The sequence below is a fragment of the Nipponia nippon genome, unplaced genomic scaffold (genome assembly GCF_047370975.1).
Source record: "Nipponia nippon isolate SJK-2023a ecotype South Korea unplaced genomic scaffold, ASM4737097v1 scaffold_8, whole genome shotgun sequence".
Classification (NCBI taxonomy): Eukaryota; Metazoa; Chordata; class Aves; order Pelecaniformes; family Threskiornithidae; genus Nipponia; species Nipponia nippon.
Window position 1 is genome coordinate 11,156,316 of NW_028262402.1, and position 56,940 is coordinate 11,213,255.

The following is a 56,940-nucleotide window of genomic DNA, read 5'->3' on the forward strand; positions in this document are numbered from 1 at the left end:
ACTAATTTTTATGGGTATTTGGGTTCACAGAAACATATTGGTAAGAACACTTGTTTTGAAATAATTTTGTCAACTTCCCTAGTGAAATCTAGGTGCACTGGAAACAATAGCAGGAGTCTACCAGAATGCCAAGAGGGCCTAGCTGTTACTCCTCTTCCCACGCCCTTTTCTAAGGCGCATAGAGCCAGGACTGAACCCATAAACATGGGTTTCATTTCCAGCAGTCTTTTTATGCTGGGTGAATTAAAATAAGCTTGTTATCTCATGCATCTGCTTAAAATGGCATTTCTTTTGCCATGAAGAGAGATTAAGATAAAAATTTTAAGAGATTTTTGATCAAAAAAATGGTATTTGGTCTTTCCACTGAATGGCTATAACCTTTAAAAAGGTTGAGGCAATAAAAAGGTAAATGAAACCCAACACAAAAATATTTTTTAAAAAAGTAATATTGAGCTTATCTCTGCTATAGATACCTACTACAAATACAGATTTTTTTTCTAGAGTACTTCAGACTGAAGCATATAGACAAAGTGTGCTGGAAAAAAATGAAATTGAAACATTAAGCTTAAAGTATCATTCATTTTCTCATCCTAATACAATGAACACAAAGGGTAATGACTATATAACAAAAAGGATAAGTTTTTTAGTAGTCACAAAATTCATGCTTCTCACCTTTTAAGTAGTGGTCTTTCAAATGACAAAATTGACCTGAATAGCTTCAATTATCAGGCTTATGTCTTAAAAAGTGCTGAACCTTTTATTTTACTCAAAACTTTGATTTACTATAAAGAAAACTTACCCAAATAGTTTCTTTTTAAACCCCACAGCAACATGACTGCCGTTTTCTTTATGAGCCATGGCAGAGACTCAATTAAAAATTAAAAAGTGAAATTAACTTTGAAAGTGAACTTGTCAATTTTATGGATCCAAGCACTAAAATCTGTCATATTTGTCATACCAGAAATAATAAACAAAAAAAATTTTTGTTCAAATACATAGTCGAAAAGGAAACACAAAATCCTTAATACTTAAAATCTGAATTTTATTTAATAAAGTAACACACCTGAAGAGTTATAAAATACCAGTTCAAAAAAATCACCAGTTACGAACACTTAGTCAACACAATCTTTGTGATCTTTGAGTCTAAGGCACCCTCCAGCGTTTGAAGAAAAAACTACACTTCCAGCAAGTGAGCAAGCATTTGAAGAAAAAACAGCATGAGCAAGTCTTCCTGTCAAGATAGAAGCTCCCTGATTCATTTACAATAATTGCATATGATCACACATCAGTGATATGACAAAGCCATGATGTAAAAAAAGATTGTAAAATCACTTTTCATGGATTTGTATTGGATTTATTAAAGTTATAAAGGGATCTCTTTAAGCACACTGATTTGAAAAATACAGTAGAGTCTGCAAAGTATTACAAAAGCATTTCTTACGAAGTCTGGTATTGATAAGTGATAGTTCCTCACAGAATGTGATCTCTATGTTTCTTTTCTAAAGGAGCCTAAACCAATAGTTCATTTACCAGGAGATAGGCCCATGGTAGGGAAGAAGAAAAACAATGCACCTAGAGGCAAAGCCAGATAAAATATTAAAAATAAACATTTTATAATTAATACCACACAAAACAGGAAGGCCCCATGTATACAGCCATGTCCATGGAAGTTCACTGACTTTGTGTAGAAAAAAAAAAAATAAAAGGAATTTTTGCATTGGTGTCTTTGCTCATTCCAAAAGTAACAAATCTTAAGACATTTTCAGTACGTGTCATTCAAGTAGAGAAACATTTGTGTCTACAGGACAGACAAAAATGCCTTTTGAAAGGACAGTGTTGTAAGTTAATGTTACTAGCTAGATCCACAAATATGATTTTAAGATTACTGAAATAGAATGAAGGCTGGAAACCAAAACTTTTTCAACTGTGATTATGCGCAAACTAATATTTCTTGTGGATTTCTCTTCTGGCACTTACCACCTTGAGCCTGCGCCCTGTTCATACTTACACAATCAAACAAAAATCTTACATACAATTTAAGTGGTAATAAGATAACATGCTTTGAATATATGCTAAGTAACTGCAAAGTGGTTAGGTCTTGATCAAGGAAAACATCTGTACTTAGAAAAGCTCTTGCTTTATGTATGTGTTCAGAATTTAAAGTATATAAATTCACTGAATTAGTGCTTCAAGTATCTTTCCTTATTAAGGATGGATGTAAGAATGCATGTCTATTTCTGAACTAGGTCTTTACCCTCCTGGGTTCACCCTTACAGGCCTATGTGCAAAACCGCTAGGGCAATGGGATTTTCATCCTGTACAATCAGGCTAATTACTTGATAAGTGGATTCAGTTTCACAAGGTTTGACAGTCATCCCCCTGCAACTTTGTCTCTTACTTGCTACAGAACTTGGTTATCTTAACTACAGTTGGAGAAGCAAAAATTGATTACCTTGTGATTTAGTAAAAAAGTGACATTTCGTCAGTGCTGCACTTCTGTTCAGAATTAAGAGTTCTGTCAGGGAAAACAGCTGATGCCACTTTTCCCTAGTACAGCTGAAGACATCTTTTTAAAAATTGAAAGAAACTATGACAATATTGACCAAAAATCTTAGAATGAATACTAAAAATATTACAAATAAACATTTGTGATGCAAAAAGAGGTAGAAAACATTTCAGAAGAAAGTACACAAGATAAATATATTTACATATATATACACATATGAGTATAGAAACATTTAAAAGCAGCCATCGCCCCCATAAAACTTGCAACTGTGCTTAACTTCACATGTTCCAAATATTTACATTGACTTCAAAAAGAGCTAACAATAGGGTGCAAAATTAAGCGTGACCTTCTGTATTTTGCAAAGTAGTATAGATTTATAAAAATCACTCACTGTTCAAATTTTGGCTCTTTTTAACAACTTTTTGTACGTTTTTATTTAGTGATGTTCCTTTTTGCAATAGCTTCTCTGATTTGACGATCAAGTTCACTTACAATATGGTCTTCATGATTATATACTCCTGTTCTCAACAGGGTATCCCTCTCTTCTATCAGACGAGAGAGATAATCATCCACGTTCTCATTTAATTTTCTAGAATGAAGACTATCCACTCTACCAGCAGAATTATCTCTAACATCTTGCAATTGCTTTCTCTCTTCTTCTTGTTGCTTTAGCCTGATGTTGATAAAATGGAAAGAATCAGAGGATGAGCCATATTAAAAACCGCTCCAATTATTTTCATATTAAGTCTTTAAGTTATTCACCTACTGAAGTAGTTAGTACATAAAGAAATCTATAAAAGGTAAAAAATTATCCTCTCTCTAGGGCAAAACAACTATAGGTAAAAGAAATGTTAAAGTAATACTTAAATTCTAACAACACCTTTCCTACATGCATATGTAACACTAACACTTGCTACCAAGGCTCCTATTTTGATAATGCAAACAGCACTCCAACGGAAAGGGTTCAACACACAGAACTACTGCAGACAATTTTTGGAGGGCAACAATAGATAGATTTAAAATTTTAATGTATGCAAAATATGAATAGTACATGCCTCCTTCTTAATGCAGCAGTTATCCTTAGAACTGAAGGTTTAAAACAGAAAAAAGCCTGGTGCTGCACAACTACGACCATAAAAAAACAGGGTACAGTGGCCTTAAACATAGATTTTCTATACTGCAGTACTGTTGCATTTTATAAATGTGCAATCTTTACCAAAGGGACACTAAACTGTGTTCTTTCACTGGACTAACAGTCAATTATAATCTTGATTTAACTGAATTTTCTCCTATTTTGAGGCAGAGGGCAAGAAAAAAAGAGGGGAGTGGGTTAAAAAAAAAAAATCTTACAAATGCTTTCATACCTGTTAAGTTCATTTCTGATATCCTCCAGCTCTTGTCGATCTGTTTTCCCCAGCTCTTTTTCTTCTGCTGCCAAATAGCGCAACCTCATGTGCTCCAGCTCTTGTTGCTGCTTTTTAAGGTGAGCCATTGCATTTTCTTGTTCACGCTAATGTGAGAAGGGGTGAAGACATAACTCAGTTGACTACATGATTACATGTAAAAACACTAATTATAGTGATACGACCAAAACTTCAGGAATGAAGTCATGACAATTAAGTCTCCAGCAGTATTAGAAATGCAGCAGTTAAACAGAATGTCTTAGCTGTTGAATCTATAATGCAGTAAGACCAGTCACTATCATAATTGCAGTAAACCTGTCCAGGAAGCCCAGTCACAGATATCTTCCCATTAACAAAATAGCAAAAATGTTACAAACCCTTTTACAAACTCTGGCTTAAGCTGGTAAACACAAAACTTACATTTGCAGAACTGCTCAGGATATTGAGATTTATTCCTTTGCTACACAATATTTTAACTTTTTTTGAGAAATAAAACCCAGAAAAATGCTAGATAGCTGCAGGAAACTTCCATCATCAGCCCCATAGTGCCTGGTGTCAAAGCTTCAAGAACTACTTCTTGAAATCACAATTTGTGGTTAAAAAATAAGCCTGGAAAACAAAACTCTGGTGAGGTTTCCTTTTACTTTGTCTAGGTCTATGTAAAACCTTAGATAACTTATTCTGTGGATTTAATCCAATTTATCTATCCATTCTAAAAGTTTACTTTTTTTTTAAGCTCTATACAGACATTGTAACATAACTAGGGTTTCCATTCACTACCACTTTGTGACATTGAAGTGTCTTAATGAGAAGTGTGGTGCTTTCTCCACTTGTTTTTCTCCCAGTCATTTTCCATTTGACCTTATGCACTAACCCAGTACAGTCAGTCTTACACTCTGAATGAGACAGAAGACCTGAGGTAAAATGGCATTTCTTCCTGTAGTTAAAAAATAAGGCAGGAGGTTACACAAACATCCTGGATCTAGACATATTGTGAAGTGCAAGGTTACCTTTGTAATTTTGACATTGCTTTCATCTGAAATATCTGATTGTTTAGTACAATCAGTTTTATATTTATTATAGGGGTAAAAAAAAAAAAGTTGTTTGATGTGCGCGGTCAACCTAATAATATTCGGAAGAGTCTAGTCAGGCAGTTTCCTGAATCTCAGTTCCCAGCATCTTAAGCACTCCCTATTGATGATCAATAAGTGATAAGAAAATCTGAATTTCACAAGGAATTGGTATAAACAAAAGACTAATTGTTCATGTGAACAGGCAATGCAATGGAGAACCATTTGACAAGAAATCATGGTATGTATGTAACCCCAAAATACTTTATTTTTACATTCAATCCAATATACCAGCCAGGCAAATTAAATGTTAGAACTGCAGTGAGATGGGCCAAAAAGCCTGAAGAACAACTTGTTAAAGGGATACATACTAATAATAAAACCAGATGCAGGAATCCTGCCAAAGAGTCTACAGCTGATAGATGACTGAAGTATAAAAAAGCACTTGGGGAATATAAGGTCACAGTCCTTCGTTCCCCAAAAAGAGTTTGTTGCAGAAGAACATTTCCATGTGAGAGGCAACCTTTTTTATGCAGCACAGGTTTGAAGAACATTCTCAGACTGAAGTAGAATGGGTTTTAGAACAGGAATCTACAAATACATATAGCAAATATTAAAAAGATATTAGAGCCAGCTGATATTTATCAGAAAGTTTGAGAGTTATAGGGAAATTCAAACACAAAGTCGCAAGACTAACTGGAGGTGTAATCAGTCACTAAAATTGGTGTTGATACCACAGGAATAACTATTTCCCCATTTTTAATTTTATTCTTCCTTTAAACAGAGGCCTTAGGAATATCCAGGAACTACCAGCAAGACTTACTTCCACAGCGGCGAAATTGGTTGAAACCATAACAAAAAACAAAACTAACAGAATGTATGGGTACACCAGGAAGAATGAATCCAGCTTTTGTAGAAAACCCACACTTCCAACTAGTCCTAAAAAAAACCAAACAACAACAAAACACCACACCAAAGAAACCACCTACAAGCAAACACAAAACTAAGCTGTCATGGAGAAAGTCCTCTCAGATTACTCAGGGTTTAGAAGACCAGAGAAAGGATAGCAATTGATTTTTTCCACAATAGCAAGAAACAGTGGACTCCACAAGAATCTACTCTTTGACTTCCTCATTTTTGAATATATCATTCTGGAATAAACAGTTTGCTGCAAATACAAAATTATTCTGTGAGGAAAAAGTGGATGTGAAAGAGCAGGATATTACAGGGACTAAAATGTGAATTACTTTGAAAATTTAATTGACTGAGGGCAGCTGGAGGATATTCAAAAGATATTCAAAGCCAGGTTTCTAGATCTTGCCCATCTACTGCTGACCTCTGCATAGGCTAGATTGATATTTTGCATCCGTTGGCCAGTTTGGTTTTTTCACCCAATGAAAAGCACTGGCTGAAAGCCAAAACTAGGTAAATTCCAACTAGAGATATGATTCAAATTATTATAACAATGGAAATCAATCACTTAAGTGATATACCAAACATGTGAGGAGCTTCTTCATCACAGAATGTTTTGAATTAAAATAAACATTTGTATTTAAAAAAACACTACAGATCAAGCATTACTGCTGAAGTATTTAACAAAGAAAAGACAGAGAATGGCTTTTTTTTTCCTAAAGTCTCAGTGAATATCACAATGGTATTCTCTGGTTTCCAAATATCTGGGTAGGCAATAGCACCCAGACAGTAAAGTATACAATGGGCTATGAAGAATAATAAAATTATCTTAACTATTTTGATAGTTGGACTTAAATCTTGAGTTGTCTGCTTTGCTAAATGCAGGTAGCAAGATAAAATGCTGAGCATGATCTAGTCTCAGATAGGTTGGTATAAAAACAGTACAACTAAAGTTACAGCACAAGTAAATAAATGGACAGCAAATCTGATTATCTCCATTACCCAAAATCTAAAAGTATGAAGACAGGCTAATATTTACTTCTTTTTGATACCATCGCTATTCTTGGTGCTCTCATTAGATCTTCTAAGTTAAATCCCTTTCAGAATGAAGCAAATTAAAATATTGCTGTGTTTCAGAAAAAAAAAATAACAGTTGAGATTAATACCTTGAGGCAAACATGAGACCTAAAATTTTGAGTATGTTAAATCTCCTTTGTAAAGCTCTGTTTAGCCTCAGGAGAGTTGTTGCCCTGTACATGTAGAATGAGTCTAGAAATTTCTACTTGTCTATCCCTACAGGTAAAGAATCTAATAATTCAGTCTGGTGACTAGCTACTTTTCCTGATTAGACAAGTCTACAGAAACTTCCTATACATATCCCTGTAGTAGATGCAGTACAGCCTGCATATCCAAGTTCTGGTTTTGGAATTAATTTGTCTCGTACAACCTGGTTTTCCTGTTGATGTTATCTAACAGTGCTAAGAGTCTTGGAGGCCACACAATAATTTATACAAGAACACAGTTTACAAGCAAACTGCCTCATCTGTAGGAAAAAACCCTCATTACTGTGGAGGACAGGGCTGACATCTTCTTAGATGATGTAAAAAATCTAAATCTTTACAGAAGAGAGGACTTCTAACTGCCATTATCTCCTTTTCTAGGCTTTCCACCTATGGTGATTTGTACACATGATTAGCTTTGGTCCAATGCCTTGTTGCACATGGTGAGGAAAGGATTAACTTTGGAAAAAATCTCCTTGCTCTGCAGTTCAGTTTATTCATGCTCTAATTGTTCCATTTTAAATTAGGACTACTGTCATGGGAAGCTGGGATATTAATATAAGTCTGTCAAATCTGTGTATTTCCGTAATTCTATGAGAGAATTTTCTTGAAGGTATGTTAGGCAAACATCACCTGAAAACTAAATACTGGAAAACTAATGCAAAACAGAGTAATACTTATTACTAGCAGAGCAAGACTTTAACAAGCTAGCGGAAAATGACATCCCTGCCTACTAATGAAACAGATTATGAGACATATAATACATACATTCATCAAATAGCTGTGATGACACTGAATAGAAGTCTTCTAATCCAGTCACTCAGTTTGTGGAGTGTATTACTCAGATCTATAAGGGAAGATTTTGAAAGTGTTCCTACAGTTGCAGCTTCACTGGAAACACATACCTGCATGCTGGCCATAAGAAGCATGTGGGAATATAAATTTCATGACGAGTTGATACGTTACTATTTGCGGCAGGAAAGTTCAATGATACAGAGGTTTCTGCTGTTCAGCAACATGCTCACAAGGGCAAACTCATAGCAAAAAAGGCATTTTAAACAAACTCAAAGAAAAAGTATACATTAGAAGAAGTACATATACCGAAGGTTAGTAGAAACTCAATCAGGCCAGGAAGAAGACAGAATATTCCTAATGCTTTCCTGTTGATCAGAAGGGATCTCATTTAATACCTTGGTCCTCACTGAACTAGTTTCAGAACCATAAGTTTTTCTGATTAAGAAACATCTTTAGTGATGTTTAATAAAACCAAGAAAATGACAAAAGAGAATGATGCAAAAGCTAAGGAGATATGTAGGAAAAGCAAGGCTTTCCTGAAGAATCCTTTGTTCACTCCTTGTTCCTTTTAATATTTTCCTCTGGGAAAAATGTCTATTAAAAAATTAAAAAAAAAAAATCAGTGTCACTAGTGAGCATGCTCGGTGCTCATGATAATAACCCTAGATTTGCAGGGAAGTAAGTTTGAATACAGAGAGCGCTAAATTCTCCTTTTCTCCATAGGGGAGAAAAACTCTTATCATTACATTTTGTCTCAAAGTTAATGTTGAGTAGGACTTCCTTTCAGATAAATGTGGTTAGAAATTTAATTTGATTACTATACAATTGTGATTGTAAACATGACAAATATTCAGCATTTCCTTGTTTGGGAGGGGTGAGGGAAAAGACAAGATTAATTTTAGTCCTGTAACAGTGGAAGTCAAGAATTTCTGTAGCATGCCATGTCACAACCCTGAATAATGACATTTAAGCACAATAACAGTAAATTTAAAAAATAAAACCCAACATTTTCTGTGGCAAGATTTCCCTAGCATTCTGTTTAAGACAGTGCAACTTGGAAAAAAGACATGAAAGCAAGTGATAAGGGATTTTGCAGATGCATTTATGATGGATCCTGTGTGTAATTTAAGTTACACACTTCATACTCTGTGATTTTCAAATGTCTTTTCCAACATTAGTCTTTGACTCCTTTAAAAGTCTGTCATAACAATTTGTAGGGTGCATAACAGCAAACTTGCTCTATTTATACCATTCATAGCAGAGCAACAGAAACCCATTTCCTAATAATCCATCAATACAAGAAAATGGCAAAGAATTTACAACAGTTGTTTGATAAGAAGTGAGGCATGCTGATTTCATATTAATTTATATACAATTTTGTTATGATAAGTTGAGGGACCATAAAAAGACTGTCTTTTGTTAGGATGAGAGAGAAGGAAGGATTTCTTATTCGTCACAGTGATGAAACTGGTGCCACTTTATCAGAGACATTCAGGTATGAAATCTACTTTTTCCACCACAGTTTAACAATCCATTGGGCAACAAGCATTTTTTTTTTTTTTTAAACCAGAGAAGGAACTGAACTCTACTGCATAGTAGTACTTGAAATGTAGCAGAATTTACAGTGAGATCTTCCAAAATGAAAAAACAGTATTAATAAAACACTTCTGCACATTTATGGTACTAATAAAGCAAAGTCCAGCATTTCTAAACCCACTTGTAAGATCTTCATTTTATTCTGTGTGTACTTAAAAACGCAGTTATAATTGAATACAAAGTATTTTTTAAGTGTACCCCAGGGTACACAAGTTTATACATACATACCCACATGCTTAAAATTCTCAGTCAAGATTTTCTGACATACTTTACATTTCCAGGGAAAATATGTTCCTATAATGTATCCTGAAATAAGGAACACTTCATATTTACTCCCAACTGCGTATTGCAGCCAGTCAGGCTGTTTTAAGCCTCAGTAAGAACTATTAGAATTTTTAATTTTAAACTTTTAGAATTTTGCATTTTTAAATTTCAGGTAAGGGAACACTCAGGATTCATCAGCTGCTGGACTAAAGGCAGCTTTATGGACTGAAGATGAGATGCACTAGAAACTCAGAACAGTTGGAAACTTTACTCTTCCATCAACATCTAATTATCATCAGCCACTCTCCCATAGTGAGGCAGCCACAGATGAACCAAGAGTATCATTTGCAAATTACTCTGAAAATGATTTTTGTAATGTACCCTCAGTTGGCTCAGGTACCTTCTCCTCTACTACTTCCTTAGCATTGCAAGTCACACTATTCCTTTTGCTCATTTTCTTTCCTCCCCCCCCCCCCCCCCCCCCCCCCCCAGTAAAACTTATCACTGGTATTCCTTTCTCTTACTAATTTGGTATTTTGCCATCCTCCTCTTACATCCCCACAAACAAAACAAATCCAGTCCAAACAAAGCCACATACTAGTTATCAGATAATTTACTTCAATATTTTACTACTTTTCTTCATTAGTTTGCATCTCTGTAACTTAGTGCTTCTTAAGACACAGAATACTGTTTTAGGAGCTTGTATGGTGGGAACTTTAATCATGTTTTGAAACTTATGGTACCACAGGAATACCAGCATTAAATAAAAATTAACTGGTAACAAAAAACCCTCAAAATTTCAATTATAATCAGATCATAAAAGAATCCCTGTATACCACCAGGTGCTCCAGTTAAGAGGCTCTTCAATCAAGGAAGCACAATCTTTATTTTGCCATAGCTGCCTATAAATCCAAAAGGGAGATGTAAACATACATACACTAGACTAAACAATGGCTAAATAGCGGCCACTATTCACTCTCCCACTCACACATACCATGCAAGTCTGTGGGAAAAACTTACGATTGAAGCTAAGGAACTCAAGTAAAGTTTTCTGAAAATAACCCAGAGCTGACAAGTCAGTAGGAGGGCCTGGATGGTTTCAAGACACAGTTTTTAACCAAGACTTGGACCTCCAACTGTTTTTTTTTTTTGTGCCTTTTTTTTTTTAAACAAAGATTTACATCCCATCCTTGGCTAAATTACTTATAAATTAATCAAATTAATTACTGAGTGGATAAGCAAGACACTGGACAAGACAGAGTGAATGTCAGCCAGCCAATACGGTCTATGTTGTTTTAAACAAATGCATCAGTACTGGTTTTAACAGCTCTGTAGGACACAAACACATTAAAAGACTTAAAAAGTATTTCTCCCAGAACACTGAATAATGAATGCACATACATTTTGAGATTTTGGTTTTTTAGATTATAACAGACACCATCAACTGCTGAAAATGACATTTCTGCCAGCTTTCATTTTTGTTCTGATACATTGTTTCTTGCACTCAGACAGCTACTGAATTTAGCATCTAAGATCTCTGTAAGCATGCATGCAATTTTGTGTAAATGGTCTGATTGCTCCCAGAAATACTGCTCACATACACAAGAACCATGGATGTCTCATTTGTGTAGCACTGAGATCTCCCAGTCAGTTTGACAGGCAGTTTTTGAAACCTCTGGAAATGATAAAATGTACCTGAGTGCATAGATACATAGCTAACTTGTTGCCATTTTTGTCTTAGTAAAGCTGAACAGGGGTGTAATAAACAAAGTATTAATACAGACTTGCACTGAATAACAAAGCAGGAAGAAAAGTCAGCTGGTGAAGTCTATTTTCATTCAGCTTTACAAACTGTTTAAATTCAACTAACTTCTGTGTTTTGTTAAGCACAGGTAAGCATGGTGTATATGCATTCTCATGTACTTCACATTTTTTTGGTTACCACTGGCACTGTGTTTAGCATTCAAAATCCTAGACATGGAGAAGTTTACAGCATTTTCTATTAACAGTCCCATACTTTAAGTTATGTAGTGCATATCTCATTCTGCAAAATATAAAACCATCACAGATGTGTGCTAAGAACTAGTTCTAAAGTAAAAGGAAACTTTTTAATTAAGGAAACATTGACTTTTATGGTTGCAAATCAGAAGAGCATTTTACTAAATGCTTAGCCTGTAGATTATGCTTCTTTAATTCACAAATTGACTGTACTAGGTCACCTTTGAGTAATGGAAATCTCTGTTTAAACATTTTTTTGGCAATGGGCACAAAGCATTAGATCTCATTTCCAAGACTTACCAGCTGGGTTTTGTCATTAACATTTATTAACAATCTAAGATATGGCTTTCAGCGTCTAATCCTCACTACACAAATGTTTTGTATAGTTCTCTAGAGAGCTTTGGTGTGACAAATTACTGGCACAGATTACAGCCCTGTAGCTATTCACCAGAGGCAATGCAAAATTAACATGGTACTAATCCAATTTAAACAAGAAATTGGTCAAACTATGCACAATTGCACAAATCATCTGAACTAAAGCAAATCTAGAATTCCTGAAGCAACAGTTTCCAAGTTTATATTTAAAACACAGTAAATGGTTTTTGATCAGCTCTGCTTCAACTTTTATTTGGCTCTTTAAAGTCACTTAAATCCTTTATCAATAGACTAAGTATAAGATGAAGCACAGGAGTACAAAAACAACAAGGAACTACTTTGAAAGGGTTTGTTCTGTAGTAGAAAAGTTGTAGGTATTCACTGTACATGCCAACTTATTTTATGGTTCAGGCTTTCAGCAAGAGGGTTAGCTGAAACCATCTACATGTTACTAAATTCAGATCATCAGTTCTACACTGATGAAGTTTATAATAAAAACCTGATAGTGATATACACTAGTGTTAATCTGGCAAGCAACAATCTCTCTTTTATACTACAGGAATTTTTAAATATGGCAGTAAGAAAAAATAGCCTGAACATTTCATGGCTACTGAAGAAATCTTAATCAGAGAGAAGATTTATATTCTTCCTTCTATCATCTTGTCAAGCATAGATGTTTCAGAAATTGGAGATGAGAATTCATGACTCCTTTTATCACTAGGCAAGAAAGGACAAATTTGAAGATGGCAGATAAAGACAAGTTTTTAATTATTAATAGTGATTACACAGCACATTCACTCTCTTCAAAGAGAAATACAAATTAAAAAAAGGTAATTACCAATTAGGAGAGGCTGGGCTTAGCTTCTTACTCTCCAAAAACTGAATACTCTAGCAGTAGGAATGAAGTAGGAACTATAATCCTTAAAAAAAAAAATGAAACACTTTTCCTCAAGCAGGAAGTAGGTGTGCATACAGGTAATAAAAACCTTTTACTAAAATTGAATTCTGAAGCTTTATGTCTGTGTCAAGGTTTGTTCAGCAACAGGGATTAAAGATTTACTAATTTGTTTGTCAAGGCCAATGGAAATGCTTGCCATTCTTAAGTATACTGTTTAGCTAATGTTTATTGTAATTCATGAAAGACAGGCAATGACAAAAAACACAGGCGTATGGATTCAGTGAGAATGAAGCTGCTACTCTTGCAAGTTTTAACAGAATATTTTAAATTCATATGTGTATGACTACTTATATATACACACACACAAGAGCTCTGTTAAAAACACAGCAGTAAAAAAGCATGCCACATGAGATCAGGATTTCCAAAAGCAGGAGAAAGAAGTTTCACTTCCAGTTCAACTTTTCTGCAAGCTTACTTCATTTTACAGCATTCAGCAAACCTTAAACTATTGTTTCTAAAAGCTAAGCTTTGTTTCTCATCTTTACTCTTCATTAATTTTACAATTAAAATACAGAACAGTTCGGACTGTAACTGACCAAGAGGGTTGGGACAGGAACAAAATATTTTCACTGGAAGTGCTGACTGAGCATTATTGGGAATGAGATTAATGAAACTTATTTTTTTAATCATGCCTCCTTTTAGCTATGCCAACCTTCCTTGCAGACCTGAGCCTTGGTCTTTCCCGAGTTCAACATCAAACTCAAATCAGTTTTGCTGTTCTCATTTTTGTAAAAAGCATAGCGCAGAGCTTTAATTTTTCAACGATAAACACTAATAAAATGAAAACTGCCAGTAGTTAACAGTAACTATTAGTAGCTTCCAACACTACATTAACTTGGTGGTCTCAAATGACAAAAGAAAACCTGCATACCTGTTTTAACCTTGCAAGTTCTTTCAAAGCCCTTGTCCATTGTTGCTTGTAGTGGAGCTTTGACTTGGTAGCTGACTCCAACTTTCTTTCAAGTTCAACCTGAAAGCAATTAAAATCATATCAGCTGAAGCAATAACAGCAGTAACAATCACTGAAAGATGTATATATACAAAGGGTCTGGTTTAAGAAAAGTGTTTATGTAGTGTAACATACAACATCATCTAAAGCTGTTATATAATATAACATAAATATTATGGCACATGAACATTTTCTTGTTTAAAATATAGCCTTATTTTTATTAGATAGCCGTCTATACAAAAAAGAAAAGATTAGTTTTTAGCACTAAATCTGCTGATGCAACCTTTAAATTTAGGATTCTCAAATTAGCAACCCTCCCCCCCTTTTTTTTTTTCAAAGGAAGATTATAAACACTAATTTAACAGAAACACTGATGGATAAATGTTGCCTTTAAAAGGTGTGTAGTTTTTTTTCTTTCCTGCAGCTGATAGAAGATATGTGCTACATTCTTTTCTCTGAAATAGACATCTGTTCAAACCATTTTTTAAAAATCTGTGTATCTAGTGTAAATCTTTGATCTTACTATCTAAATAAATCTTTAAAAAAGTTACACACTAAAAAAAATTCATTGCATTCTGTACAGAAAACTTAGTATTAAAAGGCAAATGAAAACTGTTGTAAAGCCCATAGAACACAGTAACCTGAAAAGTTAAGCCTTTTTAATTAACGAATCTGAGGCAGTGATATTTTCTTTTAATCAGACAAAAATTATTTACCATTAGATTTGTGAATCTCTTAAAGCACTGATTTTTTTTTTTTAAATCTAACAAAAATAGGAAATCTAACAAAATATTTAAGCTAAGAGTTTAAAAAGTCTGAAGAGGCAGAAACACTCTGAATCATTTGCTTGATTAGAAGTTATTCAAGCATGCAGTAACACGCAGACTGGCCATATAACTGTGAGTGCATTTTGTGCCAAGAAGCCTGGTCCAATTTTTTTCAGCATATTCAGTCAACAATTCACCTCAAATCTCACAGTAATTCTGAGCAAAAAATGCCCATATCTGTGGTTTTAATTAAGCAAAACATCCTCTACTGAAGGCACGTATAGTTTCTAAGAAAGCAATTTATGACAGTGATTCCATTCCACTGATAAGTAACAATCTCTTTTCAGAAATACTTAAAAATCCCAATGCACATAACGGAATACCAGTCTAAATTAATCCTCACAAAAAAAATCTTTATCTTTTAGTTCTATAAACAGAATGCTTGGAGTCCCTGTCATAAATCATAATGGTAGCAATTTAAATATATACGTTAGTTTTTTCCTGCTTTAGACTCTAACACTACTGCTTCCTCTATAGAAATAAGGCCCCTGTTGGCCTTATTTGTATCTGAATATTTAAAGCCTGAAAAAATTGTTGGAAAAAGTAAAAGAAAATGGACAAATCAATGAGTTTATCATGCCAGATTATTCTACACCTCCCTTATCAGTGAATGAACCATTTTGAGAGTTTTTAAAGACTAGAAAAATCCAAGATACCTTTTCTAAAGTGAGAAGATTTATTTCCGATTGTAGCTGGATTTCTGGTTTGCTACTTTGCTGTTCTTTGTATTGCTGGAATTCCTTCTCCAAAATTTTATGCTTATTTTCTGCTTCATAAAGCTACATTAAAGATATCAAGATATAATGCAAGTTAGCAGAAAAAAACATTCATAGACAAAGAACTAGGTTACAGAACTGAAGTTACTCCTTAGTCCCTGGAGCAAACATCTTACTGTCAATTATCTGATATAATACAGACACTGAAAGCTATATATTCATAATTCATGATTTCTTGATGATGGCATACAACGAGGTTTTAATTGGAAGAATTTTAAAGAGGACCTTTGTGTAGTACTGGAAAGAAAAAACAAGTCTGTCCTCATATACAGAGGATCAAGATTTATAAACATGGCTTTTCACATTTCTAAAGTGACTTACAGAAAAAACACAGAAAAAATTATTTAGATTTACACACATCTTTTAAAGAAAGCCAACAGTGTTATCTACTGTATGAAGTTTTATTACTTACTCAATTTCACCAGCATAACTTGTTTAGGAATGTCTGGAAGAAGAAACAACTAATACTTTGTACAGCCAAATAATGATTTAGAAGAAAGGCTGAAGTAGAAAGACTGCAGCGACTAATGACTTAATGCTACATATCTCTGCTCTCACTGTGTACTTCTACAGTTTCATGAAGATATTACAAGAGAGCTTTGCTTTTCATCTTAAAATGGGTAATTTGAAAAATGATGCCAATACACAATTACTTTGCAATAAAGAAACTAAGCAAGTCAAATGTTTAACAGCTTTTTTTCATAATACCATAACAAAAATATTAACTATTTTTATAAGATGTTTTCTAAGAGTAGCTTATATTCTTCTTCTGTTAAGTATTATTCAACTATAAATACCTTAATACACCTGATGGAACTGATGCAGTCCATCACAAAATATGATCCCAAATGCTGCAGTTGTATTTATGTCCAACTAATTAATGTAAGTATTTCCATAAACTGTATCCAACCGTTTAGAATACTGGATGAAAATGCTTGAGAGAATTCATTTCTTTTTCAAAGTCAACAACTTCTTCTATTAGTACATCGGTATTTTAAACCTTTGGATCTTGTAATAGAGTCACCTGTTTTTCTTCCAAAATTTTGCTTTCTGCATCTGTTATTTCTACAGAATTGATGTAAGAAAGCAAAGATGTTTCCTAAGGAGCCATGCAAAAACGTAGTTCACTGCAGTTACGTTTCACATATAGCCACAATAGCCAACTTCGACAAAACATATTGTTGTTTGCCACCCTTCCATTTTTACAGTTTTTTTTTTAAAGCAGGCATACAGACATGATGCTGATGACAGAGACAGTAACTAATTTCTTTAGCTATAAAAATGCCAGCTCTCCCTAGAACTTCTACAATACTGTTTAATTTCCTGCTTAGTTCTAAAAACTTTCAAAAATTTAATTTCTCATGAGACCTCAGGTTGTGGACTGTTAAGGAACTGCACAAATCATACAAATAAACCACAGCTTCCTTATACAGGAAGTAAGAGTGGTGTTCTTCAAGGTGGATGCTTCAAGGATCTTCTCTTGCGCACCATGGGGCTTATCTCCTAATAAGTTAGACATCTAGAGAATTCGACAATTCAAGTGTGAAAATTGTGTATTGACACATCTCCTCAAAAGGCAAGGAATAAGTCAAAGCATATTGTTTAGAACTATTATAATTTACTCCAGAACATTCCTTGTTTAAAAACAAAACAAAACACAAACAAAAACCCCACACCCAAAAAGGTAAAAAAAAAAAAAAGAGGCCCATCAGAACTGGTAGCAACAGGAACTTTCTGCTTGTGCACATTACAAAGGGAACTATCCTACAGTGAGACTCCAAGACAAACAAAACCCACCCCACCCCCAGCAAAGCAAACCAAAAAAAGTTTGTCTTATGCAGAATATGCGGTAACAGCCACCTCATACTGAAACACAAGAGAGATTCAACATAGCATGAACAGCACAGAGAAAGACAGCCAGGATGATCAGCTGGAAGGAACAGCCTTCATACAAAGCAAGACAAAACATAGCAGGGCTTGTGTTTGGAAGAGAGACAGTATGACAGACACTTAAGCAATCAGGAATGGTATGTAGCACAGGCACTAAAGTATTCTTCATATTTATTAAGCAACGAGCTTAAAACGAACAAAAAGATGTTTTTAAATATGCAACACATAATTAAATTTTAGAATTCACTGCCACAGGATGTTGCAATGCTACAAATAGAAATACTTTTTAAAAGGGATCAGACGAGTTCACGAAGAATACTTTCACTGATGGATAGTAAATATCAAATGCTGCCTCAAGATGAGGGTACATGTAACTCTTGATGGTGTTGCTGGATATACCAAAATTGTATTTTCTCATTGTCCCATTTCTTATTTTCTTGTCCTCTAAATCCAACCATTGCTGCAACAGAATGCTGAGCTAACTGGATCTTTCTTCTGATACAGTATATCTGTTCTGAATAGCAAAAATAAAGTGATTGTGATGGTATGGTAACCTAGCTAAAAAAAAGCCAGCGAGAGTCAAAAGAATGAATTTGGAAGATGACTCCTAGGTGGTAGCATTTGGCCGCTTGAGCCTGAAGAACTATTGGCTGTCTTGTCTGGACTGGTACAGCATTGGTAACTGCCAACAACACATCTATCACTTTGAAGTGGACTGCACTCTGCAGTTTGAAACTGCTCATCTCAATTCAATGATTGTTCAGTAGAATAGCCACGATTAGCACCTTCTAGATGAGCAACATTTTTTACACTAGCTATACTTAAAAAGTTCATTGTAATGTGGTTAACATATGCTGATGTGAAAAGAAGTAGGTTAATATCAGTGTTTAATATTAAACTGAAAAAACCACAAAAACTCAGCACAACTTTTCCTAATACAAAAATATGTCTTTGGCTTATATAGTTCTTCAATTAGTCAAAGCTATTGTGGGATTATCACTGTCACATATCAGAAATAAAAAGCACCAAAGCAAGGAATTCATCTACATAAATTAAGTACTTTGAGAAACACTTATGCATTACTAAGATTTAATCTACTTAACAACAAATTAAGTGTCTAGTATTGTAACTGCTCAAAAAAGCTAGTACTAACTTTTAAAATTTTACAGTATGGTTTAACAGCCAAGAAAAGTAGCTAGACTAGCCTTCTCATTAGTGCAAAAGCTAGCTTACAGGACAAAAGAATGTGGTCTAAATTTTCTCGGTTTAATGAAACTACTACTTTCAGAATAGAAGATCACAATATCAGGATAACTCCCCCCCCCCCACCTGCCCCAATAAGGATAACGGAAATACTCTTTGCAATAGAAGAATAAAATGAGCTGCATAGTCAAGCTACCTAAATGTTTTACTAGATGTAAATTGCTAACAATTTATTAAGTTATTGAAATGTATACTGCTCTTCAGATTCTACATGTAAGGTATGCTTGCAGTTGCAGTTTGATTTTCAGTGTTAAAAAAACAACTTATAACCACTGCATTGCAAACTGGCCCTACTACTGAGCAACACTTGGGAAGAGATGGATCCCAGCAAATAGCTCACTGAACAACGGAGATAAAATATTTACTACGAAGTTGCCAATATGCACCTGCCTCAAAATCATTGCTCAACTTACTATACTTACTTTAAAAAAATGCTTACTTAAATTAGTAAATGGTTGATACAGAAAATTTAAGTGTACTTACCTGCTGCTGTAAGCGAAGCTTGTCTTCTTCCAGCTGTTTGATTTTTGACCTTTCTAGCTCAACCTGGTGTGCACATTCTTCTCTGGCTCGCCGCACAGAATCCTGTAGCTCCTGCAAATTTCGTTCATGCTCTGCTTGCAGCTCCTTCTTTACTCTTTGAAGCTTAGAAGTGAGACAAATTTATATTAATCCATAGGTGCAAGATCTGTATTTTAAGTCTTTTTTACAACTGTTACTACTATTCATGACAGAAAAAATTGTTATGCATTTTAGAAAATAAACAATAGAAATTCCATTGTTATCTATATGTTTGCTACATACTCTTTTATTGACTTTCAGTTTAACTAATGACCTGAAAATTACTCTATTTGGGCTACAAATATACTCTTGCTTGACTATTTTAAAAATTGAGTTATCTGTATCTCTACTGTACTTTCTACATGGGATTGTTAAAGGCAAATTTTATATCCACCTTTCTACTACAAACTAAAAAGCTAAATACACCCCTTCATGGCAGAAACAGTGAAGTCACAGCTACAGCCAAGATGCCTTTACATCAGTAAGATTGCACTCTTCAAACTGAGCATATTAAGAGAATTTCTCATTGAGCTAAACAGGAAAACAGTTCTTGACATGTTTGAACTTTCTAGAAAGATGTTACTGGCTCAGATAACTGCTAGCTGAATAGAAACATGTCCAAATGGCCCATTTCTCAAACTGTGTAATTGCTAAATGAACCCTACATCATTTTGTCTAGACGCTTTTGGAATCCACTGATTTTTATTATCTCTAAACCTTCAGGTCAGAATCTCACTAAATTTAGAGCAAGTTTTGAGACAAACATGTATGAGATTCAAAAGAAATACTTTTACTCAGACTGAAATGCATTCAGCCAAACCTAATCACCAGATTTTTTGCATAGATGTTAAAGGTAAAGTCAGCCACTATTTACAGCACAAACTGCATCTTGAGGGGTATGGAGAGCCTGAGTACAGAACAGGACATAGGCTCAACCAGCCAGTCCCTGTGTTGGGAGCTTTAACTTTGTTCACAAGCACAGGAGGGACTGATATGATGAAAAGATTAATCCGAGCTACAGGAGAAAAGAGAGTTTGTTGGACTGCTAAATCACCACAGCAGTTTACCTATGTAATTGTGAGTTTGTTCTGTAGTACAAAAATAGGAAGTTTATTTTCTTTGTTTCTCTTTCCATACAACTAGCTTCCCTGAGGACTCGCACCCCATTTCCACATCTCAGGGGTATTCAGTGAGATTTAGAAACAGTGGTAGCTATTGGTTTCTCCTGCATCTTCTTTGGCCCTGTCGCTATAAAAAAAAAAAACCACGAAATAGGAACTCTATCAAATCACTGGATAACAAAACCTGGACAACTACAGTTTCTCTCAGCTCTCCTTGTCACCATCTCCTATTTCAAAGGTTACTCTAGGAATTACTGCTTGAAGTAAGGCAGTCTTATACACATGTACAATGTTCACTTGACAGTACTAAACTTAAAATTGAAATATGCTAGTGTTAGATGTCTCCACTGATACTCTAATTCTGTTAATAACAGAAAATTTACAGTTCTATAATTCTAGCAACTCACTTAAAAGTTCACTGAATTTCTACTTCAGTAAAACAGTGTAGTTGTAACAAAACTTGGCTTAAAATATTACTGCTCCTCTATGTATCAGTATGAACGTGGCTGTTTCAGTTCTTATACACAGGGCACAATTATCGCTATACGAAAACTCAACAAACCTTATAGAAACAGCTCATGCCATTGAATTGTCTAAAATGACCAAACACTTTTTACCTCTGATTCAGCACTAAAAAGCTGTCGTTCTCGCTTATCTAGATCTCGCAGGGTTTTCTGAAGTTGTTCTTCCAAAACAGTATATTCTGCTACCTCAAAAAACAAAAAAAAACCCGCATTTTTTTTCTTGCAATAAAAATAATGTTTTAGGCAGGTGAAAATTTACTCTTGTTATGACATAAAAAATTGACAATTTTTGTTTGGAGATTTACATATGAAACAAATCTCCAGCTCTTAATGATGAAATCATGATGGACAGCCTTTTAATACAATAAAGGCTAACAGGTAACCACGCACAGCTGGGCTGTAGAAGTGCTTTTTGGCCATGCAAGTGAAAGGCAATTAAAAAGCCCACCTAAAAAAGTAAGCTAACCTAAAGGATTTCTAACAAGTATTCCATGATTAAGGGATAGTTTCAATTTTTTGCACTGTTGTAGACTAGATGCATGCATACCAGTAGGTGTGAAGACTAATCACAGGCCTATGTTTTATGTTATAGTTACGAAATATCTTGTCAAATTTTATAGCAATGTGAGATTCATAATGAGACTTTCAGCAGGTATAAGAATGAGATTCCTTACCTTTTTCTTCACTAATGCTTCTCTCTCTCTATCTCTTTTCTTCCATTCTTCTGCAAGCGCTTGCATATGAGCCATTTCCTTCTTTTTAAGCTTTTAAAAGCCAAAAAGGAACAAAAACCCCAAACCACAGAAGCAAATCAAAGTTGTTGGAAATGCAACTTTAAAGGAGAGAGTACTAGCAGAACTAAGCCTTGAAGCAAAAGAATTAAAAACTAAGTTTAGTACACTGACTTATATAACTCGAGGTACGATTCTGATAGTGAAAGATATTTCTTATCCTTAAGTAGAAAATGCAATATAAGCCCAAGTTGGAGAAAAAAAAAATCTAGACACTAGATTCTCAGTATCTTTTAAAAAGAAGCATGTGACTAAGAACACCTAGAATGACTTCAAGAGTGGAAACACAGCAATGGGTTTTGACTGAGAATAAAGAAATGCAGTGTTAATATTTAACACTAATAATCTGAATCTTTAATATCTACTGTACTTCATAAACAGTAAAGGGGAAATTGTGAAGGGGGTATTCTGTATTTCACTACCTAGTCAGTAGGTATTTCACTACTTCAGTCATTTAACAGAAAAAAATTAACCTTCTTCCTTAAGAGTATGGAAGATATTAGTATACATCTGAAGTTTTAATATTCTATATGAGCAAAACTTAGTTCTTATTTGAAACAGTGGCAAAGTTTAAGAAAAATGCAATTAATATTCCTCTCACCAATTCTCCTAAAGCTTCTTTGGCAGTCATACAGTTTAGGAAGTAAACAAAGTAAAAACCTGATTTTCAAAAATGTCCTCTTGCATTTCCTTCCACATTTCTAGCTCCAGCGCTGCTTTGTATTCAAGAGTTTCTCGAGGTTCTGGATGGTTTTCTGGGGCACAGCGAGGCTGAGTGTGAGGGACATGCCGCTGCTGACCAGCACCTACACACTGATAAAATAACAGTGGTTTTTTAACTGGAAACCCAACTTTTCAAAGAAGTGTTCAAGGATAAAGGATAAGATTTATGTAAAACTTACTTGAGAAGAATCTGACACCAGAACTTCTTGCATCTTCACAAGTCCGTAGTCTTCCAAAGTGATAGTATATGAAAGCTCTGCTATTCTGTTGACTGACCTATAAATGTTATTTTAATGAAAACTGTCTTAAAAATACAGAAAGTGAATTGTAAGAAAACACACAATAGCAAAGTTGAAGTGCTAAAAGGTTCTGTACAAGCTCAGAGGCTCTAAACAGTTGCCTATGTGAGAGCCCAAACATGTTCTCCCATGTATACTATTTTAACTTAGAGACTGATTTATATAGCTACAGTAAGCTTTCTGACTTTAACAGATAACTTGTCACTGGGAACCTAGTCAACTAACAGCTTACTATAACCAACATACCCCTGTAACAAGAGAATGATCCAAAATTGTACCTGCAGGCTTAAATCTTTCTGACAAATGTATCTGTTGAATACAGGTATTGCTGCTGGCTTCGTTCTAAGATACTCAACGAATTTCATTAGTCTTGTTTTTGTAGATGTTAACAGTAACTTTCTAGTTATCCACAGTACAGTAAATCACTTATGTGTAGTAAGCCATCCTTGGATTAGTAAAAAACACATTTCTGGAAGCTTCAGCACAGAGAACTGACAACTTTAAATCCACTAATAGGTTAAATATCTATCTGTTCTTGTAAAGTGAAAAAATGAGTAGATAACTGATATTTTAATAAACTAATTTTAAATTAGTTGCAGTTTCTGCTTAAGTAAAGCAATTTGTCTCTGCTGTCTCAATCATAGACAAAAATGTAGTAAACAAAGATGGTTTTGTGCACAGAAAGATACTGAGAGAAGGAATACGCACAAATCACGTTACTGAAAGTTATCACTAGTCTAACATGAAAGTACACTGCAGCGTAGACCTGTACTTGATCAGAAACAGAACTAATTTCAGTTATAACTACTCAATGATGTAAAGGCAATTACACAACTACTTGAAGCCTGGAAGCTGCAGAATTAGCTATCAAGCAATTTGCAAAAAAAAAAGCCTGCAGGAATTAACCATGGCTGTAGTTTTCACGGAAATTCTCTTCCAACGAATATAAAAAGATGATGTTATAATATTTTTACAAAGGTGCAATCTTCTACACAGTTATTTGCAAGGGGAAAAAAAACACCAAACATTTGTACTTCACCTAAGTTAAATTAGTGCATTAAATTCTTACAACTTTCTATGAGTCACTGATTAAAAAAAACAAGGTTCAAGGTAGTGCACCTCAGAAATCTGAGTAATTAAATCAGTTTAACATATCAGTGTAAAAACAATGTTACATCAGCAAGAGTAAAGCTAGAAAGGTATCAGCACAGCAAAATGCTGACCTGATTACATTTTGAGAATGCCATCTAGTGGTTATTAAGTTTTGTGCAAAACTAGGTTTCATTTTATCGAATATTATTGGTGAAAGTGTGAACCTTAATGTACAGTGAGATTATAAAGTTAACTCTCCACAGAATCAGGCCATGCTGGCTTTCACGCAAAAAAGTTTAAACAAAGTCAGAGATCGATTTTCTATCAATTTCAGAGGAGGGAGGATATCAGCCTTTGTGTCAGTAACCTGAAGTTTCCTGTCTGTCAAATATAGCATGTTTTAATTATCTGCAAGATTAGAGGTTTAAAATCAACCTCAGTGTTAATAGCCATTATATTTATTTCTAAAGGCATAATCAAGCTCCATTATCACACAGAAAAAGATGAGGGTCTAGACACTGATTGCTAGCACAGTTCACATCTTCAAAGACACAGGACAGAAGTAACTATAAATTAAGTTTCTTCACATACATAAAAGAACATCACTCCTCTATATAAATGAACATTTATCTTCAAACAGAATATTAACTAATAACAGTACTCCTGCTGTACACAAGCTCAAACCCTTGCTACTATCAGGGAACTAACAGTAAACCTCTCCACTCTATGGATATATCCATCCTCCTAACTTTCACTGAAGTCAGTTGCACCTAAAAGCATACTATGGTTAAACAGTCTTCACTATTTTCTGGAATATCAGCAGCTTTTTGTAATTATTAAGTAACTTACTCAGGAAAGTGCCTCAATAACATTTTTTCCAATTATTCATTTCTTTAATCTGTCTGTGAAACCTCCCCAAGATCATGATTATATAAAAGGTTTATTATGATAAATCTGGTAGTGGTGTGGGGTTGCAGAACATGCCTGTGGCAATTTAACTTTTAATCTCTTGAATGCTTATTCCCACCCCCACATGGCAGTACCGTGCAGCCTGTTTACCTATTCAAAAAGGTAAAGAGGAAGAGCTTGTCCTTTTTCAGGGAAATACAAAACAAACAATTCTTAAAAACTTGCTACCATAATTTTTTAAAATAGTTTTACCCTTGTGCTGCTGTGACACTGACTGTTTCATTACAAGTCTGACGCCAGCATTGTTCACCATTACCACCCAAGAACCGGGTTTTTTCTGAAGCCAAAACATTTGAAAGCTGAAGTCTCGCCACCCCTAGAAGTAAGTCTTTAGCTGTTTTATCCTTGTGCCACAATTCAACCAGCAGAGGTAATCTGAAACAAAGAAGTGATTTTAGTGTCAGGCATCAACACAAAAGAGGAAGCATTACTATGCATTTGGGAAAAGGACCTCAGGTTCTAAAAGTAACTTCCCAAACCACTGATGGTCACAATTGTCAAGCAATGAGATGGGTTTACGGCCTCTCACTCAGAGGAACAAGACTAACTTACTTTGTATCTTCTCCATCACTTACTCACTTTGGTCAGATTATCATTCCTTTCTCCAGTTATTAGAAAGAACAATGCTGCAGTGAAAGTGATTGACTGAATAATCTTAACAGACCCAGATCATCTTCATTTATAAATACGTATAAATAAACTTTAGTCACTGGCACTCAAAATACATCTCCTCCACCTCTTCTTTAAAATACCACCATTTTGATGATTCCTTATTCCACTTCTTAATCAGTTACCAAAAACTGGTGGGACTACTGGGAAAATTGTGCCACAGCCCTCAACACTGTACTCAGCTTCCTAGGTACATGCTGTATTTTCAAAGATATCGGATAGTCACCATGTAATTAAAAAGAAAAATAAAAAAACTTATTTCATTTGAAGTAATGCTTTGACAAAACTATGCTATCAGCCTTTAATTTAACAACTTACAGCAACACCACTTGTTTCTGTAAGCAATGATCCCTGTATAAGAAGTCAAGAGGTAAAAGCCAGAATTTTAGAGTCCCTACTTTAAATGTAAGTAATAGAGAAACTGGAAGAGCAGTGTATTAAATATTCATTGGCATTAGCACTTGGATTCTTTACTAAATTCTCAAACTGATGATTTTAAGTAAAAAATTTGAACTTGTGACTGCATTTACAATGAAAAAGAGAAAAAGTGTAATTAAGATAAAAAGAATTCAAGTTATCACCTGAAGAATGTATCTTGAAGCTGATGAGGTATAGTTGCAAAGTCAAACGCACAGTAGGACTGTGGAAGAAAGACTTCCATGTTCTTTCTGACTTCTACAGGTGGACTTGTCATAATAGGTGCTGCACTGCCAAAAAAAGGATAGGAGTACCTAATAAAAAGAATAATAAAAACAATCAAATAATAATCTAATAAATAGATACTTTTTTCTTATACCTTCTGCAATAAGACAACTAGTTTAGACATCTTTTACTGAAGCACAACTTGTATTAAAGTTAGCAAAATTTGCACAAATACATCCAACACTAGAATTTAGTTCTCAAATATTCATGTTTTCATTTACTTCAGCACTGATCCAGCTTCATTTATATTTGCTGTTATTTTGACAAAAAAGGTCTAATAACCTGTATGTTCACAATTATATGAATTAATCTTTCATTAAAATTCTGCAATCATTATATGAAATGAGCAGAGAAATAGAAGAAAGGAGTATTTATTCAGATGTAGATTGCTACTTCAGAACATTTATAACTATGTTATTACTATGCATATAGACCAGCTAAGACTGGTCTAACACACAATAACTGATAACTAAGTATACATAGACGCAGTGTCAGAACCACCTGAAAATTTCAGTCATATTTGAAGAGTTTAGTTTTTAATTGCCAGAGTTTAATTCACTAGAAGGAAAGTCGAATCATTTTACCAATATGATTTACAATGTGGCTTGAAACTACTCTACTAGCACAATTCTGTGTATGATAAACTACAACAAAGAGGCCAAAAACCTCTTGAACTTCGCTTTGCTCAAATTGACAATGTCAGCTGTCAGTTACATTACTAATAAGATAAATGCTGCATCAAATGCTGCCACTTATAAAATTCCATACCTCAACTGCTTGTGCAAAACTGTTTAAAGAGCTTGTTTAGACCTGAATGAAATAATGTTCCCAATACACAGTGAAAATGCAATTTTTACCCTGCAACTTTTCTTAGTATTTATGTGTTTGGATATTACTCCTCTTCAGTTTCTTGCCGTATTCATCACCGATTGTAAAAATTGAAGTGCATGAAACAGGAAAACCTATTTATTGTCACTGTTCTGAAGCAAATTCATTTTTGGAATGTTATGTGAAAAAGCTTTTATGTGACAAAATTCCATCCGTTGTACATTGTTTTCTACATACTATTTAAAACATAGTCTATACAGAAAACCATTAATGATGCAATCTATATTAGTTGTGTTTTAAAATATTCCACCCCCCGCATCCCAACCCCACCTTTTCACCCTAGTTCAGGCAAAGCTCAAACTCCAAGAACCATTAACATAAATAGACTTCCTGGTGACCAGTTAAAACCATATTGAACCAAACTCTGTCAGAACAACTAACGCAAAGGAAATGCAGCTGCATCTCCACAGCCACAAATATTCAATGCTTTCACCATTTAAAGATATGCTTCATCATGTGTACCAAAAGAGCCCTAATGGAAACTAGAAGGCAAACTGTAAAAACTGCTAGGAACCACTGAATTCATGTATGCCATCAATAACTAGTATTCCATGAGTAGAATTTTTTTTTTTAAAAAATAACAAAATCATCCCTGTACCTACAAACTCTTGGTCCTAAACTTTAAGGAAAACCTAAAACAAAACAAGTTGATAAAAGAAAGTTTCTCTCTTCACTGGCAATGTTAAAAACACAACCAAACTCCAACCTGCATACAGATACTGGTTTCAATACCCTTACTTTTAATTGGTCCTTCACCTTTTCAGTTCTTACTCCCCCAACGTAGCATTCACCTCCCAGCTAACATCTGTTTATTCTCTAAAAGTGCTCTCATAATTTTCTTTCATGTTAACATCAGTAAGCAATAGTTCCAAACTAGCACTAGTAGTTTTCTACTTTTGCTTCAGGCACAAGTCTCATGTATCCAAAAAGCTTGTCTTTTTTGTAACTCCACAAATTAATGTAACAAAAGATGCTAATTCTCCCTACTAAGGTTCGCGTCCTGTATGTAAAGGCTATCAAAAAACCCTGATACAACCTCTCAGAATGATAATGCATTTACTACACTGGTTCTTTAAGACTAGAAGTGCTTCCTTTAGATTCACTGTCACACACAAACCAGGTGAACTGCCTCTTACTAAAACACTAAAAGGAGTTCTTGGTGGAGACATCAAAAGCTACAGAAATCACTCCTTTGATCAGCTGCAAAGGCAGCCAGAAAGTAAGGAGACCAGTAATCCTCCTTTTTGTCTAAGGACCGAATGACGATCTGTATTGTCTGAGCTCAGATATTCAAGTGAGATTTAATACAAATTACAGTGCAGGTGAAGTATTACACGATATCTTTAATGCTGCAATGCTCAGAAGTTTAGTAATGAGCCAGATAAACATTCCAAAGTATTTTGTTATTGACAACCAGCTACGTAAAGGTAAAAGGCATCACGCAGTGTATTGCCAGCAATCATTCAGACTATGAAGGCTTTGTATTGAAGAGAAAGATATTGTTCTTACCAAGAATAAGATCAACAAAAATAAATTGTACCTTAAAATGCAATTTATTGGAAAACCAACTTCCAGACCACGTATACTTCGTAAGTCTATTGAAAAGCAAAAATGGTGAGAGGCTGCTGGAATGACAACTTTCTGTGCTGACACAGGCTCAGAAGAACTGGATGCACCCACGGGGTTGGGCTGAGATGCAGCTACTGGACCATTATCAGCTGAAAACACAGACGAGAATTTGTGCGCGTTTTTAATAATTTGTTCTGCCCAAAATAACAAAATATATTAAAGCTAGGTCTCACATTTTAAATGCAAGTACAGATAGCTTACCTCCCCAAGAGATTTCAATTCCTTGTAATATAAGCTAATACTATGAAAAATAGACACTCTATTTAAAAGTTAATGCTTCCAAAGAAAAAACACAAAAAACCCAGCATACTTCAAATCTTCTTAAAAGATTCTGTAATATTTTTCCCTTTTTTATTAGTCTTCAAAGCTATGTAAGTTTATCTCACTGAAGAAGAGTTTAGACTAAGTTCCTAGCGAACTTGATGGCATGCAGAAGAGGTGGGCTTACAAAAAAAAAATCATTTGTAGTAACTTAGTTTGCTTTGCATTAACTAACCTCTTCAGTCTGAGACTGAAAGAGACAGAGCACCATGTCAATTGCAGTGCTCATGTAAGAAATCATCAGCTATTGGTCCCAAGCTAAGGTTTAACTATTGAAATGAACTAAAATGCTCTAGCTAGATCCGTAAAGCACATCTGCTTATGCCCTTTGATCAGACCCCACCTACCGAGACATCCATTTTTCAATTTAGGAAGTAGAAGCTACAGTGAGTGCCTGTCCAATTGCATCCAGGCTTCTCACATCCTTACACTGGGACCCAATACTGCCTTCAAAGAGTAACAGGTCAAACTGCAAGTTTTACAGACAGGATCTCCAAAAGGTATCCTCCAAAGATGTTTAAGATAGTTTCTTTGCCTCTTTCTCTGCTTTACTGTCAGAGAAGCAGTTAACTGCCTTTTGTAAGTGCTAGTTTTTCTGATCCTCTTCCTTCTTAATTATCTAAAATGTTTCTATTTTTGTCATTTTTAAAGAAATACATCATTGCTAGCATTGACTTTATTTTTTCCTGCTTGTTTTTGAGTGTTTTATTTGCATTAACAGTAGCAATACAAAAAAGAAAAATTCCATAATACTTCCACATCGGCTAGTCAGCACAACATATGAATGAAAATTTTCAGTCATTCAGGTATAATGCCACTAACTTGCTTGGTGCAATGAAATGGCTGAATAGGAGTTTAAGGCTGTCACACACAAAGAACAAAAATTGCATACAGCCTACTGTTAACATGCATTTAAGTTGCTACTATATTCAAATTTCATTCAATGTACTAAATTTGTTAAATTTTGCATTACTGGAATTTTGGAGATCTGACAATAGAGGTGACTTTGGTTTGCTCTCCGATTTGAAAACTGGAAGCTCTTCAGTATACTGTTTGTTAACCTCTTGGCAAGACTCAGCCACCAGTCCTGAAAGATAAATGTGAAATGATGTCTTACGTCTTACCAAAACAGAGTTATACAATTATTATTACTATTAATAAAAAACCAGAATCCTGGATTTCTGAACTGCAGATTCAAACTAGTTGCTGGGTTCACAATACTTTTTCCTGATACATTCTATATATAGGACTTAATCCTTGCTTAGATAAGATCTGTTAGGATTAAAAGAAAATTCGGCTGAATTAGCAGACAAATCCTGAGAGCACGTCCTAGCACACAGTTTCCTCTGCAGAACTGGGTGTCTTTAGGAGCAATCTCAAAAGAACAGTAATACAAATATCATTAGAAAAACAATCATTTGGCTTTATTCATGAATCACCTCTTAGGAAGATGCATGTTCAGTAATGTTTGGCAAACTAACATTCTTTCTTCTGAGCTTTACTACATCATTATAGTATTTCTTCCTCTCTCATCTTTGTTCCTCTTCAACTTCTCCCCAACCCAGCTCTCAAATCAAAAACAAAACAAGGGAAGCCTTAGAAGGCTATGTGGGCTACCAAGTCCCTACAAAAGGATAATGTAAAAACAAACAAAAAACACAGCTTCTTGGTTTTGTCCAGGAATCTGTACAGTATGAATGTTTGTTTTCACAATTTATTATCCACATAGTAAATTCCTTAGAAACCTTGAAAATCCCACATTTCCCCTGCCTTTCTATTTAATAAATGTGAATGTTAGACCACTTCATCTCTTCAATAAGCAAGTCAGTTTCTTCATGGATATTGTATTGAACCTTCCCATTCTCAAATTCATGGAATTCCAAGTATTTCTGGTATTATTTTTCAAGCTGATAACCATCCACATCACTTGTAATCTACACACCACCAAATCCCCACTCTGGCTCTTCCAAGCGTTTTCAACAACCACTATGTTCAAATTACTATTTATTCTCCTCCTGTTATTTGTTTTCTGTAAATAATTCTTACTTGCCTGAAATTTATCACCACAAATGAGTAGCACGTTATCCAAGACCACACTTGACAACTGCGGAAAAAATTATATACCACATACCCTTTTTCTTTAGTTTCGTGCCTTTTTCAAACTTAAGACTTTCCACTTCACTTTCTGTTGCTTCATCTTCTGTTGAAGAAGAGTGGTCAACTTGAGACAGAACGTTCTGGGATCCCTGCTGCAGGCACTCTGGTTTTCCGCTAATAGGTGAAAGAACTTTCTCCTGTGGCTCCTTAGGTTCAGTTGGAGCATTTAAGGGAATCAAAGGCTGAATGAAGTGATATAGTTTTCTTATTGATCATGACTTGCACTGAAAAATTCTGTCTACAACATTTTTATAGTTTGAGATTATTTTTCTGACATTGAAAAATGAAACAACTAAAGGATTATTCATATAAAGCAACTTATTCTTCCAGGTTTTCTTTTACATACTTAACTGTCAAATATGACTTAGAAATACCCACTTTTTTTTTTAGCATGAAACTGTGCAACAGTGTCTAAACCCACAATAAACAAGTAAGCTATACCTGGGCACTCAAGCTCTCCCTTTGCAGAATTACAGATACCCCAACAGTAGGAGCCATATCCAAAGGCAACTGTGGCAGTTTCTGTTTAGCTCTATTTGGTGGAACAAGGACAAATGCTCCTTCTATTGCCAGAGGATGATGATCAATCTCCACATTTCCTTTCTTCAGTAGTCCAGACAGGGGTATTTCAGTGCTTCCAAGAGACTGGTCCCCACAGCAAAGATGGATCTGTATACATATGAAAGTGCTAGAAAGTAACTGGCATGTGCATTTCCACTTGAACTGTCTGTTCAGACCCTACTAAAAGTAGCATAAATACAAATTAAAATTGTCATCCCTAATGTATTCCCTGTAGGCTGAGAACAAGTGGTTTGAGGAGCATAAGAACAGCTATGAAATTTCAGTATTGAGCAGGTAGGATTTGCCCAGTGCCAGCACAGTAGCAGTGCCCTTCTGAGGACCTGTTATATCATCCCTTCTGGAGGACAAATTCAATAGTCTGTGGCTTCTAAACACAGCACAGACTCTTCCCCTTAACGTATAGGCATATAAAATGCATGATTGCAAGGTAAAGAAAAAAGTTATTTGCAAGGTCAGCCTTTGTCCATGTACTTAGAAACCACTTAAATAGCAAGGATTTTTGGAATAAAGTAACTGTGTTAATTCCTGGTAAGAATCACTATTCCTTCTTCAAAACTTGACTCAACACTTTCTTCCTTCCACAGCTTAATATTTATACACCTAAGTAAAAGAAGGATCTTAAAAAACCAACATACTCTAAGGTAATTTAGTTTTCTCGGTGAAAGTTACTCTTTGAAACTTACATACCAACTTGCTCTTTCCCAAATAAGAGTCACTTCAGTTCTGTTCTGGCAGATCAGAGCACTGTACTCTGATGCTTAATATTTATTACACTTAATGAAGACTTTAATGCTAAAAGGTGTCAGCTGCCAATATAATGTACCCAGGTGTGCATATGTATGTACACACACACATATACAAATACAACCATATACAATATATATATACACACACACACAACCTAGTCTGGCAGCTAGCACCTTTTACCACTACAGTCTTCACTTTTGGAAAAAAATACATTAAATATTAAGGATCAGAATACAGTGCTCTGATCCTGTATCTTAAGTTCTAAGAAGCTGAGTGAGAAGTCAGAGAAAGAAAACTGTAAATCAAGATGTGGATCTTACCTCATGAAAACTCTTGTTCAAAAAGTCATTCTTTAACATGATGAAAACATGCATAATTCTCTGTATATGTACATATATATAATATATGCTATATTAAATACCTTATTTCAAGACCACAGACTAAGATTAAATTGCAAACACATCAGTGCATATGTTTCCTCAAAAACTGTCATTAGAAAAATATTTAGAAGTTCAGACAAAAAAAAATCCAAAAAAATATAAGACTTAAATAAAAACATTCTTAAACTAACCCAGATAACAAAATTAGAATGGTCTGTATAAGGTAAATAAAAATAACTTCAAAAGGGTCCAGATCCAAGACTTACTCTGTATAGCTAACACCATCTTATTTACCAGCTATGTTATTAGAAAACCTATATTACCCTCAAGCAAACAGTCTCTCGTTTTGTAATGAGTTAAGTGCGAGCCAGACACAGATTGCCATAAACACTTTCAATACTACCCAATATTTAGAATCACAGAATCATTTAGGTTGTAAAAGACCCTTAAGAACATTGAGTCCAACCATAAACCTGACACTGCCAACTCCATCACTAAACCACGTCCCCCATTTACAGGCATAGCTAAAGATAAGCAATATCCTGTAACAGCCCAAATACAGCTGTAGTGTATTAAAAATAGTATTTGGCTAAGGAGTGGGAAAAAAGCCAGAACTCCCTTATTATTCACAGAGTGCTGAGGACAGTGATTTTAGAACTTAGGCAAGAGTGACCCGAGCAGCTGGTGCGGGTGAGGTTATCACAGGCAGCACAAAGCAGGACTGTGGGTTACAGATGGTCTGACTGCAGAGCAGGTCCCAGAGCTCAGAGCTCTTGAGAATGCCACATTAGCTCTTTGGGCATATCACGTTTCAGCAACACCTTTTATCATGACATGTAACCCAGCTTACTATAGCAATCGCACTAAAGAGACTGCACTCCATCTGAGCTGGGAAACTTGCTGCTAGGGATTCCCTCATATCACCAAAAGAATCAACTTATATTTAGGCCAAAATACTGTAATACAATCTCATTTTGTAAAGAGAAATGCTTTCCAGTTTCAGCTTGAGCCATATTCTATTTATTTTGTTTTCATTATTTATTTTCATTCACATTTGAGAAGAAACAGCTTACCTGCAATTTTGACTGTGCACAAAGATAAACTTGAAGGACATCAGCTGTACTACGTATTCGAACTGAAGCTCTTTCTGGCTCAAAGTTTGGATTAATTAAATCAGTAAAAGGTTCATTTGTGACATCATTTCCCAGTAAGGAGTAGTAGAAAAAAAACTCAGGCTGTCGTTCAGGAAGCTTCATAGTACTAGGAACTAACTGAAAAAGATGCAGGAAAAAAGAATGTATCTCTTTCATTAATGTACAGTTACAGTAATCCTTAAGCCTTACCATGGAAATTAAAGAGCTTAAAGTGATCTCAAACTACTGAGCAGCTGACCTAAATCCTAGCTTGCACTACACACAAAAACTCTTATATTAATACTAAACTGGATAATAAAAAAACCCTCTTACATCACAAGCACACCAATAATTTGTAAAATGACCCATTTGAATTACCTTAAGATTTATCAGCACCAAAGACTGCAACTGACATCATATATTGAACCATGTCAAACACTGCACAAATATTCAGAAATTAGTGCCTCCACAAAACATTTTACAGTTTAAATAAACAATGCAGATTAGATGCTGAGTTATTATATAACTTATGTGATTGAATAAAAGACTGGAACAGGCAGAAACAGCTACTTCATCCTGCAGCCACTGCAACTGTGAGTTCAATGTCTAAAAAGGCACAAGCTACCCCAGAGTGATCATAGTAAATTTACTTCACAAGGCCGTATAATTCTGACATGGAAAATTATTTTCTCTGAAAAAAGATGACAAGACTGAGGAGAGTTTATCATACATTATGAGTTATAGATCAATTAAATCATGCTGACTTGGAGTCACGGCTTTCACAGTAACTTGGGCATACCTATATTCTTAAATCAGACAATGTGTATCAGTGTGGTACACTAGAGCATAAACACAGCAGCTGAGGTCTGAAGCTGAAATAATCACATCAGCATGGCACTTCATCCAAGTTCGCAAGTTCTTCCCTTAGGCAACATATAAACTTTACTATTTCATATATCTTACAGATCTGAAAGGTATTTCATCTTGTTTGAACTTCAGCACATGGTCATCACACTGAAGACTGATATTATCCATACACACACTTTTTATACTGTATTGTAATATAAATGCATGCATTTCATAAAAGTGCATAATTTAAAGTAAATGCAATTTTACTTTTTTACCTTACTTTTTGCTCCAAAAGAATTCTGATCTTTCATCTGTAATATGACACGTAAGCACTACATAAAGTCTTAAGATTCAAACTCACATATATTAATTCTATATGGGACAAGGCTATTTATTGCAAGAAACTTACCCTAACTAGAAATAAGGCATGGGAAGGTGAAAATACAAATGTAGGATAGTACTTAAAAACTACACATAGTAAGGAAACAAACCTGTTCCAACTGTGTGGCAAACGCAATGGTTACAGACAAGACAAAGTAGTCTCTGCAATACTCTGCTGGTCCAATTTGATGATAGCCCTCTTCTTCATTCAAGACTGGTACAATACTTTTAGGGTCTAGTCCAGAAAGAAAGGTAGATGCTAAGAGAAAAGAAAAAAATTAAGTAACTTGTGACCTTATTAATTGGTGCAGGAATCATATATAATTGTAATTTTACCTTTAATTACTGTATGTGTGGATACAAATAAAGATCTTGATGCTTGGTTCCAAAGCATTTCAACACAAAAAGGTCCCTAAATATACTTAGGTATAGCTACAAAAAAATCTGAAATTAATTTCTGTTCAGTGGGCACAAACGTTATTTTGAACACTATGCTAGACAGAATGCTACTGCATATTTTTATTTAATGTTACAGTGAGCAACATTACAGTGACTGGAACTTTATTTCATTAGGTTAGACTATGATGCTGTTTCTTTATTTTACTCCTTTAAGGAAATGCGAGACAGTAACTGCATGTGACAACCTGTTCAATTGTTGAAAGAAGTATGATCTCTCAGTCCACAGACCTTTGGAATGTTTCATTTGAAGATTTTTCATCTGAAGTCTTCAGTGCTGTTTGTATTCTGGTTTACTAGTTTCTACTCTATAGTGCCAGTAATTTAATACATTTCAAAGCACCTCAGGTTACACCAATTAGTAATAATCACACAGCACTTTTGGTTGTGAACCAAAAGGCTCTGCTTCAAACACTGGAAACTTTAGACCACTTAGGTCAGTGAAGCAAAAAAAATAAGAAAAAAAAAATCAAAGTGTATGAATCATAAAAGGAAAGCACCTCCTTAACTATCTGACTAGACCAGAACTGGGTAGTATAGCTTTGTCATACCCAATGCTTGGAACAAACTTTAAAGTGAGAAAATCTACACTTTTGTTTTCCTCCATTGCCTAAATATGGTATTGACTAATCTTGAGATGACAGAAGAAGGGGAAAAGCTGGCAAACTTGTTTGTATTAATTATTCCACAGAAAGCATGAAGTGGAAGACAGTTCTCTGTGAAGGCAGAAGGGATTTCTTGTATTTTCTGCCAGTGTCATGAGGGGTAGGACAGCTTGCAGGCAGAAAGATCACAAGGGAAGTGCAGATTAACAAATAATTTACAGTAGTTCTTTGCTTCCTTTACAAACTTTACAGTAAGCAAAATCCCCTGTGCTTTGTTGTGAACCTGGATGGCATAAGCTAAGTGATAACACTGGAACTTCGATACTGCCTTAACCACTCTTGCTGCAATGCAGCCAAGTCATGAAAGTCTGGGCCAGAAACCTTGTAAAACACTTATTGCCACTGACCACTTCGTTTTTATAAAACCACAGCCACAGATCATAAGCAGATGATGAATTTAGAAATCCAAAAAAGTTACCCTCAGGGCAAGAACACAAAGTATTTAACGTAAGTAGGAGAAAATCCACTACTTGTAACATTGGCGCAGTTTTTAGAAATGAAGTAGAGAGGTAAGCCTGGTTTAGTTTTGGAGGTCTTTTTTAATCAAGTTTCTAAGGGTTTGTTTTTTAAACTAACTTGAAGTAAAAAAAAATCACAGATGAAAAAAATGACTGAAGGGCACAGCACAAAGACACCTACTAGCATTAATATTTGAGTTCTAACATATTTTTGACACATTTCACTAATTACTCTTGAGAGGAACGTACAAGGGAATCCAGAAGTGGAATGAGTCCCAACAGTTAAAGTAGATGTGACTACAAAAACTTACCAATAGAACACGATTTAAGTACTGAATGATTTAGATTACATGAAAAACCCATCCGAAAAGAGAAGCAGCCTACCCAACAAATGAAATACTGCACTACTATATCATTCCAAGCCCAAACTACTGAAACTGCATTCTGTAAAAGCTCCTTTTTGATTTCTTTCATTACAGAACTTTCTAAAGCCCTGAAATATGAGTAAAATGCCCACAGGAGTAAACTATGAGTCCCTGATTCTGATTTTAAAGATCAGTTGGTTTGCAACTGTGTCCCTCTGAAAGCCACACAATTACAACAGTAAAACATCCTTGTCAAGTTATTACCACAAAGTACATTAATCAGCTGTAAAGGATTTGCATTGGAAATGCTATGAAATTAAAATTCTCTTGAGACTTAAAACAACACATTTGCAACAAGTGATAAGTTCATCTGGCACAGGAACATTTTTAATTCAAAGTGAGTGATATTCTTATCATGTAACTTACCCTTCCCTTCTCTAGGGGGTGCCTCCTTTGCTTTAAAGCCATCGACCAGTGCTTTTGAATCAGTCTCCAACACAACACCTACTTGTATTTCAGATTTAAATTTAGTATATTTGTTACTAAGCAGAGGATACCATTTTGGTGCCTACGTAATTAAAAACAAAAATAAAACCCAAAAGCATTTAAAAACAGGAAAATAATATTGTTACAGAAAAATTAGACTTGCTCTAGCATTTCTACTTCTTCTACAGAAATACACCTTGGTTTTTATTTCCAAAAATTCAGTCTATTTTGAGTACACTATTATACTAAAAGATTCTACAGAATAATTCCTGGAAGACTAGCTGAACATATTCTTTCTCAAGGATTTGTACAGTAAACAAGTTAGCAAGAAAAATATGCCATAAATCTTTAATTAGAAGAGAAAATCTTCAAGTTCTCAACCAAAAGTGCACAATAAGTTATATGGTTCACAAATCTGTAAGAAGTGTGATGTCAAAATAAGACACAAGAGTCCTGTCATGATCCATATCAGAGTTATGTTTTGATCAAGCACAACATAGAATTTTGATGAATTAAATTTATATAAACAATTATGTTTACTCTATGCTGTGTTAAGGGGCTAGAACTTCTGATCACCTAACACATCTTCCATAGAGGCCCATTCAAAATACTTAAGACTTGATTTGATGACGGAGACTCAATTCAATTGCTCAATATCAATTGCTTTGATAAATTTTTCCAGGTGATTAAATAATAGAATTGCTTAAAAGTATTGCTTACAGTGTTCCAATTCCCAAATTCAGAAGTGCAAGATTAGTATAAAGTATTTTCATTTGCCCATGTTCTTATATAGAGTCAAGATGTCCCTTCTCAAAAAAAAAAAAAAGAGAAGTATGTGATCAACTGGGAGTCATACTCCAAAACAAGACTCGAAAGTTATGCCTGTGCCTTAATTCAAATCCTACTATCTGTAACAGTATTGTCAAAACAAATTTTTAAAGCTTTATACCCCATAACATACCTGTTTCTTTTCCTGCACAGCCCTTAAATCAAGTACAATATAGCCTATATTCTCTTTAGCTGAAGACACAGGATCCAATGCAAAACACTGTAGTTTGATAGGTGTACGCTGCAGCCTGAAAGAATAACTCAGTTGAAATCCAAAATGTAAAAGTTATCTCTGCAATTAGTTCACAAAAATAACTAATAAGTTTCAAGCATACTAATGACACAAAATTTATTTGTTACATAACTAGTTTTAGTAGGTCAGAAACTGAGTTTATATTGAATGTCTAAAAATTCATCATTAAGTGAGATAACAAACAAGTGGATTAATTCTGTAAGAGGAACATACTGAAGTCTCACAGAGCCTCAAGGGCTATTAAAAAGGCACTAGTGACAAATAAATTCAATCTCATCCATGTATAAGAAATAAGCACTGCACCTCAGATGAAATTGGAATTTCACTTGTGAAGGTATCTTAAAAATAGGACTTACGCAAAAGATTTTTGCGCAAAGCACCTAACAATAAATAGAGGCATAGATAATATGTCTAGCATACGGTACATTTAGGTGTTTTTCTCTCAAACTTCAAACATAATATGGCCTTTTTAATTTCTTTGAAAATACAGAGGTAATATTATAACCTGTCAGTCAAAAACTGGGCCAGTGCTCTTTAGTGTCTTCATAAAGAACTTGGATGCAGCACTTCAAGGATTACTATCTAACTTTGCCGATGACACAAAACTGGGAGGAACTGTTGACACTCTTGAGGGCAGAGAGATCTAGACAAATTAGAGAGCTGGGCAATCACCAACCGTATGAAGTTTAACAAGGGCAAGTGCCAGAGTTTGCACCTGGGACAGGGAAACCCCAGATGTACATACAGACTGGGGAACAAGAGGCTGGAGAGCAGCCCCGCAGAGAGGGATCTGGGGGTTCTGGTTGATGGCAAGTTGAACATGAGCCAACAGTGGGCCCTGGCAGCCAGGAGGGCCAACCGTTTCCTGGGGTGCATCAAGCACTGTATTGCTAGCCGGTCAAGGGAGGCGATTGTCCCGCTCTGCTCTGCACTGGTGCGGCCTTATCTCGAGTACTGTGCGCAGTTCTGGGCCCCACAGTACAAAAAGGATACAAAGCTACTAGAGAGTGTCCAGAGGACAGCCAGGAAGATGGTAAAGGGTTTAGAGGGGAAGCTGTACAAGGAGTGGCTGAAGTCACTTGGTCTGTTCAGCCTGGAGAAGAGCAGACTGAAGGGCGACCTCATCATGGTCTACAGCTTCCTCAAAAGGAGAAGAGGATGGGCAGGTGCTGATCTCTTCTCCCTGGTGACCAATGATAGAACCCAAGGGAACAGCAGGAAGATATGCCAGGGGAGGTTTAGGTTGGACATTAGGGAAAGGTTCTTCACCCAGAGGGTGGTGGAGCACTGGAACAGGCTCCCAGGGAGGTACTCACACCACCAAGCCTGACAATATTCAAGAAGCATTTGGACAACACCCTCAGACATATGGTGTGAATTGTGGGGCTGTCCTATGCAGGGACAGGAGTTGGACTCGATGATCCTTGTGGGTCCCTTCCAACTCAGGACATTCTATGATTCCATGAAACAAAAGTGACAGTTATGGAAATCTTATTCCATTTCTCAGCTCTTCTATTTGACATTTTCAAAAATATTTTACTTGGGCTTTTCAGGCTTGAAGTTTAGTTAATTCTGTGCCACAGTATACATAAGAAAGCTTGAATCCAATGCTTGAACTACAGCATTATTAATTTGCAGTAAGCTCTTGGGTTTCTTCCAGCAGTGTAAAAACATACCCTTTAGAACTTTTAAACATCACCTATCTTGCCACATACTACTTTTGTTTGTTGTGGCAACATTATGGTAGATCAGTGTACCGCTAGAAGAAAGTTTCTGAAAAAAAAAAAAATCAGATGACAGTAACACAAAATTGTATTTAAGTAACTGTAAAGACAAGAAAATTAAATTTTATCTCCAAATTAGACTTAATTTTCTAATATTACCTGTGCTGATGAAGCGCTTTCCTATCAAGTTCCCAAGCCAATTCCGTAGCAAATTCTGGCTGATCAGTATGCTCTACGGGATCAGTAGCCAACTGTTCACCATCAAACTTTGCTTCAACTATAAGCATGTACTTGGGTCGTTTTGGAAAATAGCGCCCTGTAAAAGAATTGCCATGTGCCATCACTAAAAAAGAAGTAAGAGCTCAGATTTATACCATAGATTTATGCTCAGATTTATGCCATAGACCAATTACATAAAAATATATTTTGCATATCATCTTCCCTGAGCATATCTAAAGCACAAAGAACGAAGAGAGAAAGAAACTAGGCAACTAGTATGATTTAATTTTGAGAAACCTATGATTGGGAATAGATCAAGTAAACAGCTGAGAGACAGAGATTAAATGTTTTGCCACTACTGCAGATTTTATCGTGGTCCCACATCAAAGCAGCAAAACATGATGTAATGAAAGCAGTGAAAGGTGTTTTTCCAACTACTTGTTGTTGAACAAAAAAATCACTACTAGATTAGGACAGTGCCAAAAATTGTACAGGATTTGTCCTGGGTTCAGCATCATCCCATATTCTGATTAATAATTTCAATGACAAAAACACTTTTGAAATTTACATGTATCACAGCATGGGGAGGGGCTACCTGCATGTTGGAGGACAGGATCTTATTTTAAAGCCACCTTGGCAAACTGCACAAATGGACAGACAAATAATAGGATTTACCTGACAAAAAGAAAGCATTCAGCCAAAAAAAACCCCAAGCAACCCAAAACAGAAAAAAACGCCCAAACAAACAAAAAACCCACACTCATACACTAATTACACACTAATAAGCATATTCTGTAGAAATACAGGATGAAGAAGGATTAGCTAGGTATTCGCATCAACACTAAAAAAAGCTTACAGTAGATCGCTAGTAGGGGATAGAAATACTGGAATACTACTTAAAAAAAGAAAAAAGGAGGAGCAGACACATGAAATGATCCTGATCATCGTAAGACATTGGCTGGACTCCAATGTTCTGGTCCAAAGCTTTCCTGTAGTGTGACCCAGCTAAACAGCCTTCATGGCCAGCCAGGGAGAACTGAGCCTCCACAGCCCGTAAGGGAGGGCTAGGGATGTTGTTGCCTGTGGCCAAAGAGAAGACTAATAGGATGCAGGGCAGTCTTTGCCAACATACAGGCCTGATTCAGAGGGAACGGTGGCAGAAGACTCTCTGCATCCCCTGGGAACGCAGCGGCGTGGAGTTTAAACGACAACACAAGCCAGGCAAGTTTTGCAATGCAAAACAGACAGAGTTTTTTTCAGGGAAGAAGAGATGCTTCCATCATTCATTTTAAATAATATTTTGGGTAAATACCTACAGAAACAAACTGGGGGTCGTGCCTCCTGGCTTTAAGATAGCTACCGCCACAGCTTTATTAATATAACCAGTTCATTAAATACAGTTCGGCTTATCCCGCTCGCTCCACAGAGAAAACACATCCGGAGGCAGCGACCACCCCCCATTTTCCGTCCAGGACGGAGACAACGACCAGCAGCCGGGAGGCCGCGACCCCTCCCGCCCCCCCACTTACCTTCCAGGACGGAGACGACGATCAGCAGCCGATCGGCGGCTCTGGAGACCATCTCCCCGCTCCGCCCGGGGGCTGCTGGGACGGGGGGCGGTAAGCACAGCCGCTCTCGAGGCAGAGCGGAGGACGGAACAAGACCCCACCACCCCTCCCGTCCGGCCGCCGATCACCGCCCTTTTACCGCCTCGGAGCCTTTAAACCCCAACCGCCGCCCGCCGCCCCACTTCCGCCTAGCAACAGCGGCCCCGCCTGCCGCACAGCGCGCCGCTTCCGGCGCGGGACGCCCTGGCCCCGCCCCGCTCCGCCCCCGCCCGCCCGGGCGTCGTCACCTGCCGCCGCTGCAGCTGGTTGGGCGGCCGCGTCGTGCCGCATTGCGTCATCTGTCTCTTTTCTGGGTTGGAAAAAATGGGGAGTCTCAGGAAAGGCCGGAGGTGCCGCCGAGCCGCTGGGGTGTTTGCTCTGACTCTTGCCGTAACTGTTGCGCGAGCTCTGGTAGCTCAGCACTGGCAGTGCTCTGGCACGGGCAGCGTCAAACGCGTGTCGTGCGCAGTGTGGTTTCAAGGAGACGTCGTTTGGAAACCTCATATGCATAAATAAAAATACAAACATGGCATGGCAGTTTTCACAAGCGCTTCACGTTGACAGTCGACAAATACCAGCTACTTTAAAGACATCCTGTCTATTAAAACAGAGAAGTTTCATTATTTTTTTCCCAGTGGGGTGAGTGGCAGGGCAGGGCAATCTGACTCTAGTTCCAGCAAAATTCAGCTTGTTGTGCTTAGATAATTTTTTAAGGTATTCTATCTTCCATATGAAGTAATAATCAGTTAAGCAATAATACCAGGAATCAGTGTCCGCAGGCATCCTAAATTGCATGCATTCCTTGACTGTGAGGCAAAAGAAACCAGTTTTATGTTTACAATCTTTTGTTTATTAGATAGCCTAGCAAAAACTTTGCGCTGACATAAAATCCTTCTGTTTTAGTAACACACATATTCCAGAATGATACTGAGTCACGACTTGCAAACATCAGGAGAGAAAGAACCCCATTCCTTTTGCAAGAGTTTATTCTGGTTCAGTTCTGGCTGGTGCTTTTTGTTGTGGCATCTTCTATTGTATAACACTGTATTTGGCATGACAGCTCTCTACGTTTACAGTCTGAGTTGCAGCTTCTGCAAACCAGGTTGTAGGTACTTTTTAAAGAAGACCTGGAGGCAGACTCCGAAAATGAGTAATTTTGGCTAGGGAACAAACGTGATCACAGAAGATGACAAAAATGTACAATTTACCTGGCAGGTTTTTTTTTAATTTGAAAATTGATTTCTCTTGGTGTCATTCCTGGAAATAATGTCTTCTTCTGCTGACTTACATGAGTTTATTCCATATCAGAGTGCTGCAGTTTGTAACCAGAATAAACTACTATGTCAGTAAATAAAGAGTTAAAAAAAATTAATTGTTTATTCTAGAAATTAAAGCCAGTAGTGCTTTCTGGCTGAAAAAACTAATCAAAAATTATCCCTCAGTGGGCCTCTCCTTTTCCTCACAACAGTCAGCTATATTTCATCACTTTTTGTTCCCTTCTATTTTTGGCCTCTCCACTTCATATTTTCCCATATTTTGTCTCTCTAACCTTCCCAATCCCATGAAAGATTTTTCCGCTTTCATTCTTACCTTCTCTGCAGACCAATGCCCCAGACTGGCATCTTCCTCTAGGGACAGTCTTCATAGTCAGCTTCTTTCCTTTTTAATTCCTTTTGCTTTATTATGTACTGCTTACCTGAATAAAGACTGTTGTCATTTTTCTCATCAATCTTTTTTGGAATAAATAATCTGAAGTACCAGAGTTGTCTCTGTTAGTCGTGTTTTCTGTGATTTTATTAATTTTTGTTGCCCTTCTCTGAACTCTTAATTAGCCCTCACCCTTCTTCATTGACAGTGTCTGTAGGTGGATAGACTACATCAGGGGAGGCTGCCTTAGTGTTGCCTACAACAGAATTACTGTGTGTTTTTCTGAATGCTCTCCACTTTCTTCTTGTCAACTACTGACGGAAAAACTATCGCTTTTTCTTGTAACTGTTCCTGGATTTGCTTTTTGCCCATTCAGCAAGCTGAACTGGTTCAGCACAGGGACAGACAAATGCCAGAGCCAGCACAAAAGAATGAGAGCATGTGGCTAACAATGCTGGTTTATGGGTGTTTGTGTCTGTACAGGGCAAAGCATGTGGGATCTCCCCCTTTGGTAACAGCAAGCGATTAAATCTAGTCACCTACCTCATGAAACTTTATCCTTAGACATTATCTCCCTGCCTGACTTTTATCTTTATGTTATAGCTACTAACTGTGCCAAGAGCCTCATCACCATTAACCTTTCCCAGTGAAGACTTTTAAAAAAATGGGGGAGGGGGGACAAGAGAGAAAAACGCCATTAAGCAGACATTAGGACCTTCTTGGCTTTCTCAGCTTCATTTGTTTTGCAGTGCACCAAGTTTTTCTCTAATCTTCCTATCACCACCAAAGACTTTTCTTACTACACTTTCATAGTCTTGCCTAGTTGTATCTTATCTTGTACATTTGCCTGCCCAGGTGTCAGGCTGCAGGGTGTCCGCTGCTCTTACGCCAGGACCAGACAGCAGCAGTGAGCACACCCATGGGAGGTGTGCCCAGGTAGAGGAGTTCCTCCACTTAGTGGCAGAGGTCCCGGAGGCCGTGAGAAGGTTGAGGAGTATCAGAGAGTGAGAGAGAGAGAGAGAGAGAGAGAGAGAGAGAGAGAGAGAGAGAGAGAGAGTACTGGAATTGCACCCTGCTTTCCCTGAGACAGGCCCAGCAGGCAGACAGGACCCATGATATGGAGGATTTCCTATCCTCTCTCCACCTGGCTGAACACAGTGACTTAAGGGATAGGGGACAATGGACGAAGTTCCTGCCCGGTGCAGCAGGTGCGTCTCCTCCATGATCATCCCACCTTCCCAGATGCCCGTGCATAATAGGAACGAAGCTCTGCAAGTGGAACCAAACAGTGACGGGGCCGATGGTTCATCTAGGTTGGAGGTGTCGCCAAGGTTAACTCGGCCTACACCCTGCATCAAAACCACTTCCATAAAGAAAAAAATATGAGTCACTGTCACAGGAGACTCCCTTCTGAGGGAAACTGAAGGTCCACTATGTCAACCAGACCCACTTCTTAGAGAAGTCTGCTGACTCCCTGGGGCCCAGGTTAAAGATGTGGTGAGGCAACTTCCTACCCTGGTGCGGCCCTCAAATTATTATCCATTATTGCTTTTTCATGTAGGCAGTGATGAAGTTGCAACTAGAAGTCCAAGGTCAATCAAAAGAGAGTTGAGGGCCTTGGGACAACTGGTTAAAGGATCAGGAGCACAAGTGGCGTTCTCCTCTATCCTTGTTGCAGGGAATGATGAGGGAAGAGACAGGAAGAGCCAGCAGATCAATACCTGGCTCCAGGACTGGTGTCACTGGCAAAATTTTGTGTTTTTTCATCATGAGTCGGTCTACACAACACCAGGCCTGCTGGCGACAGATGGGGTACATCTGTCTCAAAGGGGGAAAAGGATCTTTGTGCAGGAGTCATCAGGGCTCACTGAAAGAGTTTTAAACTAGATTTGAAGGGAGGAAGGGATAAAACCACGCTTGCTAGAGATAAGCCTGTGGGCGGCATGCCAATGTTTGAGGGACGGTGTGTTAGCGACGTTCTTTGGTCTGCTCCATGATGTGCCGAATACACTGGAGCACACTTGAAATGTCCCTGTATTAATGTGTGCAGCACCCTAGCCATCTCCGTGGAGGCAGGGGATGGAGATCCATGCGGTAGCAAAGACATAAGGGTTGTTGAAGTGTTAGAAACCACAGAAGCACCTGAAAAGTCACATAGGAATTAGGGCTTCTCCCCCAAAAAGGTGGTGGGATCAATAGCCCAACTGAAGTGCATCTACACCAATGCATGCAGCATGGGCAACAAAGAAGAGGACTCAGAAGCCATTGTGCTGCTGGAAAACTATGATGTAATTGCAATCACAGAAACATGGTGGGATGACTCACACAACTGGAGTGCTGCAATGGATGGATATAGACTCTTCAGAAGGGATAGGCAAAGAAGGAGAGGTGGTGGGGTAGCCCTGTGTGTTGGGGAGTGTTTTGACTGTCTAGAGCTTGACGATGGTGATGAAACGTTTGAGTGTTTATGGCTAAGGATCAGGGGAAAGGCCAACAAGGCAGATATCATGGTGGGAGCCTGTTATGGACCACCCAACCAGGATGAAGAGGCAGACGAAGTATTCTGTAAGCAGCTGGGAGAAGTCGCATGATCTTGTTCTCGTGGGGGACTTCAACTTGCCAGATGTCTGCTGGAAATACAATACAGTGGAGAGGAGACAGTCTAGGAGGTTCCTGGAGTGTGTGGAAGAGAAATTCCTGACACAGCTGATGAGGGAGCCAACTAGGCAAGGTGCCCCGCTGAGCCTGTTGTTCGTGAACAGAGAAGTACTTGTGGGTGATGTGATGGCTGGAGTCTGTCTTGGGCATAGTGATCATGAAATGATGGAGTTTTCAATTCTTGGAGAAGTAAGGAGGGGTGTCAGCAGAACTGCTACTTTGGACTTCTGGAGGGCAGACTTTGGCCTATTTAGGAGCCTGGTTGACAGACTCCCTTGGGAGGCAGTCCTGAAGGGCAAAGGACTCCAGGAAGGCTGGACATTCTTCAAGAAGGAAGTCTTAAAGGCACAGGAGCAGGCCGTCCCCATGTGCTGAAAGATGAGCCGGCAGGGAAGAAGACCGGTCTGGCTGAACAGAGAGCTTTGGCTGGAACTCAGGAATTAAAGGAGAGTTTATGACCTTTAGGAGAAGAGGCAGGCCACTCAGGAGGACTACAAGGATGTTGTGAGGTTATGCATGGAGAAAATTAGAGGGGCCAAAGCCCAAGTAGAACTTATCTGGCTACTGTGGTAAAAAACAATTAAAAATGTTTCTACAAATACATTAGCAACAAAAGGAGAGCTAAGCAGAATCTCCATCCTTTATTGGATGTGGGGGGAAACATTGCCACGAAGGATGAGGAGAAGGCTGAGGTACTTAATGCCTTCTTTGCCTCAGTCTTTAATAGCACAACCAATTGTTCTCAGGGTACCCAGCCCCCTGAGCTGGAAGACAGGGATGGGGAGCAGAATGAAGCCCCCATAATCCAAGGGGAAATGGTTAGTGACCTGCTACACCACTTAAACATGTACAAGTCTATGGGGCTGGATGGAATCCACGCAAGGGTCCTGAGGGAGCTGGTGAAAGTGCTCACCAAGCCACTTTCAATCATCTATTAGCAGTCGTGGCTAACCGGGGAGATCTCACTTGACTGGAGGTTAGTAAATGTGACGCCCATCTACAAGAAGGGCTGGAAGGAGGATCTGGGGAACTACAGGCCTGTCAGCCTGACTTTGGTGCCAGGGAAGGTTATGGAGCAGATCATCCTGAGTGCCATCACGTGGCACGTACAGGGCAACCAGGGGATCGGGCCCAGTCAGCATGGGTTTATGAAAGGGAGATCCTGTTTCACTAACCTGAACTCCTTCTATGACAAGGTGCCCCGCTTAGTGGATGAGGGGAAGGCTGTGGATGTTGTCTACTTGGACTTTAGTAAGGCCTTTGACACTGTCTCCCACAGCATTCTCCTCGAGAAACTGGTTGCTCATGGCTTGGATGAGTGTCCTCTTCACTGGGTAGAAAACTGGATGGGTGGCCGGGCCCAAAGAGTTGTGGTGAATGGAGTTAAATCTAGTTGGTAGCTGGTCACAAGTGGTGTTCCCCAGGGCTTAGTATTGGGGCCAGTTCTGTTTAATATCTTTATCAATGATCTGGAGGAGGGGATTGAGTGCACCCTCAGTGAGTTTGCAGACGACACCAAGTTGGGTAGGAAGGCTCTATAGAGGGATCTGGACAGGCTGGACTGATGGGCCGAGGCCAACTGTATGAGATTCAATAAGGCTAAGTGCCGGGTCCCGCACTTGGGTCACAACAACCCCATGCAATGCTACAGGTTTGGGGAGGAGTGGCTGGAGAGCTGCCCAGAGGAAAAGGACCTGGGGGTGCTTGTCAACAGCCAGCTGAACATGAGCCATCAGTGTGCCCAGGTGGCCAAAAAGGCCAGTCATAACCTGGATTGTATCAGAAACAGTGTGGCCAGCAGGACTAGGGAAGTGATTGTCCCCCTGTACTCAGCACTGGTAAGGCCAGACCTTGAATACTGTGTTCAGTTTTGGGCCCCTGACTACAAGAAGAACATTGAGGTGCTGGAGCGTGTCCAAAGAAGGGCAATGAAGCTGGTGAAGGGTTTGGAGAACAAGTCTTATAAGGAGTGGCTGAGGGAGCTGGGGTTGTTTAGTCTGGAGAAAAGGAGGCTGAGGGGAGACCTTATCGCTCTCTACAACTATGTGAAAGGAGGTTGTAGTGAGGTGGGTGTCGGTCTCTTCTCCCAAGTAACAAGGAATAGGATGAGAGGAAATGGCCTCAAGTTGCACCAGGGGAGGTTTAGGTTGGATATTAGGAAAAACTTCTTCACTGAAAGGGTTATCAAGCACTGGAACAGGCTGCCCAGGGAGTGGTTGACTCCCTATCCCTGGCGGTATTTAAGACATGTAGACGTGGCATTTAGGAACATGGTTTAGTGATGGACTTGGCAGTGTTAGGTTTAGAGTTGGACTCAATGATCTTAAGGGTCTTTTCCAACCTAAATGATTCTATGATTCTGTTATTCTAATACTGTCTTCTGTTTTTGGCTGCTTCTCATACTGCTCCTTAGTAATTAGCCTAAATCATTGAAGAGCTAATTTAGCTAGAACTGTTCTTCCCATTCCTTGCACTGGAATACTTTGCATGTACATTCTTAAAGAGTTTCTTCAAGGACCTATGAACTCTCCTAAACCACTTTTCTAATAAACATCTTTCTCAAAGAACTCTTACCTGTTTATCTTTTCAGTTAGTAAAATCTGGTTTCTTGAAATTTTTTATGCCTTTTTCTGAAGACATTTTTTGACCCCGAACTGGTAGAACCTAATGACTTTCAGACATATTAGAGTTGGAACAGTGTCTAAACAGAGCAACATAAAGACAATGATTGTATTAATAAGATTTTAAATGTTATTGCCATGCAGCAAACTCATTTTTAATAGTTTGTAAGATGTTTTTTAATCTAGCTGAAAAATATAAATTAAAAAAAAACAGGCTGTAACAATCAAAAAATCATCACTCTGGACAATCAAAAATTTTTTTCATAAAACTGCCTATGTTTCAACCACAGTCAGTTTCTATAACATTATATGAAACATTACATGAAAGTTAGTGTGGGTTTCCATTTTCTGAGTTTAATTGTTTAATGCACTTTAGGCAAATTAATGTCATTATGCTTCTCTTTTAGCAATAGAATTAGAACTCTAGCATTTTCAAGATTCATTTGTCAATTTATAATCCAATTTCCATGAAGAAGATAGAGGTTGTCCAGTATCTTGTGTTTCATTACTATCTTCACTTATCCTGCATCTCTAAGGGAACAATATAATTAAAATTATGTAAATACAAATGATAAAGTAGCTCATAAAAGCATATCAAGTAGTGAATATTAGGTACAACATTTAAGTTAGCATTGGTTATGAAATTTTCTTCATACAGCCAATGGTTGAAGTAATTATTGAATTAATAAATTATGACTACCATTATTAAATGCTTTAGTCGAAATTAGTTGTTTTTATCTTCTTGGTTTAGAGGCTATTAAGTTATAACAGTTCTTCACAATTATTAACTGATTTTCCTTGGCACGGCTGTTTTTTCAGTCCCAGCTTCACCTCCCGTTGATATCCCATGTTAATTTTGCCTCCATATATTAAGTTATCCCTCATTTTACAAGGTTACTTACTCTCCCTGCTTTACTTCGTAGTCTTAAATAAATATTTTAAAATTCATTTCTATTAACATCAAAAGATTTTTACTTTTTGCATTTCTGACTAAATTTACAACTAAGAAGATTAAGTTATTCTTGCTAAAATTACATCCTTGATCATTCTGTTTATCTACATTAGGTATCTGTTCCTACATGGCTTTCATCATTCTACTAGCCAAGCCAAATTAAGGCATTGAATATTACAACTAGCATGTCTTAGATGTTTGTCCCTCTCCTTAATAAGAATATATACAGACAATGTTTGCTTTGGAATTATTTTTAGTAATATATGCTTATATTAAAAACGCCAGGGGGATGAGCTTTCAAATAAGGCAAGAGGGTGATGAGGCAGGTTCACCACACTGAAGGCAATCAGTCTTTTCTCATCAAGCATGGCTTCTATTAGTTTGCTCAAATTGGGAACAGTGTATTTCCCATTACAGATCAGATGAGCAGTCAATCAGCTGTAGAATGGCATTACTAAGGTTTCACAGCATGTTGTGATAGCTTCACAGATTCCCCTTGCCACCTCTAACAGGCTAGAATAGCATCACCATATGCATAGCTGAGAACAGGTCATATACAATTCAAACAGGGATGCGTAATCCTCTCCATTTAGGCATCTTGTTTCATGGTAGCTTAGTCCTGAAGATCTTTCTGCTTGGAAGCTGGTATTGCTCCATTCACCATTTGTGTTGGAGAAGGTTCTATAAATACCATCCCAGTTTAAAAAATGACTGGTGCTTTTAACTTCATGTTGTTTCCAGCATTTTCAGCTCAAAATGCATCATATTTTTTTCTGAACTAATTAATGAATAAGCTTAGGGTAGCTATTAATTGACTTAGGATCATTTATTTAGTTCTTATTTAACCTGTCTTGTATCTCTTTTAACATTTGCAGATTGTTCATGCATGGAGCGTGGTAAACAGCTGTATCCCTTTGTAGTACGGATTTAAATTGCACAAAGGTGTAATGTGTGTTCTAAAAGGGTCACTTGAATTGCTCTTCTTGTGGCCGCTTCGTTACATTTTGGAATACTTGGGAAGTATTCTTAAATGTTTTGTTTGTTTTACCATAAAACAGAACTTCAGTAAGAGCATACTTTATATGGAGGTTGAATATGAGAAAGGGATATAAAATACTGTCTTTAAGGCAAAATTTAGAATTTGAATCACTGATCCTCTGTGCATGCCCTGGTATCTTCAGGAAGAGAAAAAATATCATTTAAACAGAGGAAATTTAAATTTAAGAAGAGGGGCTGGAGGCTTTTTAAAAAGATTAAATTAGAAGAGCAATAACTTTTATTCTTCTGGAAAAGGGAGAACTAAATGGTGAAATACATTTCTTCAGAATAAGTAGGAGAAGATTATTTGTTCTCTACTGACAGCTGTAGCACATCACCAAATGGTGTAGATGTCGCTGGAAAGTTTATTGTAATGTCTAATTCACATAAACTGTATTCATGAATAGCGCTATTAATGAAAACTGGAAAACTGTTAGAAGAATTGGATATGAAAAGGAAACGGACAGTTACATATATGAGAAATGAATGCAAGGTATCCAGTGGATATTGCCAGAGTAGGTACAAAAGCAATGGCTTTGTTCCTCTCTCAAGTCTAGGACTATCTAGAACTCTATGATAAAAAATTAGAGCATCCTGGAGAATATCAGAATATATTCTGTATCTCCCTTAAGTGTGCCTGTGCTGTGACACTTCCAGGACTGTTCATGTAACTTACCACATTGTTCCTATTTCTTTCCAGACTTTTTCAGTAAAAGTATCAGGTCAGATTCTGTGTGAAAATGTCTGTGATAGGAATTCCCAAGACTGGAGATGGCTAATGGCTTCTAAAATCTAAAAATGCCATCAGTGGATACATTCCTGATGGTCTTCTGTCACGTGGTCTTCTGTTATTTGGCTGCTCACTGCTCATCCAGTAAGTATTGCTAATACTGAAAAACCAAGAATTGCCAAATCCTAATTATTTATAAGGCAGAAAACTGCCAGTCAACGTTTCGGGGGGGGAGGGGGGGAAGACTCAGTAAAAGTAAGCATATTTCACAGGCTCTATTTGTCAGTGCTCTGTTATTCTTATAGATGTTTATATTTTTCAAAGTTTCAACGTACTTGTCTAGAGGTAAGACATCTTAAAGGTTACTCTGTGACTGAAATTTAAACTGAAATAATTTCAGCAAATGGCATTTCCTCATGATTAATGATGAAAGGAATCTCTTAAATCATCAGTTTGCCCTCATCACTCATTCATCCCCAGGAAACTCCTTGCATCTTGAGAGCACTAATACATTAAACTTAAACATGAAGTTAAACTAAGGGCCTAATTGAGAATCCGTGTGAGTCAGTGAGAAGGTTTCTTTAAAGGTATAACTTTAGTGGATTTTGGATCTTGTGTCCCAAGTGACCAGGGACTCCTACATCTCTGCAAGCAGAAAGGTCATCTGCACAGTTCAGGTTGTATTTAAACAGCAAAGACAGTAGATTTTGTCATTTAACCAAAGAGAATCCTATCATTTTGGCTTGCGTAACCTGGCAGGTCAGTGAAAAACTAAGAACCATGATCTCCCAAATCTTAGTTCTTTTACCTATACACTAGGCCTTGCTGGTCTTAATATAAATCAAGATATTATCTTTCTTTTTCAAAGAGACCATTTGTGAAGCTGAACATGCTGTGTAATATATGAAAGGAGAAATTAAGGACAAAACCATCAAAATAATTCTTCAGTCTGTGGTCAGTGACAGCAAAGATGCTAAAATGAGATACGTTTTAGAGCATTTTAAGAAAAAGTCAGTTGGGTCTGGTATTCCAGTTTGGGTTGCTACCAGATCCACTGTTGATATGGGATGTATATATCTAATTAATTTATTTAGACTTGATAGGTTAAGAGTAGGCAGAAGCACATCCAATGAAAACCAAAAGAGAACATGGACTCAGAGATGACTTGGACGCTGCACAGGAGTTTGGATCAGCTTGTCTGTGCTAAGGTCACGCACTAAGTGTTCTTCAGACGTTCATGAAGAAAAGAAAAAGGAAAAGAAGTGTGTTCAGTGCAACAACTTTCTTTTCCAATTTCTCTATCACAAGCAGCAATGTAAGTTTAGTTATAAGGAGGCAAGCGGAAGATTCAGAATAGGTGTAATAGTTAACAAATCAGTGGGAAAATGTAGTTATGTGGTCCTAATAAACTAGTTATGACAAGAAGCACTAGTGCAGTTCTGCCCTGAGGGAATGACAATCAAAGGCTGCTTGCACTCAGTCACCTTTCCAACTCGGGGATTATATTCCTTCCCATAAATACTTGATTTCTAACTTTCTATCAGTGCAGATGCACACCATAATATTCTTGACAAATTCACTAATATTCTGGGTCACTTAGGTACATAGAAAAAATCCAAATGAATGTAAAATACATGTTGGTGATTATGACACTAAAATCAAGTGATGCAAGTCACATTCTAGGATATGCTTTCAAATATCTGTATATATGTATAATAAGTTCTTCCAGAGGATTAAATTAGCAACTAGTCTTTGCTATATGGTATGAAGTACAGAATATGGAGAATATGTATATAACATCTATTTAACAAAAAATAACAGGGAAGAATGTTCTACCTCCAAAGACCAGAATACTGAGAGTGTGCTGAAGCCAATCCTTAAGGCAGGGATGACTTCATTGTCATGATCTGTATGGATCATAGAAAGTGATAGACAGAAAACACAGTCCAAGTCCCAGGGAGTTTACAATCTAGCAAGTAGTAATCTATACTTGTATTTCATAGAATCATAGAATGGTTTGGATTGGAAGGGACCTTAAAGATCATCTAGTTCCAACCCCTCTGCCATGGGTAGGGACACCTTCCACTAGGCCAGGTTGCTCAAAGCCCCATCCAGCCTGGCCTGGAACACTTCCAGGGAGGGGGCATCTGCAACTTCTCTGGGCAACCTGTTCCAGTGCCTCACCACCCTCATGGTGAAGAACTTCGTTATATCTAATGTAAATCTATCCTCTTTCAGTTTATAGCCACTACCCCTTGTTCTATCACTATGTGCCCTTGAAAAAAGTCCCTCTGCAGCTTTCTTGTAGGCCCCCTTCAGGTACTGGAAGGCTGCTATAAGGTCTCCCTGGAGCCTTCCCTTCTCCAGGCTGAACAACACCCAACTTTCTCAGCCTGTCCTCATAGGAGAGGTGCTCCAGCCCTCTGATCATCTTTGTGTTCCTCCTCTGGACCCGCTCCAACTGGTCCATGTCCTTCTTATGTTGGGAGCCCCAGAGCCGGATGCGGTACTCCAGGTGGGGTCTCATGAGAGTGGAGTAGAGGGGGAGAATCACCTCCCTTGACCTGGGGGTCACGCTTCTTTTGATGCAGCCTAGGATATGGTTGGCTTTCTGGGCTGCAAGCACACATTGCCAGGTCACACTGAGTTTCTCATCAACCAGCACCCCCAAGTCCTTCTCCTCAGGGCTGCTCTCAATCCATTCTCTGGCCAGCCTGTTTGTGCCTGGGATTGCCCCGACCCATGTGCAGGACCTTGCACTTGGCCTTGTTGAAGTTCATGAGGTTCGCACGGGCCCATCTCTCCAGCCTGTCAAGGTCCCTCTGGGTGGCATCCCTTCCTTCCAGCATGTCGACTGCACCAGACAGCTTGGTGTCATCAGCAAACTTGCTGAGGGTGCACTCAATCCCACTGTCCCTGTTGCCAGCAGAGATGTTAAACAGTGCTGGTCCCAATATCAGCCCCTGAGGAACGCCACTCACATTTGATCACACAAACTGTCTCTTTAACTGGTAACTCTGTGCCAGGGTGAGTTAGCATCTGGTCTTAGATGGACCAGATGAACAGAGAGTTAGAGATAGGATTTTTAATCCCATTATGGAGATAGATGACTGTGTAATAGAAGGATTGAATGACTTGCCCAGGGATGCATAGGAATGACAAAGCCATTAATTTAATCCTCTTTTGCACATTCCATTATGGTGTCCTATCCAGAACATAGTATTGTGTCTGAAAACTTACTTTTTGAGCTAATTATAATGTATTGTAAAATTTGTTAGATACTAGACAGCATATGCTCTGTCATAGATAGTTTCCTTTTTTTTCTAATTCTTGTGCACGTTGCAAGGCAACTGCTTTTTAAATTTCTAAATCACCAAAATGATGTAAAAAAATTGCAACTATCATATAAATGGACTCATTCCTCCTCTCTTAGAAAGTTTATGTATGTTACTGTTCGAGTGAAAAGTACTTATGAGACAGTTAAATATAGGATATAGAATCATAGAATATCCTGAGTTGGAAGGGACCCATGAGGATCAAGCCCAACTCCTGACAGGACAACCAAAAGATAAACCATCTGCTTCTTGAACACCAACAGGCTTGCGGCCATGACCACTTCCCTGGGGAGCTTATTCTAGTGCTTGACCACCCTCTCAGCGAACTTTTTCCTAATATCCAGTCTGACCTTCCCCCGACATTAAGCTATTCCCTTGCATCCTATCAATCACCGGACACAGAGAAGAGATCAGCACCTCCCTCTCAGCTCCCTTAGTACTTGTACCAAAAAGTTGTCTTCAGCGTGCTTCGGGAATTTCCTGGACCTCTTTGTGTCTGCTGTATAACAGTCTCAGATAACATCTGGGAAGTTGAAGTCACCCATAAGAACAAGGGCAACTGATCTGGAGATTTCCCTTAATTCCTTCTAGAATAATAGATTGGTGCCATCATCCTGGCTGGGTGATCTATGGCGGACTCCCACAGCAACATCTGCTTTATTAGCTTTTCCTCTAATCCTTACCCAGAGGCTCTCAACCATGTCACCCCCAGCTGCAAGCACTGTACAGTCCAACCCCTCCTTCACACACAGTGCTACCCCTCCACCTCGCCTGCCCTGCCTGTCTCTCCTGAAGAGCCTGTGGCCGTCCATCACAGCACTCCAGCCACGGCACTCTTCCCACCAAGTCTCACTTAGGCCAACATTGTCAGAGCTCTGGGACTAAGCCAAAGCTTCCAGTTCCTCGTTTATTCCTCACGCTGCAGGCATTAGTGTACAAACATTTGAAATGTGCTCCACTGTATGTGGTACATTGCGGAGCAGAGTGAAAGCCCTCACTAGCACACTGTCACTCAAACCTCGTCATGCTGTCCCAGAGCCTATCACTAGTAACCCCGTCCTGCCTCACATCTCTGCAGAACCAGCTTCCCAAGCAATGGCCACAGCCTGGGCTTCTGCAGGAGAGGGCAGCCAGCACCTCTGCCATATGGAGAGCTGCTACACTTCAGCGCAACACTTCAAGCAGCAGACCACAGGGCATGTCACTGCATTGAAGCTTCATGCTGTGGACCTAGCTGGGCCCTTGGTCCTTGAGAAGAAAAGCTGGCTTGAGAAGGCAGGCCGGCCCCTTTGCAAACTGCCACCTTGCATTGAGCTGCAAAGATGGGGTCAGGCTTATTTTTGTGGGAGCTCCCCTTTGTCCCCATTGCACTAACACCACCTTGAGCACTCCAGGATGGAGAAGCTGTGGGGAGGCCTCCTTGTTTCCCTCTCTACTCCCCCACAAGCTGCAAGTGGCACAGGAGGGAAGCATCTCAGGGCAGAGCTGGGAGCATGGAAGAGTAAGGGGGGCGAGTAC

General features: G+C 37.6%; 1 protein-coding gene across 5 annotated transcripts; it reads right to left on the reverse strand.

Moving 5' to 3' along the window:
* Positions 1 to 889: 889 nt before the first annotated feature.
* CEP120 (centrosomal protein 120) lies at positions 890 to 42,570 on the reverse strand. Of its 5 annotated transcripts, none has more exons than XM_087742174.1 (21): positions 42,364 to 42,570; positions 40,775 to 40,931; positions 38,772 to 38,886; positions 37,751 to 37,892; positions 35,491 to 35,639; positions 34,091 to 34,288; positions 31,750 to 31,977; positions 31,283 to 31,454; positions 30,125 to 30,238; positions 28,742 to 28,919; positions 26,193 to 26,342; positions 25,135 to 25,317; positions 22,762 to 22,858; positions 22,520 to 22,672; positions 21,743 to 21,832; positions 21,162 to 21,254; positions 19,346 to 19,507; positions 15,590 to 15,712; positions 14,029 to 14,127; positions 3,871 to 4,016; positions 906 to 3,179 (listed from the first exon to the last, which is right to left on the reverse strand). In XM_087742174.1, the coding sequence occupies exons 1-21, from the start codon at positions 42,413 to 42,415 to the stop codon at positions 2,939 to 2,941; spliced, it is 3,042 nt and encodes a 1,013-aa protein (XP_087598300.1). In that variant the 5' UTR covers positions 42,416 to 42,570; the 3' UTR covers positions 906 to 2,938. The 5 variants fall into 5 exon arrangements, with proteins under 5 accessions (XP_087598301.1, XP_087598300.1, XP_087598302.1 ...); XM_087742176.1 differs by lacking the exon at positions 42,364 to 42,570 and adding an exon at positions 40,568 to 40,664 and having other exon boundaries at positions 907 to 3,179; positions 31,283 to 31,490; positions 40,775 to 40,911; XM_087742173.1 differs by having other exon boundaries at positions 912 to 3,179; positions 31,283 to 31,490.
* Positions 42,571 to 56,940: the final 14,370 nt, after the last annotated feature.

Excerpts from the sequence above, each read along its gene's own strand:
- CEP120 (XM_087742173.1), bottom strand. The coding sequence starts at position 42,415 with ATGGTCTCCAGAGCCGCCGATCGGCTGCTGATCGTCGTCTCCGTCCTG. Across the intron at positions 34,289-35,490 it reads TTGCCACACAGTTGGAACAG|TTAGTTCCTAGTACTATGAA; the intron begins GTTTGTTTCCTT and ends CATCTTTTTCAG. Across the intron at positions 4,017-14,028 it reads AACTTGCAAGGTTAAAACAG|CGTGAACAAGAAAATGCAAT; the intron begins GTATGCAGGTTT and ends TTCTCACATTAG.